The sequence below is a fragment of the Mangifera indica genome, chromosome 8 (assembly GCF_011075055.1).
Source record: "Mangifera indica cultivar Alphonso chromosome 8, CATAS_Mindica_2.1, whole genome shotgun sequence".
In the NCBI taxonomy this organism is placed as follows: Eukaryota; Viridiplantae; Streptophyta; class Magnoliopsida; order Sapindales; family Anacardiaceae; genus Mangifera; species Mangifera indica.
Genome location: NC_058144.1, coordinates 11,559,057 through 11,618,381, shown reverse-complemented (window position 1 = coordinate 11,618,381; position 59,325 = coordinate 11,559,057). Strand labels below are relative to the sequence as shown.

The 59,325-nt window shown below is 32.7% G+C and overlaps 4 protein-coding genes across 8 annotated transcripts; 3 read left to right on the top strand and 1 right to left on the bottom strand.

Annotated features, from left to right (window-relative positions):
* The first annotated feature begins 3,253 nt into the window (after positions 1 to 3,253).
* Positions 3,254 to 6,092, top strand: LOC123222846. Of its 2 annotated transcripts, XM_044645827.1 has the most exons (8): positions 3,255 to 3,435; positions 3,667 to 3,756; positions 4,015 to 4,169; positions 4,816 to 4,936; positions 5,305 to 5,424; positions 5,511 to 5,581; positions 5,669 to 5,903; positions 6,009 to 6,092. In XM_044645827.1, exons 1-8 carry the CDS (start codon positions 3,328 to 3,330, stop codon positions 6,036 to 6,038), a joined length of 930 nt encoding a protein of 309 aa, XP_044501762.1. In that variant the 5' UTR covers positions 3,255 to 3,327; the 3' UTR covers positions 6,039 to 6,092. The 2 variants fall into 2 exon arrangements, with proteins under 2 accessions (XP_044501764.1, XP_044501762.1); XM_044645829.1 differs by lacking the exon at positions 3,667 to 3,756 and having other exon boundaries at positions 3,254 to 3,435.
* An 8,843-nt stretch (positions 6,093 to 14,935) lies between these two features.
* On the bottom strand, positions 14,936 to 15,919 carry LOC123223981 (pentatricopeptide repeat-containing protein At1g12775, mitochondrial-like). Its single transcript, XM_044647471.1, has 2 exons — positions 15,587 to 15,919; positions 14,936 to 15,442 (listed from the first exon to the last, which is right to left on the bottom strand). Exons 1-2 carry the CDS (start codon positions 15,917 to 15,919, stop codon positions 14,936 to 14,938), a joined length of 840 nt encoding a protein of 279 aa, XP_044503406.1.
* Positions 15,920 to 22,738: 6,819 nt separating this feature from the next.
* Positions 22,739 to 27,660, top strand: LOC123223810 (alpha,alpha-trehalose-phosphate synthase [UDP-forming] 5). 4 transcript variants are annotated; one of them, XM_044647194.1, is made up of 5 exons: positions 22,756 to 22,929; positions 23,153 to 23,253; positions 23,694 to 25,767; positions 26,433 to 26,706; positions 27,078 to 27,660. In XM_044647194.1, the coding sequence occupies exons 3-5, from the start codon at positions 23,777 to 23,779 to the stop codon at positions 27,399 to 27,401; spliced, it is 2,589 nt and encodes an 862-aa protein (XP_044503129.1). In that variant the 5' UTR covers positions 22,756 to 22,929; positions 23,153 to 23,253; positions 23,694 to 23,776; the 3' UTR covers positions 27,402 to 27,660. The 4 variants fall into 4 exon arrangements, with proteins under 4 accessions (XP_044503128.1, XP_044503129.1, XP_044503131.1 ...); XM_044647193.1 differs by lacking the exon at positions 23,153 to 23,253 and having other exon boundaries at positions 22,739 to 22,929; XM_044647196.1 differs by lacking the exons at positions 22,756 to 22,929; positions 23,153 to 23,253 and adding an exon at positions 23,322 to 23,510.
* Positions 27,661 to 43,623: 15,963 nt separating this feature from the next.
* LOC123222315 (ABC transporter B family member 2-like) lies at positions 43,624 to 50,651 on the top strand. The gene is made up of 12 exons (XM_044645006.1): positions 43,624 to 44,018; positions 44,099 to 44,153; positions 44,244 to 44,419; positions 46,365 to 46,565; positions 46,667 to 46,926; positions 47,052 to 47,592; positions 47,677 to 48,056; positions 48,139 to 48,551; positions 48,641 to 48,882; positions 48,959 to 49,206; positions 49,295 to 49,707; positions 49,787 to 50,651. Exons 1-12 carry the CDS (start codon positions 43,758 to 43,760, stop codon positions 50,338 to 50,340), a joined length of 3,744 nt encoding a protein of 1,247 aa, XP_044500941.1. The 5' UTR covers positions 43,624 to 43,757; the 3' UTR covers positions 50,341 to 50,651.
* The last annotated feature ends 8,674 nt before the right edge of the window (positions 50,652 to 59,325 follow it).

Sequence of the window (59,325 nt, the reverse complement as noted above, 5' to 3'; positions counted from 1 at the left end):
CATTGAAAAGAGGATTCAAAGAGCTTTCCAGCAAGCTATAATAGTACTCATGATTCATCAGATAAGATAGTCAAAATATGGGATGAAATCAGTAGCAAAAACTGTATTTACTATTTATTTGGTAAGACAATCTTTTTGTTCATATAATTTAATAGTCCAAACGGTCTTTAATTCATACAAGCTATATATAGTTGAAAAGAGGATTTAAAGATCTTTCCAACAAGCTATAATAACACTCATGATTCATTTGATAAGATAGTCAAAACGTAAGATAAAATCAGTGGCAAAATGATAAATATCACCCAACTCTCTATCATGAACACACACATAGATACTCCAAATGGCAAAACAACATTTCTCAACTTCAAAATCATCATTTATAACATAGAACCAAGGAACCAAGGAACCAAAAACATAAAACATGAAACATACAAAGGATAACACTTCTTACCTTGTTTCAAGTCAATCTTTGCAAGTTGGCTCCTTCTTTCTTGTCTTGCTTCCTTTATCACCAAAACCACCTTAAATCAACACCAAAACACACTAACATATTCATATAATATGCATCAAATATATATAAACATAGGTAAAGGGAAATGAAGAAGATCTTTTGGTTACTAAGGCTTCCAAAATATTTCTTTTTTTTTTCTCTTCTTATTTTAGCTTCCAAAACTCTTTCAATTCTTTCATTTTTCTTCACAAAACAAAATAAAACAACATGAAGAACGCTGGCTGCTAGAATGGACGGGAGAAGATGATGGAAAAAGGCTTGAAGTTTCATTTTTTTGTCTTTTCTCTCTTTATATGCATATCTATCTCTTTATCTTTATCTTTTTGTAATTCTTTATATATATATATATATATTTAAAATTGAAAATATCTCAAAACATAGTCAAAAGACGTAAATGCCCTTGAAACATACCTGAGGGTATTACAATACCCCTTTGTGTAACTTCTTTTGGCTTTGATACCAATGGTCACAAGGTCAAATTTTGAGTCCGAAAATTCTATGATACTGAAACATGCGATGCAACCAAGTGTTGTTGAACTTGGCTCATCACTTCTTGTTCATATAAAGATTCAATCAACAAAATCACAAACACCCTGAGCAATGATTCCAATGTGTGTGTTGTGGTCACAACTCATCTAGTAAATAAAGAAAACAATGTTTTTGGGTAAAAAACCAACCTTTTATTAATCATGGTCTTAGGATTACAAAAAAGAATCGTGCCTTTATATGTATAAGCCCACTCTACATAAAAAAGACAAGGACAATTACAAGCAACATACAAGTTTGAATTTAAATTTTTAACAGTTCCACCCAATTACTCCAACTTGATTATAGGGCTTGATCTCAATAACTCAATATTTCACACCAAAATAATTGCTTATACACTCAACATGCCTCCCTAAATGCTAGCATATGTAAATCACCTATGCAACTTATGCACGCTCCAAGTTGTAGCTCCCAAGTCAATGTTTTGCACCCTTGTGTGGAAATTTCATTTTATTCACACATCAATCAATTTCTCAAACCAACCAACCTTGTCCCACATGTATTAGACCTCTATCTTACACACTGTCATGCCTCATTCTTAACCATCTCGATATATAGGCAACCATCGCCAAATCATGCACACAATCTTGCATAATCTCTACCTTGCCATAGCATTTGTCTTGGCTAAGCTTGGTGCACCACTTAACCTATCACTCTGTCTTAGATTTATAAGGGTGTGACAATAGGCAACTCAATGACAAGGTCTATTTGGCCTTAACCACTAACAATCATGCATTTGGACAACATGGCAACCTGGCTACACCTTCCAAGTGCCTGTTTTTCATTAAAGAGACTTGGAATGGAATTGTGTTGGTTAGGGCAACCATATAGAGCACCTACAATGGCAACCACTCATTCCCTTCTTCTCCAGAGTTAAATTCATACCAATATCACCACCAAACTGCTTAGGATTGCCATGGCCAATGGCTCTAACTAACATTCAAAAATTGCCCTCACAATTGGGATTTTATTTAGAGAGTAAGATAAATCCCTAGCACATAGGGATTGAATTTCATATTTTTAAAATTGTAAAAAGGTAAAACTGTGATCTTTAAAATGTTAAGGGTCAAATTAGAGATTTGAGAAGCTAAAATTACTAGTATGTCTTTCTATCTTAGTTTATTTTATAAGAGTTTTAAGTTCAGAGGGAAAGTTTGTCATTTAAGATTTATAGTTTATTTTGTAATTTTTAATTCTAATAAAAACTATGTATACATATTTTTAATAAAAAAAAGGTACACATTATGAATCATTATATGATTTGATGATTTTAAATTAAAAATAAAATAACACATAATTACATGACACATTACACACACACACTCACAAGTGTGTAATGTTTTCATTATAATATTTCCAATTGGCTAAAGGACTTATTCCCACCCAAGGTTTGTTGCATTCCTAAATTAAAAACCATTAAATATTGAAACTCATATGTGAGCTATTAAAATTAATAGAATCAATTAATGTTATCCATTTGCCCTCTCGGTTTAGAAAACTAACAATTTTTTCATAAGATTAAATTTTGAAATGTTACATTCCCTCCTATGGTTTCTTTCTCTCTCCCTTTTTCGATGTCGTCTTTGATCGACTTTTCTCTCCATCCATTTTTCAGTGTTGTCTCTGGATGAAGATAAATCATTTTTGTCTTGAGACGAAGAGATCTAGTGATGAAGAGATCTCCAAATCTCTTCGTCTCATCATTGAAGAGACGATGACTAGACGAAGAGATTCCAAATCTCTTCTTCCCCAACAAAAAGATTTATTTTAGATTGCTTTTCGTGCGTCGGTCAACGGTTTAGAGTGGAGAGAAGAGATCATAAGTGCCCAAGATGGTGGCTAGAGGGGTGAAGAAATTTTTGGAGAAGGGGAAATTATGACTTTTTAATGTTAAAAAATTTTAAATAAAAATGAAACTGTTAGTTTTTTAAACTTAGAGAAAAAAATATAGTGAATTTTATATTTTTTTAATATTATTAATAAAATAATAATTTTACCTCTGTCTCTATATGTAATTGTGTCATGGGTGACACTTTGAATTTTTTAAATTTTACAAATATAACTTTGAAAACACAACTAAACTTAGGTGGGAAATAGTCCTTTGGCCTTATTATAATTATAAAACAATGTAAGTTTTAATAACAAATTAATGGAAATATAATTTTCATGTTGTACTTCGTATTTACTTCATCTGGCTTTTATGTACAAGTGGAGATAGAGAACTTTGCGTGTGTTTTTTGTCGAAGAAATTGAGCGGGAAGGGAAAAATAATGAGCTCCTCGGCGGTAGACGCAGAAGCACCAGATCTGGTGTGCCAGCTCGACAATGTTCATGGCATGGTTGATGCTCTCTCCGCCGTCCGATGGAAACGCCACCAGGTTTGATATCAACACTTTCCGTTTGGACTGTTTCCGATAATTTATTATTATTATTATTTTAAATAGAAAAAAGAAAACATTTCCCTCCTTACATTTTTTCGTAGGAACCGTGAATATCAGAGTTTACGTTTATGTTTTCCGTTTGGTTCCTAGGAAAATAGAGAAAAGATTAAAAATCAATTGGTGAAAATTGCGTATCTTAATTGAACTCACTGCTGTTGTTGCCATTAGGATGCGATAATCGAATTATCAGAACACGGCATCGTTTTGATAGTTGAGGAATCCGGTTGTCTCCAAGGCAAAGTGTATCTTAAACGTGAGGTATTGAGAACCTAAAGCTTATGTTTGGTCGCTGGTAAAATGAAATAAAATGTCGAAAATTTTGATTTCTAGTTGCTCTACTTTTTTCTTTTTCGTTTATATTTCAACTTAGTTGACTGATTTGAGTTAATGAATTTTAGTTAGTAACTTTGGTAAAGTATGGTTCACAGTAGCATTCAGACTTTTATTCAATTTATGCTAAAAATGATTTGTTCTAATTAACTGTTTTGGATGATGAAATTGGATTTGTATTTGTAGCTTTTTATGAAATATGAGTACAGCGCGCAAGGACGCCCTAGGTTTGGAGTGAGCTTGGGACTTTTTGTTGATTGCCTGAACACATTTTCGGTTCCTGGGCATTCAAGCTTGATTGAAATACGATATCCCGGGCCTGACATGGAGCTTCTTCTCAAGTATGTTCATATTTCTCTGCTATATCTATCTTATTGCAATTTGAACGTGTCAAGATTCGAATTATAGCCATTTGGGACTCAGGGAAGGTAAGATGTCAACTAATTAGATGTTGAATAAGGGGGGAAGCTAACTGAGCTTTGTGTGGCTGGGTTTTAATATATTCCCCAATTGAAAATATCAAGCAACGGAATTATAGTCTCTATTTCAATGTGGTTTTGATTATTTAAAGCTTCTGATTGCTGTAAGAATGTTATGCTCTTTTCTACTATTTGCTTCTCAGGGTTATGATGGAAGTCAGTCTTTGCATGTATATCAACATTGAGAGTTAGGTCATACAAGTTCAAAGTGGAATAAGATGTGTCAATTTTAGATATTTCTTCCTTCAAATCTTACTTTCTTCTTCTTTCCCCCTTCAAATGATTGCTATTGATCAAGAATCAACATATTTTGTTTGATTGAGCAGAATAGTTGAATTACAAGGGCTACTATCGTTAAATATTTTAGTTCAGATTGATTAAAAGCTTGCTGCCAACTGCTGGAGTTACACCTTCACGACATTCTAATAATTTTTGTATCTGGATATCTTACAATGACTTGAGTCCTGCTATTCATCGTTATTTTTTCTCCTTTTCTTTAATTTCATAGATCTGTACATTCACCAGATGCTAGCATCTACGCAGAAATCAGGACAAGAATACCAGATACAATTTCATGGGACTACAATTTTGAACCTGCAGGAAACACGCCTCTCAGTTTTACCGTCAAGGTATATACATTAATGTACAACTGAACAAGAAGGGTTTGGGGAGGTCAAAGGCTTCCCTGGATACATCCACCCCTCTTCACAGCTATATTCAAAATACTTTTTTCTTCCTGGTGAAGAGACTTCTTCAAATTGAATGAGTAGGGTAGAATGTTGATCTGCTGCCCTAATTTTTTAAATCCAAAAAAGTTGAAATTCCACCCAACAGAACCAGAAGAAGCAACTACCCTGTTATTGAATTACCATTCTGAGAGATGGATTACCAGTAAAAATGGAAAGACACTTCTGTTTTAAGACGTATAGCCACTGCATATACTATTTAATTGTGGATTAAAGAATTCCTTGAAACATTTTTCGTTTTTACACTGCAGTCTGCAGCACTGAAGGAAGCTATTGACGACCTTGAGTGGCCAGGATCAAGCATCCAGATAAAACTGCAACCTGATCCCCCTTCTGTTACCTTCAAAGGAGAAGGTCATGGAGACTTGCAGGTATCATTTAATTTCAAATTGTTAGACTGCATCTGTTACCAGCAATTAACCATTTTCAGAAGTAACAAATCTCATATTTTATGCAGATAGACTTGATGTATTATGTAAACACTGATCTTTTGATGGCATTTAACTGTGATCATGAAGTCTCTTACAGGTATCCTTAAGTTGTTCGATTCTTAACATTTAATACAACATTAAAGTCCTTCTAATCAGGCCTTGATGTTTCTTGCCTTGACTCCAGATATAAGTACAAGTTTCTCCGAGCAACAACTTCAAATATACCCAGCAGTGCTATAAAGGATAACAGAGGAAGTAAGTTGACTATTGGGAGAGGTGGAATGTTAAAAGTCCAGCACTTGGTTTCTGTGGCTAGATCCTGTACTCCACACCCGCACATTGATTCTGCTGGATATCAACAACCCAGTCGAATTGCTTTTGTTGAGTTCTTTGTCAAGCCTGAGGAAGATTTAGACACTGTAAATGATTGATAAGATTTTCCTACAAGACCTTTTCCTTAAAATTTGTGGCACCTTATTGCTCTTCCTGTCTTTTAAGTGATTGTGTTAATTGCTCCTTCACAGGCTGAGGAGCATGTACCAGATTTTGTGTAATCATCACATGCTGTTGAAATACATGAGCCAGAAAAGAGACGGCTATTTAACTAAGGAATGAAGGATACCAAAAAACAAGAGACTCAGATTTACCTGTTAACAATAAATGAACAAATGAGAAAAATGTTGGTCTACTGTAATGAAATATCGATTTTCAGATAGTTCATACAAATATTATTTTACATAGATTTTTATATAATACGGTAATAATAATAATCCGCAAGATAATTTGATACATTTTCCATGAATTTTAGTAGTACCTTTGTAAAGAAAAAACTGATTGCCAGGTGATGAGATGACAGTTACATTTACATTTGACCTTAGTATATAAAGTGATTGACAGACAACAGAAAACATTGCTATGCTTTCAGAGAGCTTGCTCTCTCAGTAATAGCTTCTCTGTGGTGTCCTTCTTCCTTTTCTTTACCGGGGAAGATTTTTTGCCCGGGGGTTTGTAATTGTAAAAGATGTAATGAGACTGAAATGCGAAATAAGCATGGGACAGAAAATATCTATTCATGCAGCTCTAAGCAAAAGCATTAACTATTAAGAGAGATTCTCGAGAGCAGTACACTGGCAGGGAATTTTTGAGCTACCCCTAACAGTTTTAAGAATATCATTTGAAAGAAGAAAGAAAATGAAAATTATTGGCGTCCCCTAAGTTATGCTAAAATACAGTCAGATGTTATCAATTGAAAATTTTTAGAAACCTTTCGTCACAAATTTTATCAGGCTCTGGCATGGGAGGTGAACGAAAAGAAACCAATACAAACAAATAAATTGGAGGTATGGTTTTGGTTGCTTCAATAAATTAGCATTCATGCATCTACTGCTCATGACAAAAAGCCAGAAAGGCAACACACTAATAATGGTTTAAGTGGAAGGTTTTAAAGAGAACAACACAAGTAAGACCTACATCCAGAATCTTGACATTGATTTATTATCATAGCTTGCTTGATCTAAAAATGCATGGCACAGTGGATTATGTTATGTCTAAGAATTCTTTAATAATAACATAAGAAACATAAAAAAAAATATGGGAAGCAGTGGACATCAAGATTAGGCATTTGATACACAAGATGAGAAAATAAAAATTCAGATAACTAATTGAACAATTCTTCAAAACTATCTATAAATGTCTATTTTTTTTCAGATAAATAATGGATTTTGAGGTAAACTAAGAATTGCAGAAAAGTAACCTTTAATGGACCAATACAAACTGTCTTTATGAGGTAATTCACAAGGATATTCTCACAAAACTTACCAAAAAAGTAAAAAGAAAGTATAAAACAGCTATTCCATGTATAACACTTACAAGTTTCCACAACTAAATATAGGGGTTAAGACTCACCCTGGAATAAACAGTGTATGCTTGGGGTCATGGAAGTAGATATGAAAATATTTACTAGTAATCAAACTTTGAAGATGTAGAACTCAAACGAACAACAAAAAATATAAATGGATTTTGCAGAATACAGGTAGGTGCCTCTCAAACCCTGGGTTACATCAGATTCCTTTTTTTTGAAACTGAAAAATTGCACAATACAACAGTGAATAATTGAATTCATTTGTGTAAACAATGCATATGGGGTATTAGTTCCATTTTTGGGAGAGAGGATATGAGATTTCAACATACCGAAGTGAAATGTCAAAGAACTGAACCAAAAGTTGTTTTTCTTCTGAACAAATGCTAAACTACCACAATTTGAACTCATATAATACCTCTAGATCACTACTACATCAGGTCTAAGAATTAGTAAAAATAGAAGTAAACGTGTCTGGGTGTGAACATGATACAGATTAAGAACTTCAATGGTTACAATAGATTTGACAAAAAAAAGAGGCTCGCCTTAAGAGTTCCCTGCAGTTAAACAAGAATAAACCACTTCACTATTCCAATCGGCAATTAACTCACTGCCTCTTCACAATTTTAACTCAAGAATAACTTTTTATTTTAAACAGGTGCTTCATCACAATGAAGAATTTGCCAAAACCACCGCACCATCAGAAGAAATTTTATCCATCAATAGACACCATATAAAATATACGTCTTTGTGTGTGTAAACAAACTTTAGGAAAACATATTCACGAGATAAAAAGTCATCATCTCAGATGAAAATTCATGAACTAATGTATGCAAGACAAATAAATATGGATAACCAAAACAGTGGAACCTCCCACACTTCAATTGCATGAAAATGACTTTGAGTTAATGCAGTACTTCATTAAAACTATAGATTAGCAAAGATAGACAAAAAAGGCAGCAATTGTTATAACAACTTTGAAGATGCAATAACATTCACCCCAAGGATTGCTTTCTGTTGAACAAACAATTGCTAGTAAATAACTTCTAAATGCAGACAGAAGCTGTTAGGTCCTGGATATATGTTACTTGCAAAAAGAAAGCACAAAGGAATGGGACACATGGCAACAACAAGATTAGCAACAATTTGGTGCAAGCAAACACACATGGCAGCCTAGGATTGGAATAGATGGCATGCACACAATTGTCTGGACCACCAGAGACAGAGGAAAAACATGGCAAAACAACAGATAGCAAGGTGGTAAGAGACAACAAAAAGGAGGAGCATGTGTGGAGAGCATTGTCAGACAATTAAGAGAAAAAGAAGGGAATTATGGGAGAGAACTAGGCCTCTTGAATTGTGTAGGGTATCAACTGGGGATTCCTTTTGTTTTGCTTGTAGTTTGGGACTCTATTTCTTTTGTTTAGATGAATCATTTGGTGCAATGAACTCTTGTATTAATGCACCCATTTTCCAGGAATGAATAGTATGGATTTGCATTACTGTTTGTAAGTAGTTTTACTGCTTCATTGAATCTACTGTTATTTCTTTATACACTGGTTGTATTGCTTGAGTGATTGAGAAAGAAGGAGAAGAAACAATATAACAGGGTAATAGTCATTGCATTGCTGAGATAAATTACAATAGTGCAGAGTTACAAAATCTGGGTAGCTAAAGCCAGTCTGTACAGGGAGTTGCTGTAAGAAATTCTCCAGGTACCTACCAGAGGCATCTCCTTCATTACGTTGAAGAATCTGCTAAAGAATACTTCGCCAACTAAGGTAAATACCATCCTTCAACAGAAGCTGATGTAGGGACAATAGGATTAGTTTAAGATTATTATGACTGAACTTCTATTTTATTAATTAGTCTTTTATTCCAATGTTTTATTATCTAATTGGGATAAGAATTACATTTGTGATTATCTTTGTAGTATTAGGACTATCAGAATTGTAAGTTACAGGTTTTAATTTCATAAGCCTACGGATAATGTGTTGATTATTCAGTAATATTTTAATTCTTCTTTGTTGGTTTCTTTCTCCTATATATATATATATATATATATATATATAAAATTCTTTATCTATGTAGTTGGATCTATCTTCTTATATCTGTCTATTCCTCATAATTTTCTATTATTATTCATCTATTTTCTGTTCTGCTTCTTGGTTATCTTTATTATATATTGATGGATACCTGGTCAGAGATCTACAATGCTTGTGTCTTCTTCTCCTCTGCATAGTCACTCAACTCTCTCTCCAGCCAATAAACACAGCAAGCACAGTATATTCCAAACAAGTCACAAAATAGCAACACATACAATAGAAATGAAATATCAGTTGTATATATGCATTCAATAAGGTTTACAAAAGAGTTCATTACATTATTATGTCTACCAAAATCATAGCTCAAAGGTTACAGTAGCAAAACCAGAACAAACTGCAATTACACTGCAAAAGATCCAAAGCACTCAGCTCCCAACAGGCTTTCGAGAGGCCTAAACTCTCTCTACCACTGTCTCTACTGACTTTCCTTGTTTTCCTCTTTTTCCTGCACTCTCTTTTCTACCTTCTCTCTTTTGTTTGCCAACTGTCTCCCTTCCAATATTGTGCCACGTTGCTTTTCTTCTTCAGATTGACTTTGCCACAAAGTAATTGTTGACTATTCTACATGCTCCAATCCCCTACTGCCCCCTGTTCTAACTCTTGTTCCTTCCCTTCTCTTGCGTGTAGTGTACACGTGGGTTCTAACATTTCCCCTCCCATCGAGAGGCACCTTGCCTTCAAGGTGAATATAAGGGAAGAGGTGATGGAAAGAGGTGAAGGATTCCCACGAATTTTCACAATCAGGGAGGTTCTGCCATTTGACTAAGATTTCCAATTCACTTTTCTGTGTGTATCTGCATTGACAAATTTCCTGCGGCTGCATGTGCAGCTCCCAATCATTCAACATGCAATCTGGAAGCTGTTGGGTGACTACGGTTGGTCCAACGTGCCTTTTGAGTTGAGATACGTGGAAGACGAGATGTATTTTTGTAGTCACAGGCAGCGATAAACGATATGCCACAGCTCCAATTTTTTCTAGTATCTTGTAAGGACCATAATATCGTGGGCTCAATTTTTCATTTGGTCTTGTAGCTAAAGATTGAAATCTGTAGGGCTACATTTTCAAGAAAGCTTGATCTCCAACTTCAAACTGCAACTCTCTCCTCCTTTTGTTTGCGTATTTTTTCATCCTTTCTTGAGCCTTAGCAAGATTCTCTTTAAGCTCATCTAAAATATTATTTCTTTCCCTTATCATTCGATCAACTTCTTCAACTTTGGAAGGCTCATCTGTCCATCTAAGTAGCATGGGTGGGTCACGCTTGTAGACTGCCTTAAAAGGGGTCATCCTAGTAGAGCCATTATAAGTTGTGTTAAACCAATATTCGACCTAAGATATCCACTTAGGCCACTGTCGAGGCTGCCTAGAACAAAAACACTGCAAGTAGTTCTCTAGACTTCGGTTGACGACTTCCGTTTGCCCATTCGTCTAGGGGTGATAAGAGGAGCTAAACTTAAGTTTTGTGCCCGCTGCCCTAAATATTTCTCCCCAAAATTGGCTTAAGAATATTCGATCCCGATCCGAAACTATAGAACGGGAAAGTCCATGCAACCTAACAATCTCTTGAATAAATTTTTTGGCAACCTCCGCGACTATAAAAGGGTGTCTAAGTGGTAGAAAATGCCCATACTTGGTCATTCGATCAATAACGACCAAGATCGTATCCACCTGTCTCGCTTTCGGAAGCCCTTCAACAAAATCCATTGATATATCTTCCCACACTGCAGTTGGAATTGGTAATGGTTAAAGTAACCCAACTGGTGAAACTGATTCATACTTCATTCGCTGGCAAGTGTCGTATTCGGACACAAATTTCTTTATGTTAGCCTTCATACCTTCCCAAAATAAAACTGCCGCTGTTCTTTTATAAGTTCTGAAGAATCCGGAGTGACCTCCGTATGGAGAAGAATGAAATTCACTCAAGAACTTAGGAATAAAAAACGAGTTTTTAGGTAGAACCAACTTGCCATGGTATAGAAGCCTGTTGTTTCTTAAGTGATAGCCTTCATGGGGCTTAGGATCATTTAACAAGTCATGAATTAAGCCCTGGAGCTTTGCATCTTCTGTCACTTCATGCTCCACTTCTTCCGATTCCACCACTTTAGCTACTGTCACTGCTTTTAATTCTTCTTCGAATTTAGGATTTCGTGATAATGCATCGACAGCTTTATTCTCACATCTAGGTTTGTATTGAATCTCAAAATCAAACCCAAGCATTTTTATAACCCATTTCTGCAAATCGTTGCCAATAACTCGCTAATCCGTCAAAAATCGAAGGCTTCGCTGACCACGCCATCCCCGAAGCATCTGTCTCAATGACAAATTCCTTCGAAAAATCTGGAAGAGCAAGTACAGGAATAGAAATCATAGCTTCCTTCAATTTCTCAAATGCTGCTAAGGCTTCGTTGTTCCATAAGAACGCATTTTTTTTCAATAATCGCATAAGGGGTTCCGTAATTTTTCCATATCCACGCACGAACCTCCGATAATACCCTGTTAATCCCAAGAACCCCGTAGGTCTCTTATGTCTCGAGGTGTAGGCCATTCTCTCATTGCTTGCACTTTTTTGGAGTCTGCTTCTACGCCGACTGCTAAGACGACGTGTCCCAAATAATCAATCTTGGACTGCCCGAAAACGCATTTTTTCCAATTCACGACTAACTGATGGCCTCTTAATAATTCCAATACTACTCTCAAATGCTTTTCATGATCGTTGAACTGTCGACTGTAAACCAATATGTCATCAAAAAAGACCAAAGCAAAACCTGGTCGATGTAACTGGTAACTTTAAAATATCAAAAAAGAAGTAATATTTTAATTCTTCTTTACTGGTTTCTTTCTCCTAAATTAATATATATATATATATATATATATATATATATATATATATATATATATATATTCTTTATCTATGTATCTGGATCTATCTCCTTATATCTGTATATTCCTCCTAATTTTCTATTATTATTCATCTATTTTCTGTTCTGCTTCTTGGTTATCTTTATTATATATTGATGGATACCTGGTCAGAGATCTATAGTGCTCGTGTCTTCTTCTCCTCTGCACAGTCACTCAACTCTCTCTCCAACCAATAAACACAGCAAGCACAGTATATTCTAAACAAGTCACAAAATAGCAACACATACAATAGGAATGAAATATCAGTTGTATATATACATTCAATAAGGTTTACAAAAGAGTTCATTACATTATTATGTCTACCAAAATCACAGCTCAAAGGTTACAGTAGCAAAACTAGAACAAACTGCAATTACACTGTAAAAGATCCAAAACACTCAGCTCCCAACAGGCTTTCGAGAGGCCTGAACTCTCCCTACCACCTTCTCTACTGACTTTCCTTGTTTTCCTCCTTTTCCTGCACTCCTTTTTCTACCTTTTCTCTTTTGTTTGCCAACTGCCTCCCTTCCAATATTGTGCCACGTTGTTTTTCTTCTTTAGATTGACTTTGTCACAAAGTAATTGCTGACTATTTTGCATGCTCCAATCCCCTGCTGCCCCCTGTTCTAACTCTTGTTCCTTCCCTTCTCTTGCGTGTAGTGTACATGTGGGTTCTAACATATATCTTTCCATTTCTTTATCTTTGCCTATTCTCCTACCATTGCTGCATCAGAAGCCTTATGTCAAGCCCCACTCTGGAGATTTAACTTAAGGTTCTTGAATGAGCATCTGTAAGAGATTGTCATGATTATTGCTAATCAAAAGAAATAACTTTCAATACAAATGTCATTTATCATGCAGAAAAAGAAATAACTCCATATCTCAATTGAAACTCATATTCAAACAATATATTTATGAGACACAAATGTATAACTAAGCACAACATTTTTAAGAAGTGCATCTCAACATGGGCAACCGAAAAAACAGAGTCAACAATGCTTTCCTCTCAATATCTTAGTTACTTCCGCATCCTTTTCACAGTCTCTAATACCTAGATATCCAATACCATACTAAAAGCAAAGGAAATGAACCATTTGCCCAACAGGTTACTAAGAAGCAAATGAATCTTGTACAAGGAAGATACTGCTAATTTTCAAGGTAAGGTTTTATTATAAAAACCTGTGATACCTCCAGTTTCATGAGGGAATGGAGGCTGCTCCTGCATTATTGAGGATGATGGCATTGTACCTCTTTTCCTTTGAGTTCCCGAGACAACAAATTTTTGATTTTGTGCAATCTTTCATTGATTGATTCGAATCGAGCAGTCGTATTTGCCTCTGCATTAGTGAATTTGTCCTCAATAGCAGCCACTTGTTCAGCCAAATTGCGATAATTCTTCTCAATTTCTTCCACTCGTGAATCCATTCTTGTCGTTACCATACCCCGTTATTGACGGCTCTGATACGAAGTTTGTTATGAACCTGCAATGGTGGCAAGCAAGCCTCCAATCTGTTGGTTCCAGCACGCATAGCAGCTCCTTCAGAATAGTCCCAGGCTAAGCTCTTCCCATTCCAATCAATCACGCAGAACCCACTCAACACAAATAGGTCGATAGCGGCAAAGAAAATTAGAAATTAATTGGGGTAATGCAACCAGTTTGAAAGTAAAGAACTATAAAATAATAATTCAACACTGATATTATTAACTCAACATAAAATCCATGTGTCCTCAAGCCCCTTTAACAAGGCCTTTTAAATAACCACCAAAAGGTAATACTAACTTTAGGAAACATATTAATAATAATATTTTTAAATCAAAAGACAATATTTTCTAAGTCAACTAATATTCTGCTGCCTATTTTCTTCCCTGTTTTCCATTATATGCTGTTGCGGAATATTCTGCTGCCTATTTTCTTCTCTGTTCTCCTTTATATGCTGTTGCCGAATATCACATCAGGATTCTCTAAATTGGTAGCTTCCATATCTTCTAAATTTCCCAAGCTGCCTCTTCTGATTTTCCTAAATTGCTTTCCTGCTTCCTTCCTTCAATTGCACTTGTGGGCCTGTGCGTATAAACTTTGTTATTAGACTTCCATCACAAGGTTTTCCAAAATTATAAAAGTTACCATCACATCTTTCCATATGTTTTCTTCTAGTTGCTTTCAATCTTCAGTGATCACATCAGTATTAAGCCCTAGTGTCTTATAGGTAATGTCATCTGGACAAATGCCATTCTTCTTCATCTCTTCAAACACATTATAGGCTTCCTCATACTGCCCAAGACTTTGGTACCCAGCTATGAGAACATTATAAGTCACCACATCAACAGTGATATTGTTTTTGTACATTTTATTCAATAACAAAGATGCCATATCCATTCTTTGTAACTTGGAATAACCATCAATTAGGCAGGTATAGGTAACAACATTAGGCAAACATCCTTTGTGTAATATATAATTATACAGTGCCCAAGCCTTGTTCATATCTCCAATTCTACAAAACCAAACAATAACAGTTGTGCAACAAATTGTATCCGGAATCAAACCTTTTTCAATCATTTTCTTAAAGAGACCATATGCTTTATCCATTTTGCTCAAATAGCAGAATATGTAACTCTGTCAGGTTCCATCCCAGCTTTGACAATTTTTGAGTACAACCTCAAAGCCTTCTTCGGGTTTGCGTGTTTAGCATATCCATCTACAATGGTAGCATAATGAACAATTTCAGGTAATATATTCTTCTTAAACATTTGAGGAAGAAGTTCCAATGTGTTTCCTGGTTTTTTGACCTTGCAAAGCCTATTTATGATTTTGCTATATGTGTACGAGTTGGAAATAATGCCGCAACATTGCATTGCATCTATAAGTTTCAATGCTTTCTCCAAATGCTCTCTTTTGCAATATTCATCAGCAATAATGTTGAAAGTATAGGTATTTGGTGACAGGCCAATCTGCAGCATCATACTTAAAAGTTCCAAGTCTTTTTCTAATACTCCCAGTTTGCAGAACCTGTGAATCATTTGGATAAAACCGAAGTCAATAGGGTTTAAATTATTGGTGATCATCTCCTCTAAAAGTTTCAAGGCAGAATCCATATCATCCTGAAGACAAAATCCATTTATTATGATGCTGTACACTTCATGATCTTATTCATATCCTAAACAACCAATATCACGAAATAAATCAAGTGCTTTGTCCACTAGTGTACTCTTACAAAGACCATTAAGGAGAGAGCCATAGCTAACCAGGGAAGGTTTTATATTATTGTGTTCCATCTCCTTGATCAAATTGAGACCTGTCATAGCATCTCCTACATTGCAAAACCCATCAACTAAAATGCTGTAGCTATAAACATCCAGTGATATATTGTGGCTCTTCATTTCTTCCAAAACCTTCAAAGCTTCATATAGTTCACCATTTCGGCAGAATCTTTGAATAATAGCATTATAACAATAAGCATTGAGAGGTTGATGTCTACATTTCAGATCCCGAATAAACTCCAAAGCATGTTCAACACAACCTGCACTGCAAAGTCCCTGAATATACGTACCATATGTTGGCTTTAACCCACTCTCCATATCTTTCAGAATCTCAGTTGCTTATTCAATATTGATACCATGCCCTTGATGTCTTTTACAGTAAAAATTCAAAATAATAGTATATGTGTAAACATTAGGTGATGGCCCTGAGTTCTTCAACTCTTCAAACAAACTTCTCACAACATCTACTCTACTTGGTTCCGCCAAACACTTGAGCGAAAAATTGCATGCCAAGATATCTGGTTCAAGCCCAATTTTCTTAATTTGAACAAAAAATCCACAGCATTTTCAAGCCTTGAATTAGATGCAAAAACCCTCATAAGCACAATAAATACAATGCGTGATCTCCAAACATGCTCATGTGAATCTAATATACTTGGAAACAACTCATACATATCCATGTTAGCCTCCTCATAATAGCAAACAATATTCCTAAGCAAGGCATGCACTTCCATTTCCATCCCCGCTTATGCAAATGCATGAACAATAATTCTATATGCATCAAAGGAATGAGAAAATCCATATATCTTCACAGCTTTAAAGAATCTCATTTCCCTTGTAATCTCCTAATTTAAAGACTTCAAAACTCGCCCAACTGAGGGAAATAATTTGCTCTTTCTTTGCCTAAGAAACCTACTTTATGGAACACTAAACCATCAATCAAATTCCTATAATTTGCATTAGCTTCAACCCTACCAGGACTATAATCAAACACATGGTCTTCCAACAACAAAGCCGAAGAAGCAGTGTAAATCCAACGGCAGTTTTCACCAAAACATGCGAGGCTTCTGTACAATTTGGACTGAACTAAGCATTTTCTTGAACGGTAGAAAACACCCATAAATACTCCGATGAAATTAAGGGAAGACTGCATGCACAAACAACAGCCCAAAACCGACACAGGTGGTAAGCAGAGAATACCTCGGGCCCCGGCGACAGAAGCCTGCACTAACTGTATCTCCTTATCTTTGTCTTCTTACCTTCTTGTAAATTCTTACACCAGAGCGGTTCCGTTCCTAGGTGGTACTGGTAAGTTTATAGTTTTTAGATATCGACCCGCCAAGAGGACAAAGCAAGAACCCAAATGCAATGGGTTTAAGTCAATAATGCAATCACTGAGCCGTATATACCTGAACTAATTAGAGTTCCATGTAATTTAGTACGATTAAGAAAATTGATGTCAAGTATAAGGTTAAAGTCTACATGTAAGTTACAAAATATATGTGCATGTAATTCTCACTCACTACAAGTTCAAATGATGTTTCCTTTCTTGGCTTTCAGTGATAGCAAAGACTAAAGAAAACCTGGTAGGAGGATGTTGTCTTCAAACCACCTTGTTACTGGAAGTACCCCTCCAAATTTGAAAAATAACAGAAGTATTAACCACCTCAACTAAACTGTCAGATTCTATGCTCTGTTTTTCCTCATCGTAACTCAGGTTGAAGTCTCTAATTGCCTTCCATATCGGCCAAATCACTATTTTCCGATTTGATGAATGGAGAGCTTCCCACCCTCGTCATCGTCCCACCTACAGGTTAGTTATTTTCAGAAGTAGAACTTCAAATATTTTAATAAAAGTATAAATATATTGATATTTGTTTTCTATTTTTTAAAGAAGTTTTTATATCCACTTTTATATATTTTTAAAAAATAATTATAATTTTAATAGTGTGCAATATAATTATCTTATTAATTATTATATTATATTTAATTTTTTAAAATTGTAATTTTTATTTTTTAAAATATTAAAATGTTAAAAATTTTAAAACAGTCTAAATTTTTTTATGAATTTCTAAAAGCTTCAAAATATTTCATTAACACGTCTAAAAATTTAAAAATTATAGTCCAACAATTATATATCATTGATATTCTTCTTATATATATATTTACTCATAATATTAAAATTAATAAAAATTAGAATACAAAAATTTATTTAATAAAATTTTAAATGTATGGTATTATTTGAATTGAGAGTTTTTTTATTTTTTCAAAATTAATAAATTTAATATATAAATATGAAAATGATTTTTCAATTTGAAGGTCTAGAATATTTCATCCATTGAATGGAAAATACTCAATTAACCTTATATATTTATTAATAGATATATTATATGTATTCAATCTAAATATATAGGTTGTTATTTATTAATATGACATCATCTATAATAGATTGCCATGTCATAAAAATAAATGTAAAATATTTTTTTAAAAATCACTGTATATATGACATGCCAATCTGCCATTCAGCCAGCTCGGCTTGGCTCGGTCTATTTATGACTGATTTAAGTTCGGTTTGAGTTTGATTTGAGCTAAACTCGGTTCGATTTGGATTCGGTTCGTTTTTGACTCAGCTCGTTTATGACTCGGTTTGGCTCATTTTTTATATCAAAATGATATCGTTTTGTGTATATATATGGATCAAAACGATACCGTTTTGTATAAAAAAATTTTAAAAAAATCTATCGAATCAATCCGAGCCAGTTCAAACTCGATCGAGCCGAGCAGAGCCCGGCTCATTTTGGGCTCAAATTGAGCCAAACCAAACTCGAGCTCAAACTGGTTTGGTTCGAGTCCAGCCCTAGCTATTGTGGTAAATAATATGACATTTGTCACGTTAGATACCGCATCAGTGGTACCAGATTGGGTATACTCAGTATTTCTGATTTATTAAGTATTTTCTGTGCCTGTTTGCTGTTGGTGTGAGGATTTAAACTTTCAGCGTAAATTCAAGAAACGACATAGAAATACTTCACAGAAACAAAATCCATCCGTGAATCATTGCAAAAATCTCGGTGATTTTGTCCATATCAGACATTTTTTCCCTGTCTAAAATAGTAAATTGATGTTAACTCTGACACTGACACTAACCCCAAAGCAAGCGTAGCCGTAGGCAACAAACTTGTCGTCTTCGAAATATATTTCAACTGTCTGTCTGTCTCTCTGTCAAACTTCTTTAAAGTACATATTTTCCAAACACTTTTTTAGGTTAAGCTCAGTATAATTGTCCCATGAAGGATAAATGAGTGGCAAAGTATGTAAAACCCTAAAAGAATATGTTCGAATTTGGGATTTGAAAATATTATATCAAGACAAAACATTTAATATATCAGCACAGTGGCTGCAAAGAGACAATCAATTCGTCGTAAAAAATAAATAACTGCAATTTGCATCAGAAGAATATAAATCCGATTCAGTTGACTCTATGGTAATGGAATATCCTAGTAGCTTCTAGAATTTTTTGGCATGTTCTTTCACTGCTAAACACACACATCTCTTTATTCTTCCCTTAATCTCTCGGAGTACCCATGTAAAATCCTTTTTATTTTTGACTGTCATTGGCTTGTCTACAACATCTTTTATATGTTATCCATCTTGTACCGGTGCTGTTTAATTTTTTTTAATCCTATATAGGAACATATTGATTTAATCAGTCTATTTAAAAATAAAATAAAATGTATATACAATAAATTATTTTAGTTGCCATGTATTCTGTCTTCAATATGACTTCATTCTGCCACATCCCATACACTATGTTACTTTTCTTTTCTTCTTTCACTTCCCCTCCAATAAGCAAAGCATCCACTTCGTTCATAAATGAATTCTGCTCATTACTCACTGAACCCAGTTCGGGTTTTGAAGTCTCGAGCTCAGATTTCTGAACAATGCGACGTTTGGCCGCGTGCCACTTGGGATTTGCCTGTGCAGTTTGTTCAGAAGCTTGGTCCTTTAGAAGTTGATGGTGAATGGAGACTCCAGATTGCGTTCTCGTTGTTGTGGTGGTAGATCGTTAAGAGACTTAACAATTACTAGATGAATTTTAGTTTCTGGCTGAGACACAGTTCATGCTGTACCCAGACATTAGAAATAATGAGAGATAGTCATAAAATACCCTAGGGTTTGCTTATTCATCCAACTTAGCAAAATTATCAAAACGTACTCCCAAACCTTAATGCCCCTGCAATTTGGTTGAAACATTCTTGGTCTAATAAGATGGTCTTTCATTGATATTATCTACTTCGCATACACAATCTATTATAATTTTGTTAATGGGTTGTAAAGTCTGATTCACCATTAATATATTGTTTACTTTATATACACAGTATACATAATTTTATTTTTGAATTTTATAATCCAAAACACATCTTTAAATTTGAAGAGTTTACAGACTATTTAACTAGTTAAATCATCTAATCTTTAGTCGATATGAGATATATATATAAAATACAAATAAACATAATATCTTTTTTATGCATTATCCATGTGAAATCTATCAAAATATATTACATTGGTTAACAATGAATATATAAAGAATATTTTAGTCCATTGTTACTGGGTAGAATAGTTTTACCTTTGGTTACTTGCAGAAAAATATGTTGCATCAATTGACTAAACTACCCTTCATGTGTTATCAACACTATCTGATATGAGGGTAGGAGTACATTTTGAGAGTATGCTGAAAAGCGCGACAAGTTTTGACCTCAGGAATATTTTATAAAGATCTTCCTTATTATTGTTATTATTAATAAACCGCACCATCTGAATTTGCATTTTTAATAGCGAAGAATAAAAATTATCATCAATCAAGCAAACTTCAAGTGAGGAATATTTTTTTAAGTTTATTTTTTGCCAGTTGTAAGCTAAAGCAGAGAGGGTACTGTGTGCCCAACAGTTTTGTACGGTCCATTGTGCTAGGTTAGGTTTCAGCTATTTTGTCAGACAAGTTGGGCTAGGCTCCTGCGCCAGTGGACCACCAGCAGCTGACGGCCACAATAAAAATCCATATAGTAAAATAACATACGAAACGCTAAACTCTGAAGCAATGGGGGCATAGTTGATGAAGAAAGAGCTGAGGGTTCATAATTCTTTACAGAATAATATAGTACTTCAATTGTCCATACATGAGCACTGCTTAATGTTGAATAATAAAAAAAATAAATACAGGGGGCTGGATTTAGCCACGACAATAAAAAATGGCTGAAAATAAATAAATAAATAAATAAAATAGTTTCAAAGTGAAAGCTTAACTAATCCCATTACTGAAAATAACTTATACACCACCATTAATATATTTATTTATAAGCAAGTCATTATGACATTACATCATCTTCCATTGTTTGATCAAGTTAAAGCAAACATATTCAACACAAATTGATTGACATTTAAGCATAGAAATTAATTAATATTTGAAAATAAACCCATTCTCATTATTTCTTATGTTATCTCACTTTGGACGATGAACAATAAATTGCAAATGTCAAAAATGACCTAAGATTCCCATAATAATATAATCTTCTCTCCTGTAACATGCATGCAACTGTTACATCTTCTCCTACCACAATGGCAACTTATTGGAATTTAGTGGGCTCATGAGAAATGCCTCAATCAAAACGATGTGAAAAGGCTAATTTGTCCCTGCATGACCCACTGCCCATTTTTGAGTTTCGGAAAGTGTTAAATGCAATGTACTGGGTGGGTGGGGATGTTTCAGTGGCCAAAATTGAAAGAGAAAGAGGAAATTGATGAAGATCCTGTTTTTAATATAAAAACGTGTTAAGAAGATTTGGGGTCATCAAAATTTAGTATAAGAAAGTAAGATAATTTCAAAAATGAAAAATGACAAATCCAAGAATCTAGAGAATTATGCATATTCTCAAACTAATGACCAAAATTGGCTATGCCACTTTGAACATCCCACGAATTGATTCAGATTGGATGAGATACCAAATTGATTGATCACAGAACTTCATAGGTTTAACGTTAGAATATAATCTTATTGTGGTCGCGGCAGTACTAGATTCTTACCCTAGTACGAATGAAAAACAATGCATTCGGAGCGGACAATCCAAAATGAACTCCCAACAGTCAACTGAAGATATGTCGATTTGACACTAAATCATTTTTTCACCTACTCCATTCTCATAGCGCGTGCATCTACCTTCACATCAGTAATAATTTCATTAATGTATCGTTACTGTTTTCTGCCATGCCGGGGCTCCAGAGACAGACAGCCTTTTATTTATTTCTTCAAAGAAAATTAGTTGCAAAATTACACTAACCAAGAACAAGCAAAATTAGTGAGAGAAATTTTAATAAATAAAAGCAAGAGTCAATTTCAATTATTGATTTTTGAAAGTTTGATTAGTAATAATGAGTTCTAGTTATGATGTTAATTTTCCAATTAAAAATCGTGCCACAACGTGTTAATTGTGAACAAAAAGATTCAATGAGAATAACAATAAATAACAATAATGAGCCACCGGCAGACCATCTGTAATTATCATTCTGTAGAGAAGAGCCCATCTAACATTGAACCGTGTGTTACACGCGCCACACTGCTGCTTGACGCAGCCAATCAAACTGGAAGTTTGGTGGCTACATTGTCTTCTCCGCTCCGGAGTTAAACGACAGCTAACTCAACTTCAGCCATCATCACTGGGTTTATCAGTAATATTATAACCGAAAACTTGTTTTTTTAATGGAAGAATTTCGTGTTTAATAATTAATATTTTAATTTTATATTAAATAAATTAAGAATTTAATTTGAAAATATAAAACAGGTGAAAATGTTTACTCCCACGATAAATTTATAGATTGAGATTTATATTATGAAAGAGACCTTGGGGGAATAATGTATTTTATCAAACATTAGGGTGGTTAAAGTGTTAAAATGAATCATAGGGTAGCATGAACAAAAACTAAACTATGGTTAAGAAGTTGGGCTCAACTGTACTGTGTTTTTCGTGTCATCATTCATCACTCACCACTCAACTCAGGTCAACACTTAGTCAGACTTACTTGTTTTGTTGTGAGAGAATCGAATGCTTTGCATAAAGACAGCGCATTTTCATCTCTCGTCAGCTAAAGAGAAAAGCACATAAAAAATCTTACAAGTTGTAATTTTTTCACACCTTCAAAAAGCTAGCCTAAAGCCCTCTTGTGTTCATGATATTAATGCCTTTGCCTTTGTTCTAGCCTTGTGTTGAGTAGAGAGAGAAGAATCTTTTGTTTCTGTCTCATCTCCCATTAGCTGTGGCTTTTTAGCCTTGAAGGTAGTTTCGTTCTTTCTCTTCTTCTTCTTCTTCAGCATCATCATTTTTTTCTCCTCCGTCACTGCTACAATGCTTTATTATCTTAGATTTTTCTCTTCTTCACATGTCGCACGCCACTGTCTGCGTTCACTTAACTTGGTCTCTTACTTCTCTTGTTAAGTTTGTTTACTCTTTTTGTATAAATCGTTTTCTTTGCTAAAGCTTCTACTTTTACTTTTTGGAGATGGGTTGATCACTAACTTGGATTTGCTTAGCTATTTTCAACAATTTGCCATCTTAACTTTGGTTTCTGGATTCGGTAATACTAGTAAATGCTGTTTTCAGGTAATTTTGCCGCTTTTGGGTTTTATTTATTTATTTGTTATATTCAGCTTCTGGGTACTTTCCACATATTGATTTATTTACGTATCATATGATTTCCTTATTCTTTTTAAGTTCGGAGTTGGGTTCTGATTTTTCGTATAACTAACTATATTCAGAAGCATTTATGGGTTCGGATGGTGGAAGAGAAACCTAGCAATATGAAACGTCTGCATTTTCCGAGGACTATATGCCAACTTGAGTTTCCAAAATTATTTACTGTCAGCAGAATCTCTTAGACTTTCGCTAGTGTGTGTGAATGTTTTATATTAATTTGCTTTTTTTTTTTTTGTTTCTTGATATCGTGTTAGATTAGAGGATCATATTATATATTTTGCAATAAGATTTCAAGAATATAGATCATTGTTGCTTCTAATCCTGCTTTATCATGTGAGATTTTGTAGATTATGTTGATTGGATAAAAGGGGAAACAGTTTAGTCCTCGTGCTATTCTCAGTAGATCAGAAGCTTTCTACCTGAACCGAAAATGGTTTCAAGGTCTTATTCAAACCTCTTAGATCTTGCTTCCGGCGATTCCCTGACTTTCAATCGTGAAAAGAAGAGGCTTCCTCGAGTGGCAACTGTTGCCGGGGTGTTGTCTGAGCTAGATGATGATAACAATAACAGTGTTGGCTCTGATGCCCCCTCATCTGACTCTCTAGAAAGGAGGATCATTGTAGGAAACCAGCTTCCCCTTAGGATGCATCGAAGTTCCGATGGCAGTGGTAATTGGAACTTTAGCTGGGATGAAGACTCACTTCTTTTGCAGTTAAAAGATGGCCTTGGTGAAGATGTAGAAGTTATCTATGTTGGTTGTCTTAAAGAGCAGATCGAAATGAGTAAGCAAGATGATGTGTCTCAAACTTTGCTTGAAAATTTCAAATGTGTTCCGGCATTTATACCTTCCGAGCTTTTTAGTAAATTCTATCATGGATTTTGCAAACAGCACCTCTGGCCTTTGTTTCACTACATGCTTCCTCTATCACCAGATCTAGGTGGCCGGTTTGATCGGTCCCTTTGGCAAGCTTATCTTTCTGTGAACAAGATATTTGCTGACAAAGTAATGGAAGTTATCAGCCCTGATGATGATTTTGTGTGGGTTCATGACTACCATTTGATGGTTTTGCCAACATTTCTAAGGAAGAGATTTAATAGGGTGAAGCTTGGATTTTTTCTTCATAGCCCATTTCCATCATCTGAAATTTATAGGACACTTCCTGTAAGAGATGAGCTTCTAAGAGCACTACTTAATTCAGACCTTATTGGGTTTCATACTTTTGATTATGCCAGGCATTTCCTCTCATGTTGTAGTAGAATGCTTGGTATTTCTTATCAATCCAAGCGAGGCTACATAGGCCTTGAGTATTATGGTCGCACTGTAAGCATTAAAATTCTACCAGTTGGAATTCACATTGGCCAGCTCCAATCTGTACTGAATCTTCCTGAGACGCAAGCTAAGGTAGCAGAGTTGCGAGATCAGTTTAAGGATCAAACCGTTATGCTTGGGGTTGATGACATGGACATATTTAAAGGAATCAGCTTGAAACTTTTGGCTATGGAACATTGGCTCCTAAACCATCGTGAGACACAGGGTAAAGTTGTTTTGGTTCAAATTGCAAACCCTGCTAGAGGTCGTGGAAGGGATGTACAAGAGGTCCAGGCTGAAACTCATGCCACAGTGAGAAGGATTAATGAAAAATTTGGATTGCCAGGATATGAGCCAGTGGTTTTGATTGATCAGCCACTTCAGTTTTATGAACGCATTGCTTATTATGTTATTGCAGAGAGTTGCCTTGTAACAGCTGTGAGGGATGGAATGAATCTTATACCCTATGAATACATAATATGCCGTCAAGGAAATGAGAAACTAGATGAGGTTTTAGGACTAGACCCTTTAGCCGCAAAGGACAGCATGCTGGTGGTCTCTGAATTTATTGGATGCTCACCATCACTAAGTGGGGCCATTAGAGTTAACCCATGGAACATTGAAGCTGTGTCTGAAGCTATGGAATCTGCACTATCAGTCTCTACGGCGGAAAAACAGTTGCGGCATGAGAAGCACTATAGGTATGTGAGTACTCATGATGTTGCATATTGGGCTCGCAGCTTTTTGCAGGACCTTGATAGAGCTTGCAAAGATCATGTAAGGAGACGATGTTGGGGAATTGGTTTTGGTTTAGGATTTCGAGTGATTGCTTTGGATCCAAGTTTCAGGAAGCTGTCAATTGAGCATATTGTTTCAGCATATAAGAGGACCAAAAATCGAGCAATTCTTTTGGATTATGATGGTACAATGATGATTCCAGATTCACTGAGCACTACTGCTAATGCTGAGGCTGTTGCAGTTTTGAACAACTTGTGCAGAGACCCCAACAATGTGGTCTTCCTCGTCAGCGGGAAAGACAGAAGGACTCTAACGTCATGGTTTTCTTCTTGTGAAAGGCTTGGAATCGCTGCTGAGCATGGTTATTTTGTGAGGTGTGTGCCTTTCCCTCCCTTTTCTGGCTTTACCTTGAACTTGGATGCTGTTTTTGAACTTGAATACATGATGATGAAATTTTGTTTACTAATCACTTGACAACAAGAAGTTATGGTCAAACAGAGGTTGGGCACAAAGTGAAAATGGAAAAAAATCCAACATGATGAATAAGAAATATTGCATGTTAAAAATATACATAAATTTTCTTTGTTTTAATATGTTATTGCTAATAAGTTTTGTTGCAGTGGTTCATGTTATACAGAAGAAAAGTTTTGAAGATTAAATGCATCCAACCAAACAAAGCCTTCAAGCCCACTTACATTGTATCACCAACATGTTTTGTTGTCTAAACCTCATAAGCAGAACATTGAAAAATCAAACAAAGAGTGGCTTAGAACCTTTATCTCTTATAAATTAAATTATCCTCTGGCTAGAAATACCATGATACCTTTTAATATATCCTGTAAATTGTTTATTTAACCTGTTTTCATTTCATTCTCAGTTGGTTGACAACAAAAGAGTGTCATTTGATTGTCAGAATCTAATGTAAAATCAATGCTCAGTGACTACCCAATTAATAGTTTACTCTTAATGATTTCATTTTTCTCATCTGGAAAGGCTTATTGTTGTTGCACCATCTCTGTTGAATGCAATACTTTTTCAGGGCAAATCAAGATGCAGAATGGGAAACTTGTGTATCAGTGCCAGATTTCGGCTGGAAGCAAATTGCTGAGCCAGTTATGCAATTGTACACTGAAACAACTGATGGTTCTGCCATTGAAACCAAAGAGAGTGGACTGGTTTGGAATTATCAATATGCAGATCCGGATTTTGGGTCATGCCAAGCTAAGGAGCTTTTGGATCACCTGGAAAGTGTTCTTGCCAATGAGCCTGTTTCTGTCAAAAGTGGCCAATTCATAGTAGAAGTTAAACCTCAGGTTAGTGGTATTCTACTTTATATATCTATATATACTTACCCATAGTCAAATATCAAATATAAAAATAGGTTGTTTACATCTATATCAAGTTTCATGTTGGTTTCTCTCGATGTCTATTGGTTATAACATTTACAGGACAATGTTGAGCTCCATAGTTTTGCATCAGTATTTTAAGGGATTTAGTTCTAGCGGCAAAAGGAAAATAAATACAAACATAATGTTTTAGGCATCTAGTTATAAATGATGAATGAGTCCCTTATGGTATTTTAGATTACTTTATATACCTCCCCTATTTTGTTGCAATTAATTCTTAGATAATAAGGCTAATGCTCTGAATTAATAACCTCCTTTAATCTTACACAAATCAATAGGGTGTCAACAAGGGTCTCATCGCTGAACGCCTACTTGCAGCCAGGCAACATAATGACATGCTTCCTGATTTTGTTCTGTGTATCGGGGATGACCGATCAGATGAAGAAATGTTTGAGGTGATAATGAATGCCCGCACAGGTCCGTCATTGTCTCCGGTTGCGGAAGTATTTGCTTGCACTGTTGGGCAGAAGCCCAGCAAAGCTAAGTATTACTTGGATGACACTTCTGAGATATTGAGAATGTTACAAGGCCTTGTGGAGGTTTCCGAACAGGCTGCCTGTGCATCCCAAGCTTCTCAAAGACCGGTTATTGACAGAGAATAATCAGGCAGAATGACTCCTAGGCTCCCTGAGGTGTTTCTCCAGTGTACATTGGGTTTGTGCCATGTGGAAAATCTGTCAAATTTAGGTGTTTCTCTTACCTATTAAATAGATATAAAGTTTGTACCTACTGATGTTGCAGAGTTTTACGTCGGCCATAGCAGGTAGATGAATTGAACTCTTTTTGTTGTTCATGGCTTCTTATTTCTGTTTGTTGGTTTTGTTTATGATTTTCTTGAATTGCCATTCTCTAGTACCACTATCATTCTGTTTTCAGAAAATGATGATGCACTGATATTTCTCTCTCTCCACATGTATGTTACAAATACGTGTATATATAATTTGAACCAACATTTGCAAGTAAACCAGTTTGATGTAAATAAGTAAATTGCTTTAGAAGTTGAAAATAAATATGGCATGGTGAACCCATTAATATTTCTTATGTTTTAAAAGTACCCGACGAACCAACTTTATAAACTTTAATATTTTTCAGCAGCCTCCTCATTTTGATGAATTTTCATTAAAATAAATGAAAAATAAAAGGCCAAAGGCTATTTCCCACCCAAGGTATGTTGCAATCTCAAGTTTTCATCCTTTAACTATTGAAACATTAAACACCTATCCATGAACAGTTAAAATTAACGGTGGTAAAGGTAAAATTGTCATTTTTTTTATAATATTAAAAAATAAATTAAAATAGAATCTATTTTTGCCTCTTTAAACTTCAAAAACTAAAATTTTCTCTAAGTCTAAGTTTTAAAAAATGACAATTTCACCTTAAGTTTCGTTTTGAAATCTCTGACGACATCTCTGACTTTATTACAGACGGTCTCTCTCTTTTGAAGTATCTTCTCCTTTTGGCGATCTTTTTTCTCCCATTTGGATGTCCAATCGACGTTGGAAAAGTCTTGGGAGATGAAGACGAAGTCGTCGTCTTCGTCTGGGAAGACGGTCGTCTCCTAAGCCTTCTCTAATGTCAATCGGACGTCCAAATAAGAAGAAAGAGATCGCCGGAAGGAGAGGATGCTTCGGGAGGGAGAGGCCGTCGGCAATAGAGTCGGAGATGTCATCGGAGATTTCAAAACAAAATCGTAAGGTGAAACTGTCATTTTTTAAAATTTAGATTGGAGAAAAATTTTAGTTTTTAAAGTTTATGGGGGTTAAAAAGAGATAAAATTTTCAGGCATTAGGGTTCTATTAAATTTAGCTGACCATGGGTGGATGTTTGATATTTTCATAGTTAAAAGGTGAAAACTTGAGCTTACAAAATACCTTGGGTGGGAAATAGTCCTTTGGCCAAAATAAAACATGACCTAGACGTCCCAATTGAGGTCAAAGACTCTAGAGATATGAAAATATAAGTACATTTATTTCAGAAAAAACAAATCAAGAAAATAATTAAGTGAAATAATAATTACGAAACCCATTGAAATATAAGTATAGCTAATTTAAAAATATATTTATATGTGTTATTATATGAGTAGTTGATTTTGAATTAATAATAAAATAATATTTAATCCTTAATTTAAATTATATGTGTTATTATATGAGTAGTTATTATATGAGTAGTTGACACATATAAATATATACATGATTGTGTATAAAAGTAGACACACATAGTATAGAGAGTGCAATATTATGTGTATCTATTTTAAGTATAAAAACATATATACACTTATATGTGTCATCACATAATTTAGTGTTACTTTATCCTTAATTTAAATTACCCAATTATATGATAACACATATAAGTATGTATATATATGTGTATATCCAAAGTTGGTACATATAATTTTATTGATATAGTTAATGTTAAAAAATAAGTACATAGATAATATGTTGTCATATGATTAAGTGATTTTGAATTAAAAATAAAATAATAATTATATGATTATACATAATTTATATATCTATTTTATCTACTCAAAATATGTACAAGTAGCTAGGGTTGGATACAAACCAAACAGAGTCTGAACATAGATTGACTCAGGTTCTGCTCGATAGAAAATTATGATAGTTCGAGTTCATCAAATTGAAACTTAAGTTAATTTGAATTTGATTCAATGTTTAAGTACAAGGTTTGTAGCTCAGCTTATAGATATGATTTAGATTTGGTATTCAAATTTATGATTCGAATTCGTAGCTTAAACTCATAGTTTAAATTTATAACTCAAATTTATGATTCGAATTTGACTATAAAGTTTAATCCATTAATATATATTAATTTCATAATCAAGACATCTTCAAACATTCAACTCAATTTAATTTTCACAATTTTTAACCCTTGGCATGATTTTAGCAAACCATGAATTTGAAATAATTAAAATAAAAAAACTCTTAAGTGTAATCCATGGAGAAGAGTTGTAAATAGAGTTTGTACTCCAAGGGTCTTTTACAGAAAAACCTCTCAAGTTTGACAACATCTTAATCATTTATAAACTAAAATGGTAATGGTAACAAGAAATCCCAAGTTTCACAATGATTTGGGGACACTAATCAAATTCTAATAATCTGTCAACAATAAATCAACAAGTGAGTTTAATTAATAGATCATGAAAAGTCTTCAGTTCAATCTATCAAATTACACAAATTTGTAGATATTAATAAATGTAAAATAATGCCATAAACCTTTACATATAATGAAATATCCACTAGCTATCGCATATAATCGATAGCCCCTTAACAAAACATGAAATCTCTCTATTAGCCAAAGCTTTTAGTAACAAATAAAATAGTGATTTTTGTTAAAACTTTAATTGAGAACATAATTTAATATAAACATATATAGAATACTGAATTTATATATCAAATCGAATATGAAATTAATAATCAGAGATACAGAAAAACTTGCTTGAGTCATATCTCTAAACCAAAGATCTTCAGAAAAACACCTAAAACTTGAAAAATTCGTTATGACAAGTTTTTCACTCCAAAAAATCTCCCTATGACAGCTTTAAATGGGTATGCATATCAAAAATTAGATTGTAAAGTAGAGATTTAACCTATTTATAAGAAATTATCTTGATCTTTTCATTAAATGTTCAATAATTGAAGGCTCATATTAAACTGTCTACTCAGACCAATAACTTTTAAGTATATTGAATATCATTTGTGCTTGCATTGTCTATAGTAATCGTATGAACCTAATATAATAGACATTGAAATAAAAAACTCATATACAAATATATTTCATTTAAATACTTAGCTACAGTAGAAAAGGGGATAAAAATATAATTATTTTACCTTCTTTACAATCCCCCATTCCTTGAAACAATTAAATAATGCACATGCAATGTCAACACCTTTTCTAGAGGGAGGTAAGTGGACAAAATTGGTCACCATTTATTCAAACACCAATTATGCGCTGTGATCACCATATATTCGATATGTTGGCATCTGACCTCTAAAGATCAGAAATCACACTTATTCGACTAAGTTTCACAAAAATTTTCTTTAATTTTCTTTGTTCAGCCTCATCATGGACCCTTCACAATCTGCCTTTAATTATTTTTTTCTAATTTTTTCATATAGGGGTCGAACAAATCCAAACAAAATTGAATCTGACATGTTCAACCAACATAAAGGGCTCCCCATCCAAGAAAGTGGTATGAGTCACTGCTTCTCTAACCTAAAAAACCCGAATTTATTTCAACTAAATTCACACAACATTACTTTCATCAATATATTTAGCATAAATAATTACACTGATCATTATATTTGTTAAAAAAATTATCTTCTGGTGCTCATATTTTCCTCTTATAGTCAAAATAGGTGGAAGAGAGAAAGAGTCGGATAATATTGATTTAGCACTTTAAAAGTTGAGCATTGTTTGCCCACCTTCCAAAACTTGTTGTATGAGAAGTACTACTAGTTTTTTGTATTTTAAACCGAGCCTTAAAGCAAAATTGCCAAATAGCATATTTGTTATCCCCCTCAACTTCAGGCCCTACAACCTCTTATCCTTCTATACTTATATCCCCAACATTAACAACGTAATCATCAAATACACTAAACTCATGATCATCAATGTCCGTAGACATTCTATTCGTACCTTTTCTATCTTTGTCGACAAACATATGAGTTGAAGGTTGACTTGAACCTTCTAGCTCCAACTTTCTCTTCTTCACCATCTAAATCAAATTTATAAAAAAAAATCATTGCAAACCAAATCAACAAAACTGAAATACTAGTATGGGAAGGACATTAATTGTTAATATCAAGGGAACAACAAAGTTATTTGATAAGTAAATAAATACCCAATGCAACTAAGTATAATATTCATATAAAACTGAAACATAATAAGCTCTTCTGCTTAATGGTTTTATTTGGTTGTTTCCTTGTATATGTCAATTATTAAATAAGGAAATATTACAAACTTTACACAATTATTTTTTTGCATATGCAATTATCAAAATCTTTATATAAACAAAGATCATTTCATATAACTAAGTCAAGTATATTAAAAAAAAAAGTACACAAATTTAAAAGAGTAGACATAAAACAATTCATATAAACTAATTAATTACACAAAATGATGTATATCATTATGATAATTATGATAATCAACAATCATAATTAAAATGTATACCATAATCTAGATTTCTTGATTCTAGAAACCCATTTTCTAACAAGACAATACATTTCATAGACTATAATTTTGAAACATTTCAAAATACGTTTAAGAAATCTTCAAACACTTCAAAACAAATTTCAGAAACATTAAAATGGAAAATTAAAAAAAAAACATTTTAGCAAAATTAACATTAGAGCTGATACACAAAATTATTGTTAGGGTTGTCACCAACAATGGAGGTTACAAAAGAGTAGACATTAATACATTCGGTGAACCATAATGACACAGAGAGAGAAGGAGATTGGTTGTCAGAATAGTGCAATAGTAAATTGTTTAACAAATCCCAACAGCAAACTTGAGGCACTGAGATATGGCTGTAAGAATATTGGTGGTGGCGATATATTAACTATATCACAACGAAAATCAAGGGGGATTGAGGATGACTGAAGCAAAATAGAGGAGTTTCATCATTGGGTTTAATCAGGAGGAAGACTGGAATTCTCTAAAATGTTTGAAACTTGAAAATATCTAAATTAATTGATTAAAGGGAGAGTCATGGACTATATAAATAACATGTATACGATGTTGTTTCTCTTATGAGTGAAAAATAACGATTTTATTAATTCTTCGACATGAATTTGAGCTACGAACTGAATTCGTTGTAATTCAAGCCGTCCGATTGGTTTATGAGTAAAGTCAAGCTAAAAATAATCTGACTTGAACTTAGCTTAATTTATAAAATGAGCTATATCCTTGGCTCACATTTGACTCAAATTTGATGCATACAAATTCGAGCCAAATCAAACTAAGCCAGCTCAACTCGGGTTCAGCTCTACAAGTAGCATTTCTCATTAAGCATTACATGTCATGTAGCCAAGTTTTTACTGTGTTTTTTGACTAGAGCATCCTATAATATAAAGGTCAAATGACTATTTCTCACCCAAGGTTTGATGTAAATCCAATTTCCCATCTGCTAACTATTAAAAATCTAAATATTTATTTATCTATTAAATTTTGTTGTTATTATCAGAGATAAAATTGTTATTTATCAAAATATTGAAAAAAAACTAAAAATTTATCACATTTCCCTCTTAAGTTAAAAAATATAATAAATTTTCCTCCATCCAAAGTTTAAAAAATCAATATTTTTCTTAGAGTTTTTCTAACCATCATTGTGGATAGTCAAAAATGGTGAGGTGGCATTCTCTCTCAATCTTATTCCATTTTTACCCTTCACTGATCTATAAAACTAGCTAACAAAGATATTTTTTCGTCTCCAAATAAAGACAAATAGTGTTTTATTACTATAAAAGGTGAATGGTACCCTTATCACTATAAAAATTTGTTTTTTCAAGGTCTTATTTATTCTAATAGTATCATGTGGCCTTTGTTTTAATGGTAAAGAGATGACATTTGAGAAGGATAGTATCATTTCTTGAAACCCTAGCACTGCAGATAGTGGGATATCACTCCACCTTAGAAATATACCAAACTTTAATTACTGTCTTAATTTATTTAGTAGCTAGTCATTAATTTTATTAGCATATGTGATTGCTCAGTTGTTTACATAGTCAAAACCTTTTTTAAGGTTATTTTTGGACTTCCTTGAAAATTACATGAAAATAATAACATTTAGATATATTGATTTTTTTTTTTTTTACTCCTATTAAATTATCAAACTTTCTAATTTTCATATTGAATTTTTTATTGAAAAAAAAAACTAAATTTTCACTATTTTTTTATTCAATGTATTAAATTATCGATTGACTTCAAAATAATAATAAAATAGGAATGACATGACAATTCTTTAGTTAAAAATTTTGACGTGGACATTATATACAATCATGTAGTCAATTTGTGTGTTAATGTGGATATTTGCAACTCGTAAAAATCTTAAATTATTTTTTTTTTACAAATTTATTTATACAAAAGCCAAACAACATATCCAAAATAAACAAAATCGACCCAAAATAAGCAAAATGCAACTAAAATTAATTTGTTGTTTTAATTTTGATGTTAGAGTTTTTTAAGTTAAAAGTTTGGAATTCTTTATTGTATGAGCTTAGCAAATATTGCACAAAGGTAAAAACATAATATAAATTTAAAGATTATACCCATTTTTGTGTGACATAATATAAGTTCAATCCCTCGATAAAATAGTTTAAAAGTTTAGTTTTCTAAATAAAAAAATTCAATTAACAAAAAATTATTCATGTCATCGATGAATTAATTGATCATTATTTTTAATTATAAAAATACATGTCATTAATTTTTAATAGCATTACATATTAGGCTGTTGTTACGTACTAAATTATAAGTTTTACATTTTCAAACTCAATCATTTCAAAAAAAAAATATGGTGCATCTAAATATTATCATATTAAAAAAAAAAAAAACTATTTAATCACTCGTGAAAATAGAAGAGATTACTGAAGTAAAAACCTACTTCATTTTCAGGGGATAATCAAGATCATCCATTTCCAACCATATTACTATTGAGCTAGGCCCACAATTTGACACCAATATATTAATATAAATTATTATTTTATATGTGTGATTAATAAATATAATTTTATATATAAATAATAATATTTTATTGTATAATTCAATAATTATAAAAATAAAGAACCCTCGAATTTGAAAACACCAGGCATGGTGTGATGGGTTGAAATTGGAGTGTTGTTGAATAGTCCAAGAGAAGATAAATGTATGGTTTGGCAAGTAGTCTCCAATCGGCTGTTTTGTTGTACTATGGGGGCCCAACAATTAATGTTGTTTGTTGCTCAATCAATTTAATTATTTTTTTTTGCATGATAATATATTAATTAATTATTGTCCATAAAAGAAAAAGACACAAGTCATGTGCAACATCACGGTAGCATTTTGATGGCTAGAATGCAAGGATCTCAGTCACATCACTTGAACAACATTTCTAGTCTGTATGTAATCACCTTTTTTTTTTTTTTTTTTCCATAAATCTTTACATGCCATGCCATACCAAAAATAAAACAAAGTTATTATTGCATCCGGTTATTAGATCCGGTCCATTTATGATAGGTTGGTCTGATTTATTAGACTATAAATATAATATTAACCTATAATATATAATAATTCTAACTTTACCCTTGATAGTTATTAAAGATAACTGTCATTCTCCCTCTTTATTTAATTGACATAACTTCCAGTGGGGTATAAATTTTTTATGCTAAAACACAGAAAATACAGTACTCTTTCTCCTCTATTTCTTTGGAAGAATTTTCACAGAAACAAGAAAGTAAATCAACAAAGTGTGTTGTGGATATCGTCAGGAATGTATCAAATCACCAATCATCATTAATTGTTAGATTAAGTAAATCGGGGTGTGCTTTTCATGTGATCCTAAATTGGTATTATTTTCGCTTACAGTTATCTATTTAAACACTAAACATAAACTTAAGTACGGAAAATATATATATAATTATATAATAATAAAATTATATATATTCTTTTTTTTATATATAATAATACATATGAATATGCATCAATTTATATATTTAAAGTGAACATATATAATATTATTTATTATATAATTAGGTATTTATATTCAAATTTATGTTTATTATTTATACAAATAACGTCACTTATATAACTACAACTATACCATAAACACCAAGTATTGGTGATCATTTTAGAAAACTTAATAGTAAATCAAAAGTCTTATTCTGACTTAGGTTGAGAGATTATAGATGTTCAACAACTTAAGTTTTTGTTGTTCCTTTAGTATGATATATAAAAAACAAAAAAATTATATTTATCAAGTTTTAAATACTTAATTGATTATATAAATAATATATTATTATGTAATTAAATAATTTTAAATTAAAAATAAAGTAATACCTAATCATATAATGACACATCATTTATGTATTTAATTAGATAATTAAATTTACTAATAATACTATATGTATTCACTCTAAATATATAAATAGGTATATATTTACGTATATCATAATAACGTGATTAAATATTATTTTATTTTTAAATTAATATTTAATTATATAATAATGTATTATTAAAAATTATTAATGGAAGTCAGCGATTTAATAGAGCTGGCAGAGTGATGATCACCAAGTCAAATCACCCTAAAGCATTGAACAAGTTAATTTCCAACCACTACTTTGACCTCATTTCCAACTCCCAACCGCTTTTCCCTCTATTCGTAATATTTGCATCAGCGATTCTCTTCATGCTAATTTTAATTTACCTAATCAATTACTTTTATTATTATTTTTTATGGATTTGATTTATCACTTCTTAATATCGAAAGTGGATTATTTCGATTGCCCCTTTATTTATAATAGGATCATTAAATTTAATAATGTTAAGAAAAATTTTAAATATTAGTATTATCTTTAAGAAATATTTGATTGATTGATTTTAAAATAAGAAATAAATTAAATAATCATATCATTTAGTCGTAATTTATTATCTTAATTTATATAAATAAGTTTGTATACAAAAGGGTGTGTGAATTTTGATATCACGGTTTGATTTTTATTTTTGATTTTAATACCTAAATGAAAAAATCCCGATTTTGTTTTCTTTCAATCAAAGTCACAAAGAGATTAGCTATCAATCAATTAATTTCTATATATAAACACACCAATCATTTGTTGAGGTTAATTTTTGGATGAATACATCTTTCTACTCCAATTGATTCGTATTTATAGCCTAGGGCATGCACATATTAGATTTATGTATATTAAATTCCACTTTATACTTTATAAATAATATTAATGTCCACCCTATCTACCATATATTAATTTACAATCATTTAATTCTTCTTTGGATAATATTTTTAGCGTTAGGATATAGACATAGTTGTAAACATTTTTTAATTTTATTTATTTATAAATAAGACTAATCAATAAAGAATATAAAGTGTATGGGCAACTTTCAATTTTTTTTTTTTTGCTACAACAAAGATGGGCAATTATAAAGTATGTTTCAAATAATTAATGCAAACGATAAGGTCGTTTCATGAGTGGGTAGGTTTCACGTTAAAGTTGGGCTCATGATTTCTTAAATAAAAATGGACCAATTAATGTTCATCGATGGGCACCGTTCTTTTAATAAATTAGTGTTAATCTGTCCAGCCTCATAAAACAATATAGGGAAAGTAGACCCAAAAATACTTAAAAATAACACATCACTTACACAACTTTTATCATCATGTACAAATTATTTAGGCCAAATTGCTTTTTTCCATCAAAGGTTTGGTGAAATGATTATTTTTACTATTTAAGTTTGAAAAGTTAATGTCCCATCTATATGTTAAACTTATTTAAAAAAAAATACTAAATTTTTATAAAAATATTAAAAGACAAAATAACTCTCTAGCTAGATAATAATTCACTTGAAAAAGTTGTTAAATAATTTTTATATTATATAAATATAAATATAAATTATAATTTTTAAAACTTTTAAGGTGATAATAAAATTTTTTAGGGATTTTTAAGAAATTCAGTAATAATAAATTAAAGATATAAATATCATATTAAAATTATTTGAAATATAAAAACATTTTAAAAATATATGAGATGAATATGATAATTTTCAAAACAAAATAGGTGAAATGTCCAATTGCCCTAAGTAAGTTTTGAAAATGATATTTACACCCCCACTTATATTTCGTATTATAATATTTTGATACTTTTTTAATATTAAAACTAATTATTGATTTTAAAATATGGATGAAAAATTGGTTTTTTCAAATTTAAAGGATTTGAATGCTAATTTCCTAAAATCTTGGGTGGGTATAAATATAATAATAATAATAATAATAATAATAATTTACAACTAATAGTTTTATAATAATTTTTTATTTTTATAATAAAATATTATTTGACCCAACGCCTTCTATAAGGAAACCACGATTAGGGGACTGATAAACACTTCACTTCACATTGGAAGAAAAGGGAAAGAAGGATTACTTGACATAAAACAGTTTTGCTTTTTAGATCACAAATATAAAGTAATGTTATGTGTACCTATTTTTGACACATAATTTATATATACAGTGATATGTCATCATGTAATTTGATTGATTTTAAAACATGTGTCACCATATGATAAATAAATATCCAATCATATAATGACACATAATCTGTATATATATAAATTATGTATCAAAAATAGGTACATATAGTTTTATTGCATAAATATAATTATGTTATGCATTAGTTTTAGTTAAGGCATTAATTATGCATTTGCTTTATTTATCGAAATCATTAATTGTATTTTATTCACTAAATGCGCAAACAAAATTATTTCGGTATGTGTGGGCGGTGTCAAGAAGAATAATTAATTTAGAAATAATTTATAAGGGATCTGAGTGGTAATAATAAGAATGAAAATTACTTTAATTCATAAAAATTAAATGAATATTGAAATTATCGAAAAGAAAATATAAATAAAAGTAATGACTCATATTTTTTCAATTGTTTTTATTTTAATTTTTGTAGACACAGAAACATGTTAAAAATTCTAACTTCTTCCTTTGGGTGTTCAAAATTATTGGTAATTCAACCAAAATGATTTTCAAATAAAAAGTTAAATCAAAAAATAAATTATTTAAAAACTAATTCGAATACAAATTTAAAAATATAGAAAACTAATTTTTTAAATTTAATTATCCCTTTGTCTTTTTTTTAAATCAATTACAAAATTAGTATTTTAAAAAATTGATTAAGAAGTTAATAAAAAAATAAAGTAAGATAATACTTTAAATTCCGTTCAAAATTTGTTAATAAAAAATTTTGTTTGTTAATTAGAATTTTTAATTTGACTCAAAATTGGTTAATTTTCAAACAGATTTGAGATCGATTTGTGATTTTCTTCAAATAAAAAATTTGATTTGATTCAAAATATTATCAAATCGATTTAGTTAATTAATTTTTAACACTTTTATGTCTCTCTATGAATTAATGTTAAATAACTTTATAATTAAATATGATACAAATAATACTACATATATATTTTTAAATCTATAATTAAATATTTATATATTATTATATAATAATATATTATTTATATAAATAATTATGAAATAAAAAAATATAAACATGTACAAAATCATATATATATATATATATATATATATATATATATTTGTATGTTTTTTGGTAACAAAAAAATCCTATTCAAATTAGATTTTAAATTAATTATATTTAATATGATAAATTCTAAATTTAGTGATTAATTTTATAATTATTAAATTAGATTTAAATTAGATCATAAATTAATTATATTAAATAAAATAAATTTTAAATTTAATAATTGATTTTTTAATTATTAAATTAAGTAAATAAAAAATTTAATTTTAATATATTATTAAATAAATTTTAAATTAATATTTTTTTATACATTAAACTTTTGGGGGAAGGACTATTTCCCACCTAACTTTTGTTGTGTTTTCAAAATGTCACCTAAGGCAGATGAAAATCCACTTTTCCCACCCATGAGTTGTTAACATGGATGATATCTATTTGCATAAGGGTAAAATGTCTATTTTACCCTTGTTAGATGAAATGCCAAAAATACCCCTCAATTTAGTCTACAAAATTCATCCCAAAATTGATGTGAGGGTTTTACCATTCACCCTCCTTAGGGTTTAGAAACTAACATTTCACCTTACCTAAAGTTTTTAAACTTTGAAAACTAACATTTTCACCCCCAAACCTAGGGTTTCCATATTTTTCAAAATACAGCTGCCCCCTATAACTTTCAAAACTAGCGGTTTCACCTCCATTCTTCAACTTCATCTCTCGACGTCGTCTCTGGCGTTGTCATCGGCCTCCTCCTTCTCTTGGTGCGACGATGGTGGTACGATGAAAAGATCTTCATCTCCTCGTCTCACGGTGCGACGAAGAGACGGAGATCTCTTCGTCGCTCCACCCAGACGACGAAAGACGACTCTTCACCGTCCTTCGTCGCTTGTCGCGTCGTCCAAACGTTACGACGAAGCGTCGTCCTTTGTTTGTTCTTCTAGATTTGAACGACACTTCGTCGTGCAGATCTGGGCGACGAAGGGTCGTCCTTCGTTGTCCTTTGTAGTCGGAGATGGGAGATCGATCGATTACGTCGGTCGTCGGTGGTAGCTGAAGAAGGAAGCAAACCCTAAGAGTGAAATTAAACTTTTTAAACTTTGAAGGTGGGTTAGTTATTAGTTTTTAAGACCTGGAGGAGGGAAACGGGAAAATCTTAAAGTTTTAAGGTTTTAAATAGTAAATAATGATTTTGCCCCTTTTTCTAACTGAAAAATTGGATAACAATTTAGTCATAAATGAAAAAAATGAATTTTCATATATCGTGAATGATATTTTAAAAATGTATTCAAAGTTAGGTGGGAAATAGTCCTTTCTCCCTAAACTTTTTTTAAATCTAGGAGTGCATGTCTGATACCCATAAAAGAGAAATAGGGCAGCCGTCATTATAGTTGAGTAAATGAAGCCATTTTGAATTGGTGGTAATTTATGATGTACTGAAGTACTGGGAATTCTGTGTACCTAATTTTGACTTTTATATAAGTCGGTTCGCCCTCTTTCATGAATGTCCGACTTCTGATTTATCTCTGTACACATTTCATGTTGCAGATAATTAATTTCGTAATAATTTCCAAAAGAAAAAAAAAAAAAAGGTATTTTCGATGATAACATCAATTACACATCACTCCATGCTCGCCAGTTCATCCTTTTCATTAGGTGGGGTTTGATCGATAACATTCAAATTAGAAATTTCTGTATGTAATGAATATGGTAATTGGTAAAAGAAAATCTTACAAAATTAGATTAAGGTACAGATAAATATTAAGAAAAAATTTGCAAAAATTGTTTCATTGCTTTTAAAAAGGACAAATAACTTATTCTCACGCAAGATGTAGTGTGAACTTAAATTTTTATTTGTTAATTTTTAAACATTTAAATATTTTTTATCTATTAAATTTTATTATTATCGTAAAAGATAAAATTATTATTTAAAAAAATTACCTCTTTTTTAATCTTAATTTTAAAAACTTACAATTCTTTTTTAACTATATATTTTTTAGGTTTAAAAACTAACCTTTTTTTTTTTAAGTTTAGGGTTTACAACTTTCATATTTTTTCCATTCAAAGCTGCTCCCCAACCTTCTCAAAAATCTCAATTTCAACAACCCTTCCACTTTCAACTTTTTACACATTCCGACGACCTTCTTTCGTCGACTCTTCTGCCCGAGACCATGCCTCCCTTTCCCTCCGGTGTCAGCCCAACCTCTCTTTGTAACAGAGTATCTTTCCCTCAATGCAATAGCTCTCCCTATTGTCATGCAACTTTCGTTCATCATTTACGAGCATGTCGCACGGGTTCCCTTCTAGTAGCTACTCACGTTTCTCTGTCGGCTCTTGAGATCTCTGGATGTGTTCCCTCAACATGCCTTGATTGATGATAGAGACAACGTCTTTGTCTAGAGATGAAAACGCTTCTTCGTTGGTTGGTCCAGAGAGAAATGGGACGGAGATGGATGTCGATAGCTTGGACTAGATACAGGAGATGTCAAAGACGAAGAGAGAAGGTCGTTGGGGGTAATCTGGAAACTGAATCTGAAGTGGAGTGAAACTGAGATTTTTTATAAAGTTGGGGTAGCTATGAATAGGAAAATGTGGAGGTTATAAACCCTAGACTTAGGGGTAAAAAATGATTTTTTAAACCTAGAAAATATAAAGCTAGAAGGGAATTGTGAGTTTTTAAAATAAGATAAGAAAAGAAGGTAATTTAAAAAAAAAAATATTTAAATTATGATTTTATCTCTAATATTAATAACAAAATTTAATCAATATGTAAATATTTAGGTTTAGAAAATTAATGAATGAGAGTTTAAGTTAACACTAAACCTTGGGTGGAAGTAAGTCTTTTGGCCCTTCAAAATTAGTTTGCTGATTGACTCTTAATTTAATTTCCCAACTAAAATATATTGGCTTATTTACCCCCACTTCATCTCTCATTTAATATTCTAGCTTTAACAATATCGCAGTCAACGTCCAATTTGGAGAAGGATCCTTATCTAAAATATCTCTCATCAACATCCAATTTATTTATTTAATGATCGAAACCCACCCAATTTGGTTTGATAGATAAATCGGGCGGGAGGGTTAAATTTATAACTAATATCCAATTTATATCATATATAAAATATAAAAATTTTTAATTGGATAAAAATGAAAGTTTCAATAGAGGTCAAACATGTGATTTTTACATACAAATACATGACTTTCTGTTTACTCTAATTAATTTTTCACAACTCTTCACAAACATCTTCTCATCCTCATATTTGAAATATTTCAAGCATTTCATCCCATTTTTTGGACTCTCCTTGAACTTTTTGATTAAAATCTCTTCAATCTCTAATATTGAAATCCCTTCAAGCTCAAGTAACAAATACATATTCCTTGATCTAAACAAGTAAGCTAGTCTAGAAGATGAATATGATAAACAAAGAAAGAGAGAAATTGCACGACAAAAATACTGCACTAAAAAACAACCAAGTTAACTTACCAAATGGCATTGAAAATCACTTAAAAAAAAAAAAAAACATGTTGGTTGGCTCAAAAAATAAGTCTGATTACTTAGTATAAATGCTTTCACATAATGCAATCCTATGCACACATTCATCGGTGGAGAATTACAATTTTTACTATTAAATAGGTCTGTTTATACAAATTTATTACACTTTTTAAATATTAAATATTTATATTACAAAGATAACCTAATATCTAAACTATCCAACGACTTCGCCAATCTATTCTTTCACAAATACACAATTTAGAATTTGAGTTTATTCTTAATTTTTTTGGACTAAAAACCCTTTAATCTTTAGATCTAACTAAAAAAAAAACATAACCATCAATAATTAACAATTCAGAATTTGAATTCATTTTTTATGTCTATGCATGACAAAAATATGTTGTTAATGAGATATGACAGGAAAATGTAGGAGTTTTTGTATGATTGAACAATAATCTTGTATGGATTCTACACTCTGATCAAATGCAGAGATATTTTAGGAAGTGTTTAGATTTTGTGGTATATATGTTTAGAATGTAAAAAGTATAGTGAATTTGTAAAGACGAACCTATAAAATAGCAAAAATTTGAATATCCTTTTATATATGGACACTAAGCAAAACACCATTAGTCATAGTTTGCAACAAAACTTACAAAAGGAAAAAGACAATGAAAACATAAATAAATCTCTAAATTTTGCTTGATTTGCAGATGAAAATAAGCACTTTAATTCTCCATCTCCTGCATTATATTATGGAAAAATTTATAATGCTAGAAAGCATAAAGTGGGAAGCAACTCGAAAAGCCTAAAGAAAGCCAGATCCAACAAACCCTCAAATGAAATTTAATGGAGAAAGAGAAAGAGTTATAAGCTCAAAAAATCTGAAGAGATAAAGTGATGTGACTCTCAAGCTAAACTTAGTAAAATCTTTCTGTGTAAGAAACTAAATAGTAAGAAATTAATTAATTCATGCCATGTAAACGCAACACAACTGTCACTCACAAGAAAATCCTGTGACTTAGTCTACCACGTTCAGCTTTTTGTTTAAATTTGCACTAAATGATTCATCTAACTCCTCACCTCCTAACTTCCTCTCATTATTCTCCTTTTTCTTCCTCTTTCTCTCTTCATAGTCTTGACTTTCGCATTCTATTTTACATCATTCTTCTTGTTGTTCTTTTCTTGATCGAGAACAAGTTTTGGACAAAATGACAACGCTAAGTAACCAGGAAGATGATAAGATTATTGAGGAAAAGAAAGAAGAAGGGAAGAAGCCGAACAGAGTTTCGTTGCTGAAGCTATTTACATTTGCAGATTTTTATGACTGTGTGTTAATGGTTTTGGGATCAATTGGTGCAATTCTTCACGGGGTTTCAGTTCCTGTTTTCTTTATATATTTCGGGAAGTTGATCAATATTATTGGTCTCGCTTATCTTGCCCCCAAAACAGCTTCTCACAAAGTTGCAAAGGTATACAAAATTCTTCAAGGGTTGTAAATGAGTTCATCTTCAACTGCCTAACTTATTATTATTTTACATTTTTTTTGCAGTACTCGTTGGATTTTGTATATCTCAGTGTGGCTATTTTGTTTTCATCATGGCTAGGTACGGCCATATTTTGATTTCACCTCTTTTTACCTTATGTTATTTGATTTTAATGGATATATTATAATGTTTTTATGTATGTAAATATAGAGGTGGGTTGCTGGATGTATACCGGAGAGCGGCAGGCTGCAAAAATAAGGATGGCGTATTTGAGGTCGATGTTAAGTCAAGATATAAGTTTATATGATACTGAAGCTTCGACAGGAGAAGTCATTTCTGCAATTACAAGTGACATTATCATTGTTCAAGATGCTCTTTCAGAGAAGGTATGAATCTTTTTTACTTTTACAATAAAATAAAATATAGAATTACCTTCGGATTTAATCTGTATAAATGATTAGTTCAACAACAAAATATGAAATCTTTTGTGAAACGTCATAGTTCGAATAATATGACCTTTCGTATATAAAAGGATAGGACACAAATGGTTAAGATTGATTAACGATATATCATGATAAATTATCTTTGACTTATTTGATACAATAATTGCGAGCTCATAAGTTATTTAAGTTTCACCTTCCTTCACTCTTTCCCGTGATTCAAAATTTTTACCATGGAAGGACTTTAGAGAGATGGAAAATTTATTATGGGTCACTCTCTTCAAATGTCAAATTTTATTTTTTTTAAACACTGTTAAGTAAATTCGATCAAAAGAATGGTTGATACCTTAATTGTTGCTATACACTGTTAAAAAAAGATGAAAAATTAAAATTAAAACGGTGTTCTCGCATGCATGTTAATTATATGGAAATTTATAGGTCTAAATAAAATTGGCAGATAACAAGCATTTATGTTGGGTTGGGTAGTGCGACGAGTCAGTTGAAGCCAGCTCTGGCATCATAAAATCTTGAGTCTCGCAACTTGAAACGAAGGAATTGATGAGGGGTTTTCTTCTTTTATTAATTTGACCGTATTGAACCAGTTGAATTTATGAGGTTTTATTTTATTCCTTAATATTTTAATATTAAATCAGGGAGTTGGGGAGACAAGAAGGCCGTGATAGCAATTATTCTTTCTTCAAACTGTACCACAATATCCGTGGATATTATTATGAAATTTTAGCTATAACTAATTAAATAAAGCCAAGGATTCATTCCTAGGCAAGGAGTCATCTTTTTCTAAATTTTTATTTATTAATTTTAAAAAAATTAAATATCTATTTATCTATTATTTTTTAAATTTATTTATAAAAAATATTTAAAAAACTAAATATTTATTACATTTTCTCTTAGGTTTAAAAATTTAATAATTTTACTCTACATAAAGTTTAATAAATATCATTTTCTCTTAAGATTTTTCCAGTCATCACTATCAATGGCTAAAAATGACAATGTCTGTATTCTCAATCCATCTTTGACCATTACTGACATTCTTCTCTCTAACCATCACTAAGATGAAGATGAAATTGTCTTCATTCGATGATTCATTGTCTTTATCTTTGACGAAGATGAATAATTTTTTATTGATGATCGTCGAGGATGAACCGGGGTGAAGAGAGAAGCTGAGAGAGAGAATGTCGCTATCGGTAGTGGTGATTGAAATAACTTTTAAAAAGTTATTTTTAAAAGTTATTGTTTTTATCTCTAATGAAGAAGAATCATTTTTTTGTTGATGATGGCCAAGGATGAACCGAGGTGAAGAGAGAAGCTGGGAGAGAGAATGTGGCTATCGGTAGTGGTGACTGAAATATCCTTAAGGGGAAAAAGTTATTTTTAAATTTTAGATAGAGTGAAATTATTAGATTTTTTAAAAGGAGAAGTAATAAATTTAAAAATTTTTAAATAATTTTATTAAATAATAATTTTATTCTTGATAGTAATCTTAAAAATTAATAGGTACGTGAATATTTAAATTTTATAAAGTTTACTGTGAAAACTTAAAAAAAAAATTTATTTGGGTGAGAATAAGTCTTTGGCCTTAAATAAACCACATAAAAAAGCCTTCCTGATTAAGTCTACAGGTTCACTTCAAGCGGTGATATTCCGAGGTTGACAATCAACCATCTATGTAGAAAATAGGATTTTCATGCATAAAATCAAGACAATTGTTGGGTATTATTTATTGAATTTTTATGAGGCTTTAGTTTCGAGCTCGTCTGAGCTCGGGGATTTCTGAATGGCTAAAATATTTTGTTGTCTTGCATAATTTCACATACAAAAATGGTGAAGTTAACTTGAACCAAACTCTTCTCATTTGATATTTGGATTGCAGGTGGGGAACTTCATGCATTATATAAGCCGTTTTCTGGGAGGGTTCATTATAGGATTTACTAGCGTATGGCAAATCAGTCTGGTCACTCTTTCAATTGTTCCCTTGATTGCGCTTGCCGGTGGCATCTACGCTTATGTTGCCACCGGTCTCATCGCCAGCGTCCGAAAAGCTTATGTTAAGGCTGGAGAAATTGCTGAAGAGGTAAAACTCACTCGCTAATTTACTTATCATAATACCTTCAACTTGGAAAAATCAGGACACTATTTGTATTTTGTAAATTTGATTGTGCAACTTAATTTCAGGTCATTAGTAATGTGAGAACTGTGCAAGCATTTGCTGGAGAAGACAGAGCAGTGAAATTATACAAAGAAGCTCTGTCAAATACTTACAAGTATGGAAGAAAAGCAGGATTAGCTAAAGGCCTTGGACTCGGCTCCTTGCATTGTGTTCTTTTTCTTTCATGGTCGTTACTTGTTTGGTTCGTTAGCGTTGTTGTTCACAAACACATTGCCAATGGCGGAGAATCTTTCACAACCATGCTCAATGTTGTCATCTCTGGCCTGTAAGTCTGCATTTTTTTAAACATTTCTGCTGCCTATACTTCAATAAAAACTAACACAATTGGAAACTTGACGAGTTTTTTCTTCTACTGTTCAAAAATTGGAAACTTGTTTCGATTACTTTCAGGTCATTAGGCCAGGCAGCACCGGACATTGTTGCATTTGTGCGGGCAACGGCGGCAGCATATCCGATTTTTAAGATGATAGAGAGGGACACAGTAGGCAAAGCTAGCTCGAAAACAGGCCGAAAGCTAGACAAATTGTACGGTCACATTCAATTCAAGGATGTGTCATTCAGCTATCCATCTCGGCCTGATGTAGTTATTTTCAATAAGTTTAATCTTGACATTCCAGCTGGGAAGATTGTGGCTCTGGTAGGAGGAAGTGGTTCAGGAAAGAGCACAGTTATATCTTTGATAGAACGCTTCTATGAGCCTCTTTCTGGAGATATACTATTAGATCGACACAATATTAGGGACCTTGATCTCAAGTGGCTCAGGCAGCAAATTGGGTTGGTTAATCAGGAGCCTGCTCTCTTTGCAACATCCATCAAGGAGAACATTCTCTATGGAAAAGATGATGCCACACTTGAAGATATTAATCGAGCTGCCAAACTTTCAGAGGCTATAACTTTCATTAAGAATCTCCCTGATAGATTTGAAACTCAGGTACTAATGTAAATCCTTTTGCCTCTATGAGGCATCTGACTGAGAATGTTGTCCTTAATGATCAATATGAGATGTGCACTGCAGGTTGGAGAGAGAGGAATACAATTATCTGGGGGACAAAAGCAAAGAATTGCGATATCTCGCGCAATAGTTAAGGATCCATCAATTCTGTTACTAGATGAAGCTACAAGTGCACTTGATGCAGAGTCTGAGAAGAGTGTGCAGGAGGCACTCGATCGCGTGATGGTGGGAAGAACAACAGTTGTTGTTGCTCACAGGCTTTCCACCATTAGAAATGCAGATGTTATAGCTGTTGTTCAAGGGGGAAAGATTGTGGAAACTGGAAGCCATGAAGAGCTAATTTCAGATCCCAACAGCGCATATGCTGCACTTGTTCAACTTCAAAGTGCAGGACCTTTGCAACGCCATCCCTCGCAAGGTCCTACCATGAGTAGGCCACTCAGGTACTTAACTCACATTTCAAGTTTCCAACCTCAGTCATTGGATTGGTGCAGAGTTTTAATCTGTATTCTTAACTTTTAATAGCATCAAATATTCAAGAGAACTATCTAGGACTTCAACAAGCTTTGGGGGGAGTTTTCGTTCTGAAAAGGAAGCAGTGCTAGCTGGTATTGAAGGAATGGATAATGCAACATCACAGCATGTTTCAGGTAAAAGACTGTATTCAATGGTGCGGCCGGACTGGATGTATGGCGTGGTTGGCACCATTGGCGCACTAATTGCTGGAGCTCAAATGCCTCTTTTCGCTCTTGGTGTCTCCCAAGCTCTTGTATCCTATTACATGGACTGGGACACAACATGTCGAGAGGTCAAGAAGATTACAATTCTTTTTGCCTGTGCTGCAGTAGTTACTGTCATCGTTCATGCCATTGAGCATCTCTGTTTTGGTATCATGGGAGAGAGACTTACTCTTCGAGTACGTGAAATGATGTTTTCAGGTAAATTGATCTTTAATTTAAATCTTTCATTACCTTTGATCTCTAGCATTAAAATAAATTCAGGTTCTGATAGTTTGTTTTCCTCCCAGCAATTTTGAGGAATGAAATTGGATGGTTTGATGATATAAACAACTCAAGTTCTATCCTTGCATCGCGTCTAGAAAGTGAAGCAAGTTTGTTAAGGACAATAGTTGTTGATCGTTCATCAATTCTCTTACAGAATGTGGGTTTAGTTGTTGCCTCATTTATCATTGCCTTCATCTTAAACTGGAGGCTCACAATTGTTGTCATAGCCACATATCCATTGATCATCAGCGGCCACATCAGTGAGGTTGCTTTCCTTCCATATTAATTTTTAAAAGCTATGATTTTCAGGGCCACTCTAATAATTGTCTCCTCTTTTTCAGAGAATCTTCATGCAAGGGTACGGAGGCAACTTGAGCAAAGCATATCTAAAAGCTAACATGCTTGCTGGTGAGGCTGTGAGTAACATCCGCACTGTTGCTGCTTTTTGCTCTGAAGAGAAGGTCCTTGATCTTTATGCCCGAGAACTCGTGGAGCCTTCTCGCCGCTCGTTTACTCGCGGTCAGATTGCCGGCTTATTCTATGGCATTTCCCAGTTCTTCATCTTCTCAGCCTATGGCCTTGCCTTATGGTAACATATATTCACTCTAATGCGATCAGCTTTGAAGCTTAAACAGAACATCAGAACTTAAGACTTAATGTTTCACTTTGAGCTGCAGGTACGGTTCTGTTTTAATGGGGAAGGAGGTTGCCAGCTTTAAATCTGTGATGAAATCATTCATGGTTTTGATTGTAACGGCTTTAGCCATGGGTGAAACATTGGCCTTGGTACCAGATCTATTAAAAGGAAACCAAATGGTGGCATCAGTCTTTGAAGTGCTGGACCGCAAGACACAGGTAGTTGGGGACAAGGGTGAAGAGCTAACAAATGTAGTGGGCACAATTGAGCTAAGAGGCATCCATTTCAGCTACCCTTCAAGGCCTGATGTTGTCATCTTCAAGGATTTTGATCTGAAAGTGCACGCAGGCAAGAGTATGGCATTAGTCGGACAAAGTGGATCCGGCAAAAGCACTGTCATTTCTCTTATTCTTCGATTTTACTACCCAACAACCGGGAAGGTGATGGTTGATGGTAAGTTTTTGAAGTTTTTTATAGAACTTTTTTTTTTTGTGCTGTCAAGAATTGATTCTCATTGATCAAAATGTTACAGGCATTGATATCAGAAAACTCAATCTAAAGTCTCTTAGGAAACACATTGCACTTGTGCAACAAGAGCCTGCTCTTTTTGCTACAACAATCTACGAAAACATCCTTTATGGGAAAGAAGGAGCCACTGAAGCAGAAGTGATTGAAGCTGCTAAGCTCGCGAATGCGCATACTTTCATTAGCGGGCTACCTGAAGGATACTCAACCAAAGTAGGCGAAAGAGGGGTTCAACTATCTGGCGGCCAAAAGCAACGAGTAGCCATAGCACGAGCTGTTCTAAAGAACCCAGAAATTCTGCTACTAGATGAAGCAACTAGCGCCCTTGACGTGGAGTCAGAACGCATTGTACAGCAAGCTCTAGAGAGATTGATGCAGAACCGAACTACAGTCATTGTGGCACATAGGCTTTCTACCATAAAAAATGCTGATCAAATATCTGTCATTCAAAATGGGAAGATTATAGAGAAAGGGACTCATTCAAGTCTCATAGAGAACAAAGATGGAGCATACTTTAAGCTGATCAACCTTCAGCAACGGCAACAAGAACAAAATCCATAGTAACAGCAGGTGAGACAAATAAAAACTGGATCGATTTATTATTATTTGGGTGTTTTAATAGATTTCACACCCTGTTGTTTTTCTTTTTCCCGTTTCTTATTTTTGTCCATAAAATGTTGAGAATTTATAGTATTGGAAGCTTTAATTGTTCCTATCCGAATATAATAATTATACATGCTCATTCTGTCATATATGGAAACGGCCTGTTGACCATGCGGCCATTGTTTGGACTCTGAGAAAACAAGTAGGGTGGGTGGAATTTGACTTGTAAATTAACAAGTATTGCATCACTTTTGTTCTTGCTTACCAAATATTTGAGATATGTAAGTTAATCAGTGCCAAATGTAAGTTGTCTTAACCATGTGAAATGTAAAATTTCCTTAGTTTTTGTAGTTTATTTGCTATTTGCAAATGTGCCTTTTGATGCCAAAAGCTTGAGTCAATGGCAAAATTAATCTCTCCTGAGAATTAAAAGACTGAATTTACTTTTGCAATTTAGGTACATATACTATTATTAATTTCTGTATATTGACCTTGAACCTAAAAATGTGGATTTTCAAAATCCTGTTGCACAAATACGGGATAAACATTGTGAAATGGATGTCATGACTATTCGAATGAATAGAGTAGTTTCTTGTTTTTTCTTTTTTCTTTTTAATTAATTCTCTTTATGAGTAGGGATAACAGTTATATTCTAATTGTCTAATTTTCATTTCCATCTTATCTTGTATAAATAATGGATAACTTAAAATAAATAGAGATAGGATGAGAATAAAGATATTGTTATGAATTTAATACACAAATATAAAAAGATAAATGATTAAAAAAGAATTGAGAAGGAGAGAAAGCAATTAAGAGAATAATTTTATATCAGATCCGGACGAAGAGAAGAAGAAGAATAATGAATCTGAAGTGAGGAGAGGGGGGGCTATTTATAGACATTTGGCTGCCCCATTAGTCAAAGAAAATGGCTAAATTTACAGCCAAAATTCCAAGCCAATTTTCCAAGCAAATTAATGCATTCCCATGCTTTTGTCAACATTTACCGCATGTGGTGGAAAATCCACCAGATATGCAACACTCTCCCTTGGATTTTCACAACTTACAAATTATTATATTAACCTTACTAAGGAAAAACCTAGTGGGATAAAAACCAAAGCAAAGGAATATAATTATTAAATGTTATATAAGTTGGCGTTTAACGTGCTTAAACTGCCTCATTAAAAACCTTACTAGGAAAACCCAGTGGGACAAAACCTAGTGAAGAAAAAAATAGTACAGTGCACCTTTTGTCCAATACTTCAAAATTTTGCCTGATGAATGCTCCCCCTGATGAACGCTCCCCCTCTTTGTAATAGGATTAACTTGGTTGCTTGTTGAGCCGCCGCATACCGATGTTATACACTAACTTCTCAAATATTGATGTCTGTAGTGTCTTAGTGAACAAATCTGCAAGATTCTCACTGGATCTTATTTGCTTGACATCAATCTTTTTACTTTGCTGGAGCTCATAAGTGTAAAAGAACTTTGGTGAGATATGTTTGGTTCTGTCTCATTTGATGTACCCACCTCTAATTTGGGCTATTCATGCTGCATTGTCTTCATATAATATAGAAGGAGTGTCTGTTGTAGAAGAAAGACTACATGCATTCTGAATATGATAGATGACAGACCGTAACTATATACATTCTCAACTGGCTTCATGGAGAGCTAAAATTTCTGAATGATTTGAGGATGTAGCAACCAAGGTCTGTTTGGTTGAGCGTCATGATATTGTTGTGTCATTATAAGTAAAAACATATCCCGTCTGTGAACGGGCTTTATGGGGGCCAGAAAGATAACCAGCATCTGCATATCCAACTAAATTAGGATTTTTAGGGGATTTGACAGAAAAGAGTAATCCTAAATCTCTAGTTCCACATAGGTAATGAAATATATGTTTGATTCCGTTCCAGTGGCGACGGGTTGGTGTAGAGCTAAATCAGGCTAACAAATTAACTGCAAAGGATATATCTGGTCTCGTGCATTGGGCCAAATATAATAAGGCTCCAATGGCATTAAGATATGGTACTTCAGGACCAAGTATCTTTTCATCTTCTTCTTTAGGACGAAATAAATCTTTTTACGGATCAAGAGACCGAACAACCATTGGGGTGTTCAAAGGATGAGCATTATCCATATGAAAACGTTTTAATAATTTGTCGATATAAGTTGATTGATGGATAAGTATTTCATTTGAATTGTACTTGATCTGTAGGCCGAGACAATATTTGGTTTTTCCTAAATCCTTCATTTCAAATTCCTTTTTCAGATATTCAGTAGTTTTTGAGAGTTCTTCAAGAGTCTCAATTAAATTCATATCATCAACATAAACTGCTACAATAGCAAATCTTGATTCTGCCTTTTAATAAAGACACACGAGCATATAGGGTCATTCACATAGCCCTCTTTTTTTAAATATTCACTGAGATGGTTGTACCATATACGTCCGGATTGTTTTAATCTGTATAATGATCGTTGTAATTTAATTGAGTACAAGTATCTGGAATTGACCCTTTTTGCTTCAAGTAATTTGTATCATTTAGGAAGTTTCATATAAATTTCAGTGTCTAAATTTCCATACAAATAAGTAGTAACTACGTCCATTAGATGCATATCCAGTCCTTCAGAGACTGTTAAACTGATTAAATATCTGAATGTGATTATATCCATCACAGATGCATATGTTTCATCAAAGTCTATACCGGGTCTTTGGGAAAAACCTTGGGCTACAAGTCTGGCTTTATATCTAGCAATTTCATTTTTTTCATTTTTTTTCTCATAAATACGCATTTATATCCAACGGGTTGTACGTCTTGAGATGTTAGAACGACATGCCCAAACATATGACGTTTTGCTAGAGAAGCTAATTCTGCTTGAATTGCTTCTTCCCATTTAGACCAATCATGTCTTTGTTTGCATTTAGCCATAGTACGTGGTTCAAAATCATCATCATTCAGAATTTTAGTAGCTATTGCAAATGAGAATATATCATCAACTATAATTGTTTCACGATTCCACATCTCTCGTGTATGAACATAATTTAAAGATATTTCAATATTTTTATTTTCCTATTCTTCAGGATTTTGTACCACTTCAGAGGTTTGTGTCACTTCAAGGACTTGTGCCACTTCAGGGACTTGTGCCACTTCAGGGGTTTGAGTCTCTTCAGGGACTATAACCTCTTCTAGAGGAATATTAGAGAGTGTGGATTTTTTAATTATCTTAGGATCATCATGATTGATATTTATTTGATTATTTGTCTTTCTTTTTTGAGGAACTGTCTTTTGATCCAACAGGTCTACCACACTTCTGGTGTGTAGTAGATTGATCAGTTACGGCTCGAATGGACTGTTCAGCAGTCACATTGATTCTTGCTAGTGCATTAGCAACTGGAACATGTGATTTTGTCACTTTTGTCGTATCTACAAATGCATCAGACATTTGGTTGGCAATAATTTGTAATCGCATTATCCTCTGTACTTCAATTTCACTTTGGGATATGCGAGGATCTAAATGAGACATGGTAGGTACATACCAAGTAAGTTCATGCCTAACTTCAGGAGGCATTTTCTTTTTCCCTAAAGATGGGAAAGTTGTCTCATCAAAGTGATAATCTATAAATCGTGCAGTAAAAAGATCACCTATTAATGGTTTCAGGTACCTGATAATAGATGATGAATTATATCCAACATATATTCCCAAATGACGTTGGTGTCTCATTTTTGTGCGTTGAGGAGACGCAATAAGGACATATACAGCACAACCAAATATTTTCAAATGAGATACATTAGGTTGGTGACCAAAGACCAATTATAGGGGAGAATATTAATGATAAGAAGAAGGTCACAAGCGAATTAATGTTACAGCATGTAATATGGCATGTCTCCACATAGAAGTAGGTAATTGACTTTTTAATAGTAAAGTACGTGCAATTATTTGGAGTCGTTTGATAAGAGACTCAACTAATCCATTCTGTGTATGGACATGCGGAACAAGATGTTCAATCTCAATCCCCATAGACATGCAATAATCATCAAATATTTTGGATGTAAATTCACCAGTATTATCTAGCCGTATTGACTTGATCGAATAATCTGTAAAATGTGCCTTTAATTTGATAATTTGTGCTAACAGTTTAGCAAATACAACATGAGACCATCGTGCAGATGCATCAATTAAGACCATAAAATAACGAAATGACCCACTTGGTGGATGAATGGGTCCACATATATCCCCTTGAATCCTTTGGAGGAATGATGGGGATTCATCTCTAATTTTGGAGAGGGATGGTCTTATTACTAATTTGCCTTGAGAACAGGCGGTGCAGAATTGTTCACTGGATAATAAAATTTTATGATTCTGTAATGTATATCCATATAAATTTTCAATAATTCTACGCATCATTATAGATCCTGGGTGGCCTAAACGATCATGCCAAAGCATAAATACTTTTAGATCAACGAACTTCTGGTTCGATACTGCGTAGGTTTCAATTGCCTTTATGATTATATAATACAATTCAAATGATAAAGCAGACAATTTTTCTAGTATAAGCTTTCTTCCGAAGGCATTACTAGTTATACAAATGAATTTTACACCATTTTCACTCATGGTTTCAATATGATAACCATTATTTCTTATATCTTTAAAACTGAGTAGATTTCTTTTGGATCTACTTGAGTATAATGCATCATTGATGTTTAATTTGGTCCCATTGTTTAACATAATTGTAGCTCTTCCGAAGCCTTCAATCAGATTGATTGATCCTGATATGGTATTTACTTTACCCTCTATTGGTGATAAAGTTAACAAAAATTTATTTTCTCTTAATATAGTGTAGGTGGTTGCACTATCAACCAAATACAGGTTTCTATCACCAGCTTTTGAAGTTAACGCTTTAAGTTTGGAGTCCATTTCCTTTCATTTTAAAATTTACATTAGTTATTACAAAATTTGAAAGGAAGAAACATATAGTAATAATTACACACTATAATATATGTAATTTTCTAGTCTTGAAGAAATTTTGAAAGATCAAAGTTTGCCAGATCGACAGGGTCTGAATTCTCAACACAATTTGATTCGATCTTCTGGTCTACATTTTTAATAGATGCTTGATATAAATCTACCAGATGTCTTGGCGTATGACAGGTACGTGACCAATGACCTTTAGAACCACATCTATAACATTTATTTTCATGGTTATGTGGTTTATTCTGCATCATTTTCCCTTTATCCTGTTTTGCTTCATTTCTGGTCCTTTGAAAGTGGAAAGATTTTCTATTATGACCACCTCTGGATCGAAATTTATTTCGTCCAGGACCTTGTCTATGCCCACAATAACTACTACTAGTAGTTGCGTTTACTTCAGGGAACGGTGCAGTACCAGTAGGGCGAGTCTAATGGTTTCTTAATAATAATTCATTGTTTTGTTCAGCCACTAGTAAACAGGATATCAGTTCAGAATATTTTTTAAAACTTCTTTCCTTATATTACTGCTACAGGAGCATATTTGAGGGATGAAATGTGGAGAATGTTTTTTCTAACATATTTTCTTCAGTTATTTTTTCTCTACATAGTCTCATTCGGGAGACAATTCTGAACATGACAGAGTTATATTCACTTACAAATTTAAAATCTTGTAAGCGTAAATGAGTCCATTCATATTGGGCCATTAGTAATGTAATTGATTTGTGATGATCGAATCTTTCTTTCAGATTTCTCCATAATTCTAGTGGATCCATAATATCCACATATTCTGCTCGTAGCCCTTCGTGGATATGATAACGAAGGAAAATAGTAGTTTTAGATTTATCCTGCTGGAATGCATCATTTCCTTCTTTTATTGTTTCTCCAAGGCTTATTGATTGTAGATGGAGAATTGTGTTCAAAGCCCATTCAGAATAATTTTCTCCATCTAATCGAAGGGCAACATATTGAAGTTTTATAAGATTTGCCATTTTTACAAATTGCAGGTTGATGAAAGAAATAACAGTTAGTGATATAATGAAGAAAAATTATGTGTGAACTTCAGGTTCTTATTTATCATATATTCACAAAACTTCTAATTTTATGATTCATATTCATAATTTTATATTATGTAAAACTTACATAATATTTTAGATTTCTATTTCATTATTTTCATCACTTATGCAATCTTTAGGTTGCAAGTGGGATGTAATTATAATAAATATTTTGGTGAAATATAGGACTTCTGGCCTATATATATTTTCTCATGATTTTATGATCTTCAGGTTATATACCGTAATCATATTTAGGACTTCAGGTCCATTTTCATAATTTTTGTAACTTCAGGTTATAAATGATGTTCAGAACTTCAGGTCTAAATTTATAATATTTTGCAAACTTCGGGTTGCAAATAGGGTATCATTATAATAGAAAATTAAACAGAAACATAACATAAATTAAAAGTTAAATAGGACATCATTATGATATTCATATTAGCAGCATAACAACATAACAGAAAGAATATAATATACCTAAATAAATCGTGTTGATAACGTGTTATGAATTTAATACACAAATAAAAAAAGATAAATGATTAAAGAAAAATTGAGAAGAAGAGAAAACAACTGAGAGAATAATTTTATATCAGATCCGGATGAAGAGAAGAAGAAGAATAATGAATCTGAAGTGAGGAGAGGGGGGGCTATTTATAGACATTTGGCTGCCCCATTAGTCAAAGAAAATGGCTAAATTTACAGCCAAAATTCCAAGCCAATTTTCCAAGCAAATTAATGCATTCCCATGCTTTTGTCAACATTTACCGCATGTGGTGGAAAATTCACTAGATATGCAACAGATATATCTAATCTTACCTTATATTTGACCTCTATTATTCCCACCAACTCATGCCTAATTTATTAAAATACCCATTGTATTTTTAGATAATAAATAAAATATCGTTACTATACAAAACCTAACCTAATTATCTCCTTCTCTACTCTATCATCTACTCATTCCCCTCTCTTCTTCTATATCCCTCTTTCTTTTTCTATTATCATTTTTTCGCAGTCTATTTTGCTCTTCTTTGTTTACCAAATAAAAACAAATACCAAAGGCCTCTCCTTTTTGTAGTCTTTGTGCTATGGGATTGTGATCTAAATGGACCAAACTAGAACTTTTATATAAGAAGCCATGAAGTAGAACTTGAAATTGACAATACTAAATCTTGAAAATTTGGTCAGAACTATTTAGAGTGCATCAATTTTTTTCCTAGCTACAACAAGCATGTGGGTTGTTTTTGGGTGCAATTCTTGTGTAAATTTATACCCCAACTAATTTCAAAGAATGTGATTTTCATCGTTTAAGTAGTTTTTGTTTTTTAATTTTCAAGATTAGGTTTTGATTTTTGTCTTGAAAATATTATTCAAAAAATAAAAATTGAATAATGTCTTTGGTATCAGTTTTCTAGATTAAAAATTTGAATTGTGGTAATGTAAGGGGGTGGAGAAGGGATGACTATTTCCTTATGGGATGAGGATGGGGAAAGTGTTGGCCTAATGAGCTTGAAAGTGCAACCTATATTATAAAATAATAATAATAATAAAAGATGATTTTATATTGATGTCTTTATTATTAAGAGGTATAAATATATCTCTTTTCAATTTTTGGGGGTGATAATGTGACACAGAGAGACAAAACAAGAATAGCACATCAAAAAGTTTGTTTTTCTTGCCTATGCAGATAAAAGATAGATAAGGTTAGATTTTTCCTTGGTCTTTGATTCATCACTAGGTATTATCAAGTTCATCATGGTTTATTTCAAGAATTATTTGAATAGTTAGTTCTCTTGTATTGATTTATAATCATAAAGTATTGTGGAGTTTTGGCTAGGGAAATAATTTGAGTATTTCTTGATTGTTGATCTCAAGTTCATAATAAACTTGATAGTAATTGTACTTGATTTTTCTTGATAATGGATTTTATTCAAAATTTAGCTTGTGGTTTTTTCCCTCTATATTAGAGGGTTTTGCACGTAAATCCTATACACTTGTTGGTAGTTTATTCGTGTTATTTCCTGCATGCAATTGATATTTTCTATGATTGATTGACTTACTTAATTTGCATAATTAGATTTAAGGTTTGTGGCCCTAATAAGTGATATCAAAGCTTAAGTTAATTGGCACATGTGGTTAATTGTGTGAATTAAGATAAAAGGCTCAACTTCAAGTTCTATGTTTAAATTGTTAGCTACCAATTATTCTATTTGAATGTTGATGATGTAGGATTTGCTTTACTGCAAAGATTTATTTGATCCTATTAAATTAGGATATGACAAGCTAGTTAGGATATCTGAAGGTGATTGGGAAAAACTACATAGGAAGACTATAGGAAATATAAGGCAATGGGTAGAGTTCACTGTTTACCCATATATTAGATAGGAAGTTAATGCATGAGTTTTGTGGAAGAAATTAAAAGATATGTATGAGAGAGAGCATGCTAAAAATAAAGTCTTTATGATTAGAAGAATATTGAACTTGAAGTTCAGAGAAGTGCAATCCATTTTAGATCACTTGGGTGATTTCTAGGATTTGGTGAACTAGTTTGGAAACCTGAAGATTTGTTTACTCTACTTCTCTTGAGTTCTTTGTTAGATAATTAGGATACATTGATAGTGTCTTTTAGTAACTCTACTTTAAATAGTGTAATAACTTTGTAGATGGTAAAAGATAACATAAATAATGAAAAGACTAGATGCAATGATATAGGTATAGATACTTCATAGGCTCTTGTCATAGAGAGCGGGGTTATACGTAAGAGTAAAAGTCCTAAGGGGCATGATAAATCTAAAGGCAACTCACAATCAAAAGGAAAATTCACTTACTATCACTATTACAAGGATGACATATCAAGAAAATCTATAAGGCTTTCAAGAAAGAATAGAAGAATTAGAAAACGAAAGATGAATAGGATACAACTGAT

What these genes read in the sequence shown, in the direction of transcription:
- LOC123222846 (XM_044645827.1), top strand. Translation starts at nt 3,328, where the DNA reads ATGAGCTCCTCGGCGGTAGACGCAGAAGCACCAGATCTGGTGTGCCAG. An exon ending in GATCATGAAGTCTCTTACAG is followed by an intron (nt 5,582 to 5,668) that starts GTATCCTTAAGT and finishes CCTTGACTCCAG; the next exon opens with ATATAAGTACAAGTTTCTCC. An exon ending in CTGAGGAAGATTTAGACACT is followed by an intron (nt 5,904 to 6,008) that starts GTAAATGATTGA and finishes GCTCCTTCACAG; the next exon opens with GCTGAGGAGCATGTACCAGA.
- LOC123222315 (XM_044645006.1), top strand. Translation starts at nt 43,758, where the DNA reads ATGACAACGCTAAGTAACCAGGAAGATGATAAGATTATTGAGGAAAAG. An exon ending in AAGATGCTCTTTCAGAGAAG is followed by an intron (nt 44,420 to 46,364) that starts GTATGAATCTTT and finishes TTTGGATTGCAG; the next exon opens with GTGGGGAACTTCATGCATTA. An exon ending in CTGATAGATTTGAAACTCAG is followed by an intron (nt 47,593 to 47,676) that starts GTACTAATGTAA and finishes TGTGCACTGCAG; the next exon opens with GTTGGAGAGAGAGGAATACA.
- LOC123223810 (XM_044647193.1), top strand. Translation starts at nt 23,777, where the DNA reads ATGGTTTCAAGGTCTTATTCAAACCTCTTAGATCTTGCTTCCGGCGAT. An exon ending in GAGCATGGTTATTTTGTGAG is followed by an intron (nt 25,768 to 26,432) that starts GTGTGTGCCTTT and finishes ATACTTTTTCAG; the next exon opens with GGCAAATCAAGATGCAGAAT. An exon ending in TAGTAGAAGTTAAACCTCAG is followed by an intron (nt 26,707 to 27,077) that starts GTTAGTGGTATT and finishes ACAAATCAATAG; the next exon opens with GGTGTCAACAAGGGTCTCAT.
- LOC123223981 (XM_044647471.1), bottom strand. Translation starts at nt 15,919, where the DNA reads ATGGAGAGTGGGTTAAAGCCAACATATGGTACGTATATTCAGGGACTT. An exon ending in ATAATATAAAACCTTCCCTG is followed by an intron (nt 15,443 to 15,586) that starts GTTAGCTATGGC and finishes TTTTGTCTTCAG; the next exon opens with GATGATATGGATTCTGCCTT.